Consider the following 72,089-nt stretch of genomic DNA (forward strand, 5'->3'; position numbering starts at 1 on the left):
TATGCCAAATACAGAAGTGTCACATTGCTTTTCAACAATAACACGCTTCGAGCCACATCTAAGACAGGGGCTCCCAACCTACTGTCCATGGACCCCCTGCTTACTTATATTGTTCAGTAGCATAGAGAAGGTTGGGAACCCCGGTGCAATGATGGGTTAGCAAGAGGTGGGGTGATTATGTGAGCATTGTAATCAATTATGAGGCACTGAGGATCTAATGCTTATAATATGTAATTTATCTTTATCACCTCGTTAGGAACTTCCAACATCTCTTGAGGGGTGGGGAGCCGATACCATCCACTTCGGGAACCTCTTGTCCAAATAACCATATTAAAATTACAGCATGGAAACAGGCCATCTCAGCCCTTGTCCATGCTGAATGCTTACTCTCACCTAGTCCCACCAGCGTAGAATCATAGTCAGAGAGTCATAGAACACTACAGCACAGAACACAGGTCCTTCAGGGGGTATGGAGGGAAGGCTGGGGCAGGGTTCTGAGTTGGATGATCAGCCATGATCATAATAAATGGCGGTGCAGGCTCGAAGGGCCGAATGGCCTACTCCTGCACCTATTTTCTATGTTTCTATGTTTCTATCTAGCCTGTGGAAAACCACTAATCTGCCTAATCCAATTTACCTGCACCCGGACCATAGCCCTCCATACCTCCTTCATCCATGAACCTATCCAAATGTCTCTTAAATGTTGAAATTGACCCCACATCCACTACTTGTGCTGGCAGCTCATTTCACACTCTCACCACCCTCTGAGTGATGAAGTTCCCTCTCATGTTCCCATAAAACATTTCACCTTTCACCCTTAACCCATGATCACTAGTTCTCATTTCACCCAACCTCAGTGGAAAAAGCCTGCCTACATTTACTCTACCTATACCACACATAATTTTGTACACCTCTTATCAAATCTCCCCTCAATCTTCTACGCTCTGGGAAATAAAGTCTTAACATATTTAACATTTCCCTACAACTCAGGTCCTCAACTGCCGGCAACATCCTTGTAAATTTTTTCTGCACTCCTTCAATCTTATTTACATCTTTCTTGTAGGTAGCCTACCAAAACTGGAGATTATACTCCAGATTTAGCCTCACCAAGTTCTTATACAATTTCAACATATCCTAACTCCTGCGCTCACTACTTTGACTTATGAAGGATAATATGCCGAGAGCTTTTTTTATGAACCTGTCTACCTGTGATGCCACTTTCAACAAATTGTGGACCTGTATTCCCAGATCCCTTTGTTCTACCACACTCCTCAGTGTCCTACCACTGACTGTGTAAGACCTATCCTAGTTGGTCCTTCCAAAGTGCAGCACCTCACACTTATCTGCATCATTTTCCATCTGCCATTTTCTAGCTCACTTCACCAGCTGATCCAAAGCCTGCTGCAAGTTTTGAAAGAGTCTTTGCTGTCACTACATCCCCAATCTTGGTATCATCCACAAATTTGCTGATCCAATTTACCACATTATCAGCCAGATTATTGAGATAGATGACAAACAGCAATGGACCCAGTCCCAATCCCTGTGGTACACCACCTGTCATGGGCCTCCAGTCAGAGACACAACCATCTACAACCACTCTCTGACTTCTTCTGCGAAGCCAATGCCTCATCCAATTCACTACCTCATCTTGAACGCCAAATGACTAAACCTTTTCTTACCAAACTTCCATGCGGGACCTCATCAAAGGCATTGCTAAAGTCCATGTAGACAACATCCAGTGCCTTGTCTTCGTCAATATTCCTGGTAACTTCCTCGAAAAACTATGAGATTGGTTAGACATGACTTTAAAAGCACAAAGTCATGTTAACTATCCCTAACCATTCCTTGGCTATCAAGATACTTATTGGCTGGCTGGTGGCGCAGTGAGACCAGCGCCAGACTCCAGAGCAAAGGTTCCCGAGTTCGAGCCCAGGTTGGGCCACCCCTGAGCACGCTTTCCACCCGTGCTGGGCTGAGTGTCGAGCTAGCCACTCAGCCTCGTAAAAAATACAAGGGTCGAGTCAGGAACATTCATAACGTGACCCAGTTAATCCTAACACCATGTGCCAGACAAGAATGGCTGAATGTCTGGTACAACACGCTTTAAAAAAATCCTTATATATCTGGTCCCTTAGAATACCTTCCAATAATTTTCCCACTATTGATGTTAGGCTCACCAGCCTATAATTTTTGGTTTATTATTCTTAGAGACTTTCTTAAGCAATGGAACAACATTAGCTATCCTCCAATCCTTTCATTGCTAAGGGTGCTTAAAATATCTATGCTAGAGCCCCTGCAATTTCTGCACTAGCCTCTCACAGGGTTAAGAAACTTATTCCATACACTGACCACCCTCTGAGTGAAAACATTGCCCCTCAATTTCCCAATAAATCTTTCCCTTTCACCTTAGACTTATGATCTCCAGTTTTTCATTCATCAACTTGGGGAAAAAGAATGCACATTCACCTGATCTATGCCCCTCATGACTTTATACACCTCTGTTAGGTCAGCCCTCATTCTCCTACACTACAATGCTCAACTTCTCTCTATAACTCAGTCCTTCAAGAAGCAACATCCTTGTGAATCTCCTCTGCACACTTTCCAGTTCAATAGCAAATCATCTATAGCACGATTCAAAAAACTTGACAGAATGCTCCAAATGTGGCCTCACCAACAGCTTGTTAAAACCTGCACTCAGCATTCTAGTTTCTATACTCAATGTCCTGATCGATGAAGGCCAACAGGACTTCTTCGCCAACCTGGTGTGTGCGAATACCACCACCTTCAGGATCCCTTTCGAGTCACGTACCATCAAATGTATCACTGGTTCAATAAGGCTTACTTATGTCCTCAGAAAAGGAAATCTGTCCTTACCTAATCAAGTCATTTGTGTTGCCCCAGACACACAAATGTGGCTGAATCTGGCCCAGTAGGCACCTCAGTTCAAGAGCAGTCAAAAATGGGCAGTAATGCCATCATTCTCAAAAGTAAATGATTACACTTAGTGATCACTTCATTAGGTACCTCCTGTAGCTCATAAAGTGGCCACAGAGTGTATATTCATGATCTTCTGCTGCTGTGGCCCATCCACTGCAATGTTCAACTGCTTTGCATTCAGAGGTACTCTTCTGCACACCACAGTTGTAATACATGTGTACTTGAGTTACTGTTGTCTTCCTGTCAGATTGAGCTAGTCTGGCCACTCTCCTCTGACCTCTCTCATTAATAAGGTGTTTTCACTCGCAAAACTGCTGCTCACAGGATGGTTTATTTTTTGGTTTTTGCACCATTCTCTGTAAAATCGAGAGACCGATGTGTCTGAAAATCCCAGGAGGTCAGGAGTTTCTGAGATACTTAAACCACCCTGTCTGGCACCGGCAATCGTTCCACGAAGTCACTTAGTTCATTTTTCTTCCCCACTCTGATGCCTGTTCTAAACAAAATTGAAGCTCCTGACCCTGTCTGCATGCTTTTAAGCATCGAGTTGCTGCTGTGTGATTGGCTGATTTGATACTTGCATTAATGAGCAGGTGTGCAGGTGTACCTAATAAAGAGACCACTGAGCGTATAGGAAAGGAAAACTCTTCCACAGCACAGCTAGGGACAAATTTTACCACAAGGTCTGCAGTTGCTCAACAAGATGAACTCACCACCTTCTCAGGAAGGGCAATAAATTTCAGTCAAGCAAAAAAGGAATTTTAATGATACATTAACAAATGAACATACTCTTCAAAATTCCCGTCTATTATTTCAACAAAACTGGAGGATGAATAGAGTTCAGGAAAGGCACCACACAGAAATCTTAAAAAAAACAGATGCTGGAAATCTGATATAAAATCAGCAAATACTAGAAACATTGAACAGTTCGGAAAGGAACACAATAAAATCTGTAGATGCTGGAAGTCCAAAGCAATGCACACAAAATGCTGTCAGAATTCAGCAGGCCAGGCAGCATCAGTGGAAAAGGTAAACAGTCAATGTTTCAGGCCGAGACCATTCAGCAGGTAAAACTGAATCTATAGAGAGAGAGAGGGAGCGAGACAGGTCTAACATCTGAAATCAGAGAACTGTTGAGTACTTGCAACCTTTTTCTTTCTTTTCTTTAATATAATTATTCCAAAATCTTATGGCTTCATTGCAGGAAACATGCAGCTTGCATTGTGTGAATATAGGTGTGCTTCTCAGATCAGAGGACTGATTCTTTTTAGAAATCACTTAGTATTAAACATTGTCAATACATTTTTGATGGAACAATCTTTAGACTGTCCCGGCAATTTCCAAGCAAGCAAACCTGAAATGTGTTTCTATCCTTTTCAAAAGCTTTGCATAATATTTTTCCACCGTTGTCATTAACAGCAGAGTCATTTAATTTTTCTCATTTAATCCCAATAATTGCATGCAGGACACAGCATGAAGGCTAACTGCAAATGGTAATTGTGTGTATAACATCAATGAGATTCTTGCAATTTGTATCACACAGATATAGTCCATCGAAATCACTGCAAACTGTGTGGTATGTTCCCTATGAGTAGGGATCACTTCAGCTCTAACCCTGGGGCTTCTACAAACCTCTGTCCTGTCCCAAGACCCATCATTATGTTTGATTGCATTTCAGATAGGGGAGAAGTATTGCAATCAGAGCTCTAGTGGCCAAAGATACAGTTTCATTCTCTTCCTATGTGGTGTTCTAATTAAAATGCAGTGATGAAAATAATCGCCTGTTATTAATTAGAAGTCATTACATTACTCAGTTGTGCCCTAACCACTCAGGAATGGTCTCTGTCAAATTATTTGTGCCTCCGTACAAAACTCAGCCCTTCAATATTGTAGTTAATTTGCTAATCACAGAGTACTCCATTCATGTGTTCTGCAATTGCTGTTGGAAGATTAATTAGCAGAGTACTAATGAGGCTTGTATTAACGGGTATTTCTCTGCCACAAGTTTTCAGTTCAAAAAATGTTGTTCTCCTCCAGCTTCCTTACCCCTCTCCTCACCCTGAGAGAAGGAATCTCTGGACTGGAGAAACAGAGCCAATCATTGACGTGTTGTAGCGGTGTGCTACACACAGCGCTGGAATAACCACACGGAGTCGGTGAGTTAGAGTTGCGATGAAAAAGATTTATTCAAACTTCACGGCCTGCTTTTAAAGCCTTCCCATTCCCGCCCTCCCTGGGGTGGGATTGCTGTGGGGAATACATATTCCAGACCCTTTCCGCACGTGGGATTTTCCCCCTGCTGGTGAAGATGGCCTGGCGCCCTTTCTGGTGCCGGCCCTCTGCCTACACGCGCTGTTGTGAGCCGGTTCGTGTGTGCCAGAAAGTGGGTCGCCACATAACCCCCCCCCCCCCCAGAACCGGCGATACCTCCCCCAATGTCCACCGTCTGGATCGGCCTCTGTTTGGGAGGTCTGCCCCTGCGCCGCAGTGCCTGAGCCTGGACCGGCTGCGCCAAGTCCACATGGGCCGGTTTGAGTCGGTCCACCGTGAAAACCTCCTCTCTCCCCCCAATGTCCAGCACGAACGTGGACCCTTTGTTCCTGATCACCTTAAACGGCCCCTCGTAGGGCCACTGTAGCGATGCCCGGTGTCCGCCCCGTCGTACAAAAAGAAACTTACAGTTCTGCAGGTCTTTGGGTACGCAGGTCGGGCCCTGTCCATGCTGTGAAGTGGGGATGGGGGCCAGGTTACCGAGCCTCTCCCGCAGTCTGTCCAGGACTGCTGTGGGTTCTTCCTCTTGCCCCCTTGGGGCTGGAATGAACTCTCCTGGGACGACCAGGGGTGCGCCGTACACCAACTCGGCCGACAAGGTGTGCAGGTCCTCTTTGGGCGCTGTGCGGATTCCGAGCAGGACCCAGGGAAGCTCGTCCACCCAGTTAGGCCCCTCCAGGCGGGCCATGAGAGCCGACTTCAGGTGACGGTGGAAACACTCCACTAGTCCGTTCGACTGTGGGTGGTAGGCAGTTGTGTGGTGTAGCTGTGATCCTAAACGGTTGGCCATAGCCGACCACAGGCTGGAGGTGAACTGGGCACCCCTGTCGGAGGTAATGTGGGCCGGTACCCCGAAGCGTGCTACCCAGGTTGCGATCAGTGCTCGGGCGCAGGATTCGGAGGTGGTGTCGGTGAGCAGGACTGCCTCTGGCCATCTGGTGAACCGGTCTATCATAGTTAGGAGGTACCGCGCTCCTCGCGACACTGGCACGGGCCCCACGATATCCACATGGATGTGGTCGAACCTCCGGCGGGTGGGTTCAAACCGCTGCGGCAGAGCCTTGGTGTGCCGCTGCACCTTGGCCATTTGGCACTGCATGCACGTTTTGGCCCATTCACTGACCTGTTTACGCAGTCCATGCCACACGAACCTGTTGGCGACCAGCCGGACGGTTGTCCTGATGGAGCGGTGCGCTAAGTTGTGAATGGATTCGAAAACCCGCCAGCGCCAGGCTGCTGGGACGACGGGGCAGGGTTGGCCGGTAGCTACGTCACATAGTAGGGTTCTCTCACCTGGGCCTACAGGGAGGTCTTGTAGCTGTAAACCGGAGACTGCAGTCCTATAACTGGGGATCTCAGGGTCTCCCTGCTGTGCCTCTGCCAGCGCTGTATAGTCCACCCCCTGGGACAGGGTCTGTATGGTCGGTCTGGAAAGTGCATCCGCCACGACGTTGTCCTTTCCAGAGACATGCCGGATGTCCGTCGTGTACTCGGAGATGTAGGACAGATGTCGCTGCTGGCGGGACAACCAGGGGTCGGACACCTTCCTGAACGCAAAGGTGAGCGGTTTGTGGTCTGTGAACGTGGTGAAGGGCCTACCTTCTAAGAAGTACCTGAAATGCCAGATTGCCAGGTATAGTGCCAATAGCTCCCGGTCGAAAGCACTGTATTTGAGTTCCGGTGGTCGTAGGTGTTTGCTGAAGAACGCCAGGGGTTGCCAGCGACCCTCGATGAGTTGTTCCAGCACTCCACCGACTGCTGTGTTGGATGCGTCCACCGTGAGGGCAGTAGGAACGTCCGTTCTGGGGTGCACTAGCATCGCGGCATTTGCCAAGGCTTCTTTGGTTTTAACGAAAGCGGTTGCGGCCCCTTCGTTCCAGGTAATGTCCTTGCCCTTACCCGACATTAGAGTGAACAGGGGGCGCATGGTTCAGGCTGCTGAGGGGAGGAAACAGTGGTAGAAATTCACCATACCCACGAATTCCTGCAGGCCTTTGATTGTGTTGGGTCGGGGGAAGTTGCAGACTGCGTCTATCTTGGCGGGCAGCGGGGTTGCCCCGTCTTTAGTAATCCTGTGGCCCAGGAAGTCGATGGTGTCGAGTCCGAACTGGCATTTGGCTGGGTTAATTGTAAGGCCGAATTCGCTCAGGCGGGAGTAGAGCTGGCGGAGGTGGGACAGATGCTCCTGCCGACTACTGCTGGCTATGAGGATGTCGTCCAAATAGATGAATGCAAAGTCCAGGTCACGTCCCACCACGTCCATTAACCGCTGGAAAGTCTGTGCGGCATTCTTTAGACCAAACGGCATTCGAAGGAATTCGAAAAGTCCGACCGGGGTGATAAGTGCTGTTTTGGGGATGTCGTCTGGATGTACAGGGATTTGATGGTATCCCCGGACGAGGTCTACCTTGGAAAAGATCCTTGCACTGTGTAGGTTTGCTGCGAAGTATTGAATGTGTGGCACAGGGTAGCGGTCTGGCGTTGTAGCCTCGTTCAGCCTGCGGTAGTCACCGCACGGTCTCCAGCCCCCCGTTGCCTTGGGCACCATGTGCAGGGGGGAGACCCATGGGCTGTTGGACAGTCGTATGATCCCCAATTCCTCCATCTTCTTGAACTCCTCCTTCGCCATTCGGAGCTTGTCCGGGGAAAGCCTTCGGGCACGGGCGTGGAGGGGTGATCCCTGGGTCGGGATGTGGTGCTGTACTCCGTGTCTGGGCATGGCTGCCGTGAACTGTGGTGTCAGTACTGATGGGAAATCCGCCAGGACCCTGGTGAATTCATCGTTGGACAGTGTGATGGAGTCCAGGTGTGGGGCTGGCAACTTTGCTTCACCCAGGGAGAACGTTTGAAAAGTCTTGGCGTGGACGAGTCACTTCCCTTGCAGGTCGACCAGCAGGCTGTGGGCTCGCAGAAAATCCGCCCCCAGGAGTGGTTGGGCCACGGCGACCAGTGTGAAGTCCCACGTGAACCGGCTGGAGCTGAACTGTAGCTGCACCGTGCGGGTGCCGTAGGTTCGTATTGTGCTGCCATTTGCGGCCCTCAGGGTGGGTCCCGGTTCTCTGTTGCGGGTGTCGTAACTCGTTGGAGGTAAAACGCTGTTCTCCGCTCCGGTGTCGACCAAAAATCGGTGTCCCGACTGCTTGTCCCAGATGTACAGGACGCTGTCCTGATGGCCAGCCGCCATAGCGATCGGCGGCGGCTGGGCCTTGGCGTTTCCCGGGAATTTGCAGGGTAGTCTACAGCGGCAGGCTTCTGTGCCCCACCGCTGGTGGTAGAAGCACCATTGTTCGTTGGGCTCTGCTGTCTGGCCTGGTCTGGTCTGCCACTGGGCACGCGGCTTGTTGATCTGTGCGACGGATGTCCCTCTCTCCTTCTTGGCATTCCACAGCACATCTGCTCAGGCCGCCACCTCCTGGGGGTCACTGAAATCTGCGTCGGACAGCAGCAGGCGTATGTCCTCGGGTAGTTGCTCTAGGAACGCCTGCTCAAACATGAGGCAGGGTTTGTGTCCTTCAGCCAAGGCCAGCATCTCGTTCATTAATGCTGACGGCGGCCTGTCTCCCAAACCATCCAGGTGCATTAAGCGGCGTGCTCGTTCGTGCCATGAGAGTCCGAAAGTCCTTATGAGCAGGGCTTTGAATGCTGTGTATTTGCCGTCCTCCAGGGGCGACTCTATAAACTCCTCAACTTGTGCAGCAGTCTCTTGGTCGAGAGAGCTCAGCACGTAGTAGTAACGAGTGGACTCCGAGGTTATCTGCCGAATGCGGAATTGTGCTTCTGCCTGTTCCAGCCACAGACGGGGTTTCCGCGGCCAAAAGCCTGGCAGTTGTAACGGAACTGCGTGAACAGATGCGGCGTCAGTCATCTCTGGCCCAAATATCGTTTGGGCCGTCGGGGTCACCAAATGTAGCGGTGTGCTACACACAGCGCTAGAATAACCACACGGAGTCGGTGAGTTAGAGTTGCAATGAAAAAGATTTATTCAAACTTCGCAGCCTGCTTTTAAAGCCTTCCCATTCCCGCCCTCCCTGGGGTGGGATTGCTGTGGGGAATGCATATTCCCAGACCCTTTCCGCGCGTGGGATTTTCCCCCTGCTGGTGAAGATGGCCTGGAGCCCTTTCTGGTGCCGGTCCTCTGCCTACGTGCGCTGTTGTGAGCCGGTTCGTGTGTGCCAGAAAGTGGGTCGCCACAATGTCATAAAAACAGGAAACCGGCGTTCCTGAAGTCAGAAGGGATCAAAGGGGTAAACGCTTGGGACTATAATAAAAGACTTCGAAAAAATTTTTAAAAAAGAGAAAAAAAAAACAGGAAACCAAACAAATTGTGAAAAAAAAGCTGCCTTTAAAGGTAACATATTGGTCTAAGTGGAATGTGCTATAAAAGTCTTAGTAACCATACAAGACTATAAGATCATAAGACATAGGAGCAAAATTAGGTCACTCGGCCCATTGAATCTGCTCCACCATTCCTTCATGGCTGATTTATTATCCTTTCAATCCCATTCTGCTGCCTTCTGCCCATAACCTTTGACACCCTGACTAACCTCCACTGCTTTAAGTATACTCAATGCCTTGGCCTCTACAGCCACCCATGACAATGAATTCCAAAGATTCACCACGCTCTGGTTAAAGAAATTCCTTCTCATCTCTGTTTTAATGTTCTTCTATTCGGACATTATATCCTCTGGTCTGAAATTCATCTACTATAGGGAACATCCTCTTCATATCCACTCTGTTTAAACCTTTCAATATACAATAGGTTTCAATTAAATCTCTCTCTCATTCCTCTAAACTCCAGTGAGTCCAGACCCAGAGCCATCAAACACTCCTCATATGTTAACCCTTTCATCCCAGCATCATTCTCATAAACCTCCACTGGCCCCTCTCCAATGCCAACATGTCCTTTCTTAGATAAGGGGCTCAAAACTGCTCACAATATTCCAAGTGCCTTATGAAGTTTCAGCATTATGTCCTTGCTCTTACATTCTAGTCCTCTCAAAATGAATGCGAATAATGCATTTGCCTTCTTTACCACCAACTCAGCCTGCAAGTTAACTGTTGGGGAATCCTGCAGAAGAACTCCCAAGTCACTTTGCACCTCTGATTTATGAATTTTCTCCCCATTAGTAAATAGTCCACACTTCTATTCCCTCTACCAAAGTGCATGACCATACACTTCCCATCACTATATTCCACCTGCCCCTTCTTTGCTAATTCTCCCATATGTCTAAGCCTTTTTGCAGACTCCCTACTTCCCCAACACTACATAACCCTCCCACCTATCTTTGTATCATCTGCAAACTTGGCCACTAAGCCATCAATTGCATCATCCAAATCATTGATATGTAAATTGCAAAGAAGTGGTACCAGTACCAACCCCTACAGAATACCATGTCCAGTAGCATTCTCTGACTCTTCTATGTCTGTCCTGCCTGTTGTTTCCTCATAGAATTCCAACAGATTCCCCTTAATGAAACCTTGTTTACTTTGGCCTATTTATTATGTGCCTCCAAGTGCCCTAAAACATCATCCCTAATAAGGGACTCCAACATTTTCCCAACTACTGAAGTCAGGCTAACTGGCCTATAATTTCCTTTCTTCTGCCTCCTTCCCTTCTTAAAGAGTAGAGTGACATTTCCAGACCTCCAGAACCATTCCAGAATCTAGTGATCCTTGAAAGATTATTACTGATGCCTCCACAATCTCTTCAGCTACCTCTTTCAGAACACTGTCGTGCAGTTTGTCCAGGTGACATATCTAACTTCAGACTTCATCCTCCCACGTACCTTCTCCTTAGTAACAGCAATTACACTCACTTCTGCCCCCTGACATTCTCGAATTTTCGGCACACTGCCAGTATATTTCACAGTGAAGAATGACACAAAATACTTAGTAAGTTCACCTGCCATTTCTTTGTCCCCCATTACTACTTCTCCAGCGTAATTTTCCAGCAGTCCAATATCCTCTCTTGCCTCTCTTTTATTTTTTATATAGATGAAGAGTAGCTTACCTTCATAGTTCATTTTCCCCTTGTTTTTTTTAAAAAAACAACCTTCCATTGGTTTTTAAAAGCATCCCAATTCTCCAACTTTACATTAATTATATGCCCTCTCTGATAATTTAGTGCTGTCTTTGACTTCCCTCGTCCTCCAGTTGCCTCATCTTCCCTTTAGAATACTTCTTCATCTTTGGGATGTACAGTATCTATCCCCGCACTTTCCAAATTACCCCCAAAACTCCAGCCATTGCTGTTTTGCCGACGTCCCAGCTAGCGTCCCCTTCCAATTAACTTTGGTTTCTTTAATTCCCTTTGCTCCACTCTAATATTGATATATCTGACTTTATCTTCTGCCTCTCCAACTGTGGGGTGTGTTCTATCATGTTATAATCACTAGCTCACAGGGGTTCCTTTACTTGAAGCTCCCTAATCAAATTTGGTTCACTTCACAACACCCAATCCAGAACTGCCTTTCCTCTAGTGGGTTCAACCACAAACTGCTCTAAAAAGCCATCTCCCATGCATTCAGTGATAACACCTTCAGCCGGTATTCCTCACTCTTCTTGATTTTGCACACGTGTTATACTTCACAATCCCACTGACTGAAATTTTGCTCTATCAACTGCCTGTGCATCCGCACTTCTCACTACACACTGCATTGACTTGTATACCAACTTCCTCCTCCTCAGCCATATCATTCCAGTTCACAGCCTCTGCCAACCTAGTTTAAAACCTCCCCAACAGATCTAACAAACCTGCCTGCAAGGATATTGGTTCCCTTGGGTTCAGGTGTAACGTGTCCTGTTTATACAAGTCATACTTTCCCCAGAAGAGATCGAAAAGATCCAGCAATATGAAACCCTGCTCCCTGAACCACTTCCTCAGCCACTCATTCATCTGTACCATCATCCTATTCCTGCCCTGACTAGCACGTGGCACTGGGAGTAATCTGGAGATTACTACTTTGGAGCTCCTATTCTTCATCCTCTTCCCTAACTCCCATTACTCACTGTGCAGGACCCTTCTCCCTTTCCACCAATGTCATTGGTGCCAATGTGCATTATGACCTCTGGCTGCTAACCCTCCCTCTTGCAGCCACTATGAGACATCCTGGACCATAGCACCTGGGAGGCAACATACCATCCTGGCTTCTTTTTCGTGGCCAAGTGTCTCCTGTCCATCCCCAAGCTAGTGGGTATCCTATCACTTTCACTCTGTCTGACCACATTTCCCTGATGAGCCTCAGAGCCAGCCATAGTGCTACTGTCCAGGCTGCTGCCGTTGCCCTGATAGATCATTTCCCCCTGCAGTATCCAAAGAGGTATCTTTATTGCTGAGGGAAATGCTACAGGGCAGCCCTCTACAGATCACTTACGCCCGTTACTTCTCCTTGTCGCCACCCATCTGCTGTCGGAAGCCAGCACTCTGGGTAAAAGACTCAAACATGAAGTTTTCAGCTGCCTAGATGGTCCAGAGTGCACCCAGCTCCAACTCCAGATCCTTGACTTTGTAGGTCAGGGGATTACTCCTTTTCAGTAGTAATCTATGCTACAATTCCATCATCCCCCTTGCTGAATTCTCCAATTACAATGACTTCTATAGTGAATACAAATAAGAAGTATTTATTTAAAGTCTCTCCCACATCCTAAGGCATACGCATGCTGCCTGTTAATCCTCAATAGATCCTCTTCTTTCCTGGTTACTATTTCTCCCTTAATACACTTGTAAGCTATTTCAGGGTTTTCCTAACTTTGTCCACCAGTGCCTCTACTGTGCCTTCCAATGACTTTTTTGAGTCCCACCCTGAACTTTCTATATCCCTCTTGTGGCTCTCTGGAATCAAGCTGGCTGTGCTGGGAAGTTAAGAACATACAGAATGGGTCATTCAGCCTTTCAAGTCTGATCCTGCAACATCAGGGCAGATTGTGACTTCATCTCCATTTTCCAGCCTACTCCACCACCACCCCCGTCTCTTGGCACTCCATTTCAGAATCAGAATCAGGTTTATTATCACTGGCATGTGACATGAAATTTGTTAACTTAGCAGCAGCAGTTCAATGCAATACATAATATAGAAGAGAAAAAAATGAATAATTAAAATAAAAATAATAGTAATAAATATATAAGTCAATCAATGACAGTATACGTATATTGAATAGATTTAAAATGTGCTAAAAACAGAAATAGTGTATATTTTAAAAGGTGAGGTAGTGTCCAAAGATTCAATATCCACTTAGGAATCAGATGGCAGAGGGGAAGAAGATGTTCCTGAACCACTGGTGTGTGCCTTCAGGCTTCTGTACCTCCTACCTGATGGTAACAGTGAGAAAAGGGCATGCCCTGGGTGCTGGAAGTCCTGAGTAATGAACGCTGCCTTTCTGAGACACTGCTCCCTGAAGATGACCTGGGTATTTTGTAGGCTAGTGCCAAGATGGAGCTGACTAAACTTAAAACCCTCTGCAGCTTCTTTCGGTTCTGTGCAGTAGACCCCCTCAACCCCTCCATACCAGCCAGTGATGCAGCCTGTCAGAATCTTCTCCACGGTAAAACTATTGAAGTTTTTGAGTGAACTTGTTGACAGGCCAAATCTCTTTGAACTCCAGATGAAGTATAGCTGCTGTCTTGCCTTCTTTATAACTACATCGATATGTTGGGACCAGGTTATATCCTTAGAGATCTTGACACCCAAGAACTTGAAACTGTTCACTCTCTCCACTTCTGATCGCTTTATGAGGATTGGTATGTGTTCCTTCATCTTACCCTTCCTGAAGTCCACAATCAGCTCTTTCGTCTTACTGACATTGAGTGCCAGGTTGTTGCTATGGCACCATTCCACTAGTTGGCATATCTCACTCCTGTACGCCCTCTCATCACCACCCGAGATTCTACCAACAATGGCTGTATCATCAGCAAATTCATAGATGGTGTTTGAGCTATGTCTAGCCACACAGTCATGTGTATATAGAGAGTAGAACAGTGGGCTAAGCATACACACATGGGGTGCGCCAGTGTTGATCATCAGTGAGGAGGATATGTTCTGTGTAACTAGGTCTTTTTAAAGTGCAACAAGGGTATGTGTCACAAAAAATGAGTGATAAGGCAAGACTCATACATGAAATTGATTTCAATAAATGTTTGCATTTCCACAAGATACAGAGGCAGAGGTACCACTGGTAGAGCCATTACCTGTGAAGGAAGAGTTAAATTTGATTTCTCCTTGGTAACCCAAAATGGAAGTTTGTAAGACAAAATGGCGTCAACTGGAATGTTGTAAAAGCCTAAAGAGATGCATGAACACCCATCCTTGAGATTAAATGCTGAAGAAGAATGCTTTTCTCCTTACTGACCTGCTGCCTCTGTTTCTATGTTATGTACCTCGGTCAAAGGTCGTGAGAGGTAACAAGCTCCAGGTGGTACCACTAGGGGATGGACAAGTATTGAGGTAAAAGCTATCTTAGATTTTTGAAGGGTATGAAAAGGGGCACTTTTTTGGTGCAAATTGTCCCTTGTGTGTGGTAAGTGTTGGAATCTGGAGGTGCAGATCAGAATGTGTGGAGAATAACTTTGAATTGGGCACAGATTCAGTGGGCTGAAGGATCTGTTTCCATGTTATTTGACTGCATGGCACCACCTTCACACACCTTCCATAAGACCATAAGACAAAGGGGAAAAATTAGGCCCTTTGGCCCATTAAGTCTGCTCTGCCATTCCAACATGGCAGATTTACTATCCTGCTCAACCGCTTTCTCCAGCCTTCTCCCTGTAACCTTCGACCTTCCTGGTAATCAAGAACCTATCAACATACACCTGATGACTTGGCCTCCTGTCAAATTCTACACATTCCCTACTCTCTGGCTAAAGAAATTCCTCCTCATCTCTGTTCTAAAAGAATGTTCCTCTATTCTGAAGCTGTGCCCTCTACTGTTAGACTCTCCCAATATTCTCTCATAGTCATAGTCATACTTTATTGATCCCGGGGGAAATTGGTTTTCGTTAGTTGCACCATAAATAATATATAGTAATACAACCATAAATAGTTAAATAGTAATATGTAAATTATGCCAGTAAATTATGAAATAAGTCCAGGACCAGCCTATTGGCTCAGGGTGTCTGACCCTCCAAGGGAGGAGTTGTAAAGTTTGATGGCCACAGGCAGGAATGACTTCCTATGACGCTCTGTGCTGCATCTCTGTGGAATGAGTCTCTGGCTGAATGTACTCCTGTGCCCACCCAGTACATTATGTGGTGGATGGGAAACATTGACCAAGATGGCATGCAACTTAGACAGCATCCTCTTTTCAGACACCACCGTGAGAGAGTCCAGTTCCATCCCCACAACATCACTGGCCTTACGAATGAGTTTGTTGATTCTGTTGGTGTCTGCTACCCTCAGCCTGCTGCCCCAGCACACAACAGCAAACATGATAGCACTGGCCACCACAGACTCGTAGAACATCCTCAGCATCGTCCGGCAGATGTTAAAGGACCTCAGTCTCCTCAGGAAATAGAGACAGCTCTGACCCTTCTTGTAGACAGCTTCAGTGTTCTTTGACCAGTCCAGTTTATTGTCAATTCCTATCCCCAGGTATTTGTAATCCTCCACCCTGTCCACACCGACCCCCTGGATGGAAACAGGGGTCACTGGTACCTTAGCTCTCCTCAGGTCTACCACCAGCTCCTTAGTCTCCACATGCATTCTATCTAGACCTTTCAATATTGAAAAGGTTTCAATGAGATTCCTCCCTCATTCATCTAAACTCTAGCGATTACAGGCCCAGAGCCATCAAGCACTCCTCATACTTGCCTCTTACGCATCCCCTACAGCCCTACTAACTGCTCAGATGAGCCTAAGCATGCTGATGCGCCTGCTCCCGGTAGCATAAGGAAGCCCCAGACCACATGATGGTCTCTGGCAGGATGGGAAGCAGGAGAGGTGATGGGAAAGAATGGGTGGAGCCTCCCTTTCTATTAAAATGATCAAGCTTTTGTGGGAATATTTAACTGTCATGATATTCAGGGAGATTTAAAAGCTATTACTGTCAAATGGCGTAAATAATTAAAAAACAACAACCATGAAATAAACAATTAAAGGAGTTGCCAAAGAGAGTAATTGAGGCAGTGCTATGAGGTGTCTGAGAAAGTGGAAAGTGATGAAGCACCGGTAATAAGAATGTTATGTCCTTTTAATATTACAATGCAGTCAGCTCAGCAGTGTAGCAATTAAAGTAATGCTTTACCATGTCAGCTTTAAAGGTCGGGCTTCAAACCCCGCCACTGTCTGAAAGGAGTTTTGTACATTCTCCCTGCGAACACGTGGGTTTTCTCCCGTGCTCAGGTTTCCTCCGACATTCCAAAGACGTACAGCTAGGGGGTTAGTGAGTTGGCATGTTGGCAACAAAACCGCGGTGACACTTGCTGGCTGCTCCCTGCACAACTTTCACTGATTTGATTTGATGCAAAATGTCGCATTTCACTGGCTGTTGGCGTGTGCATGTGACAAATAAACCAATCTCTATCTTTATGTGATCCCCTCAGGACGTCCCAAAGCTTTATGTTCAGATTTCAAAAGTAAATATTGCTTATCAGTATGCCAGAAATTTGAGAGTCTCGGGGGCAGAAGTGAGTGTAGTTGCCATTACTGAGGAGAAAGTGCTTGGGAAGCTGAAAGATCTGAAGTCACATGGACCAGATGGACAACTCTCCAGGGTTCTGAAAGAGGCAGCTGAAGAGATTGTGGAGGGATTAGAAATGATCTTTCGAGGATCACTAGATTCTAGAATAGTTCAGGAGGACTGCACTCCACTCTTCACGAAGGGAGGGAGGCAGAAGAAAGGAGATTATAGGCCAGTTGGCCTGACTTCAGTGGTTGGGAAGATGTTGGAGTCCATTATTAAGGATAAAGTTTTAGGTTACCTTGAGGCACATGATAAATAGACCAAAGTCAACAGGTTTCCTTAAGGGAAAATCTTGCCTGACAATTTTGTTGGAATTCTTTGAGGAAATAGCAGCCAGGATAGACAATTGAGAGTCAGTGGATATTGTTACTTGGATTTTCAGGAGGCATTTGACAGGATGTTGCACATGAAGCTACTTAAGAAGATAAGAACCTATGGCATTACAGGAAAGATACTAGCATGGATAGAAGTTCGGCTGTTGGACAGGAGGCAAAGAGTGGGAATAAAGGGTGGCTTTTCATGTTTGCTGTGAGTGACTACTAGTGTTGTGCAGGGGTTGTTATTTGGACCACTTCTTTTCACATTATATATCAATATTTTGGTTGATGGAATTGATGGCTCTGTAGCCAATTTTGTGGATGATATAAGGATAGTTAGAGGGGCAGGTAGAACAGGGGAAGCAGAGGGCCTGCAGATGCACTGGACAGATTGAAAGAACGAGAAAAGAAGTGGCAAATAGAATAAGATGGAATAAATTGTCATACATTTTGGTAGAAGAAATAACGGCAGAGATAATTAAAATATCAGAGGTGCAACATGACTTGGGAGTCCTCGTGCAGAATTCCCTAAAGATTAACTTGCAGATTGAGTCGACGGTAAGGGAGGCAAATGGAATGTTAGCATTCACTTCGAGAGGACTAGAATGTAAAAGCAAGAATGTAATGCTGAGACCTTATAAGGTATTGGTGAGACTTGGAGTATGTGAGCCATTCTGGGCCCCTTATCTAAGAAAAGATATGCTAGCATTTGAGTGGGTACAGAGGAGGTTCACAAGAATGACTTTGGGAACGAAAGTTTTAATGTATGAGGAGCGTTTGATGGTTCTGGGCCTGTACTCACTGAAGATTAGAAGAATGAGAGGGATCTTATTGAAAGCTATCAAATATTGTAAGACCTATATAGACAGGCTGTGGAGAAAATGCTCCCTGTAGTGAAGCAGTCTAGGACCTGAGGGCACAGCCTCAGACCAGAGGGACCTCCATTTAGAACAGAGTTGAGGAAGAATTTTTTTAGCCAGAGGGTAGTTGACCTGTGGAATTCATTTCCTCAAGAGGCTGTGGAGGCCAAGTCATTGGGTATGCTTAAAACGGAGTTTGATAGGTTCTTGATTAGCCAGGGCATTAAAGGTTATGGGGAGAAGGCAGAAAAATGGGGTTGAGTGGGATAATTAATAAGGCACGATGGAATGGTGGAGCAGACTCATTGTGTCGGATAGTACAATTTTACTTCTATGTCTTATGGTAATGTATGGTATCAGGACAAGAATAACACATGCTGTAAGAGTTTTTGTAATGCATATGTCATTTTCTATTGTATATGTTATCCTCTTCCTGCTCAGAAACGTTATTCGCTGTTATAATTTACATGTGAATGCTTTGAATGAAGAATTCCTGTATAAACATTTATAATGAGAATTTTATATATCTATTTCATATTCATGATTCATTGATGACTTAACTCATAATGCATCAAAAAAAGTTTGTTTTTTTAATATTAATTCAAATGATTAATATCCACAGTGAGGTTTTGCAAAAACTAATGTATTCAACTGGATCCATATATCATGAAAAGATAATTGAATTTTTCAGTTGACTTTGTAGCATTCATGCCTTTGTTAATTTTTTACTTAATAATTTAACACTTCTCAAAGCCCTAGACTCTTTCCATAAAGCATTAGTTGGATGTCCATCTGTTGCCTCACTGAGATTATGACAGGATCCCCTCTTCACCTCAGATGGACATGTGGAAAATGAGGAGAGACCAGAGAGGCTGGCTTTGTTTTCCTTAAAACAGAAGGAGGAGAAGGAAAGCTGAGGTATACCGAAGTATAGTGAACATTGATAGAGTATGTTATAGAAAAAAATTCCCATAGCAGAGGTAGTTAAAACTAATGGGACCAGTTGTTAGGTAAGGGGCAAAAGGTTTAGAGGGGCTCTGAGGAGGAACATTTTCAGCTAGAGGATGGTTGGAATCCGGATAGAGTGGAGTCTGAGACTCCCACGGTATTTAAGAAGTGTTTAGACAAGGGTTTGTGTGCTGGTAAGTGAGATTAGTGTGGAGAGGCTGGAAATGCTGGAATCTGAAGCAACACAGTTGGAGGAATGCAACAAGTCTTGTGGCATTTGAGGGGAGGAACAGAATCTTACGATGAAGCACTGAAAATTCCTTTCCCTCCACAGATTTTCCCTCCATTAAGTTACCTCCAGCAGATTTGTTGTTGTTAGATGAGTAGGGACTCAATGGCTGGCATGAACACGGTGTGCCAAAGGATCTGTTTCTGTGTTATATGACTCTGACTCTAAGATACGGCATTGTTTTCAAAAATAATTTTTTTTAAAAGCAGGGGAGACTTCTTTGCTATCCTGGCCAGACTCTCTCTCTCTCTCTCTCTCTCTCTCTCTCTCAACCAACATTCACTGACATAAGAGGGAAGTAACTATCAGGAAGGCTGGGACTTGTGCACTCACTGGGGATATCAAACATTCTGAGACACAGGAAAGGGCAGAAGACTTCAGCATTTTTAAGGAAAATCCAGACCATCTGAAATACAGACAAAGAGGAAAAAAAAGACTGTGCATTCTAGTTGGGTTTAATACTATAATTACTCTATAAAGTTCAGAAACTGTGTTGGAGGAGAGGAGAAGATGGTGGCGTGATGCAGCGTGCGCGGCCACTTGAAATTGATATTGTATTTGTTAAATAGGGGCCGTGCACGATCCTGATTTGATGGAGACAGACGTGAGAAGCACAGAGGAATATCTGTAGAAACTTCTGAAATGCCCGCTTCGCTGCCGCTGCTACCGTGCGATCAAGAATCTCCGGAGGGGAAGGCCCCAATCCTCAGCTTTGCCTATTGCCTGTTGCCGGGGCTGGGGTTGAAGCACTCGGCAGAGATGGTGCTCGATGCTCAGTGTTGGAGGGCTAGTCGGAGACCCGAAGTTTTCCGATGAACTTGGAGTCGGACTGTGGTCGGGTGCTTCCAGGATGCTGCATCGGCAAGTTTGCAGCGCTGGAAGCTCATGGCAGGGAGAGTTTCTCCCTTCAACCGTCTGTGTGAGATGATGGGACTTTCGAGAGACTTTGAAACTTTTTTTACCATACCCATGGTCTGTTCTTCATCAAATTACAGTATTGCTTTGCACTGTTGTAACTATATGTTATAATTATATGTATTTTGTCAGTTTTTTTTTAGTTTTGGTTTGTCTTGTGTTTCTGTGATATCATTCTGGAGGAACAAATTGTATCATTTCTTAATGCATGCATTACTAAATGACAATAAAAGAGGACTGTGTGTCCTCATAATCTAAAAAAAATTGTGTGAGAGAGAGAGAGAGAGACATATAAACACAAACACAATGGCTTTCACATTCTAATTTATCTTAATTAAATTTTTAAACACGTTGAATAGTTTTGGCTGCTTGTGGAGAATCCATAGTATTTACTTATGAAAGATGTAAGTATTCAAGAGACAGTGTTGGAAAGAGAGACAGACAGGAGAGAATCATACAAGGGCAGACAGAGATCAGGGAGGAGGCAATGATGGAAAGTTAAAGAGATACAGGGAGAAATAAATAAAAGAACCAAAGCATCTTGGACAATTAACGGTGGCACGGTAGTCTAGTGTTAGCACAACGCCTTACAGTGCCAGTACCCCAGGTTCAATTCCCACTGCTGTTTGTGAGGAGTTTGTACGTTCTCCCCATGACTGCATGGATTTCACCCAGCTGCTCCAGTTTCCTCACACAGTACAAAGATCTACTAATTGGTAGGTTAATTGGTCATTGTAAATTGTCCCATGATTAGGTTAGGGTTAAATCAGGAGTTTTGGGCAGGGTGGCTCGAAGGGCAGGAAGGGCCTATTCCACACTGTATCTCAATAAATAAATGAAGATTTAATGTTTGGATTAGTCATTTAATTAAGCTGACCTCATAAAAGTTATACTGAGAAGCGTAACCAAATTGCTTGATCAATAATTATTTTCAAGTTCTCAAAACCAAAACAATTCTGTGATCATATCACTTTGTCTTTCCTTCCTTGAGAGATACCATCAAAGTTGTTGTCTTGACCTTCAAAAACCTCTGATCAAGCAACATGATGGTTTTAAGTTCTCAACATGATTTTCAAATCCCTCCCTTCTCTATCTGTCGTCCCTCTCAGAGAAAGCAAACCATGTTTGTCAAATCTCTCCTTATAGCACATGCCCCTGAATCCAAACAGGATCCTGGCAAGCCTCTTCTACAGCCTCTCCAAAGCTTCCACATCCTTCCTGTAACGGAGTGTGCAGAACTGCACTGGCGTACTGTTGTGCTGTACTCCTCTATATATTATGTTATATCAACTCAGGGGTAATCCTGTTATAGCCCAACCTGTCCAGGAGGAACAGAGCATTGCTGGGTTATTTACCTGCTCTGCATTCCTTTCTATTTCCTTGAGGTACACTGGAGATCAGCGTAGGGATGGTGACCATTACTCCAGGCGATTGTGGTTAAAGCCAAAATTTATACAAGGAAACTCCTCCTAAACTTTATCCTCACTTTCAAATGAGATTTTGTAAATTAATTGCTCCTTGGTTCTGAGACTACAAACACGTAAGCTAGTCTTCTCTCATTTGCTGTTTCTTCATCAGTATGAATGGCATTTATCGAATCTCCTTTTAAGCACCTTTCTTCAAGTATACACCGAGTGGCCACTTTATTAAGTACACCTGCACAGCTGCACATTAATGCAAATATCATATCAACCAATCACTTGGCAGGAACTTAATGCATAAAAGCATGCATACATGGTCAAGAGGTTCAGTTGTTGTTCAGACCAAACATCAGAATGCAGAAGAAATGTGATCTAAGTGACTTTGACTGTGGAATGATTGTTGGTGCCAGACAGGGTAGTATGAGTATCTTAGAAACTGCTGATCTCCGGGATTTTTACGCACAACAGTCTCTAGAGTTTACTGATAATGGTGTGAAAAACAAAAAGAAACATCCAGTGAACAGCAAGTGTCTGGGCGAAATTGCCTTGTTAATGAGAGAAGTCAGAGGAAACTGGCCTGATTAGTTTGAGCTAACACAAAGGTAACAATAGCTCAAATAACCATCTACATATTGCAACAATGGTCTGCAGAAGAATGCACAATGCTTCAAACCTTGAAGTGGATGGGGTACAGGAGCAGAAGTCCATGAACGTACCTCCTGTACCTAATAAAGTGGCTATTGAGTGTACATAGTACCAAAGTTTTCTGTCTCTCCTTGAGAGCATACTTACATACCATGCATCATTCTGCATTAACTGCAAATTCATAGACTACCTCAGTTTTAGGTCTCCCTCTGAGCTGCGTGCCACCCTGACTATGAAGTATATCACTGTTCCTTCATCATGATAAGGTCCAAGTCCTGGAATTCCATGCCTCCCTACGGCACTGTTGGAGTACCTTCTCCAGAAGGACTGCAGGGATTCAAGAAGGCAGCTTACACCATCACCTTCTCAAGGGCAATCAGAATTAGTTAATGAATGCTAGTCTTGCCAATACCACTTAGATCCTGAAAATGTATATATAAAAAAGATTTATCTTATCAGCTGTTAATTACTTTTTTTTCTGACCTGAGATACAAGATGTACATTAACTATTTTCTTGTTGAGCCATCAATTTTCCGTTCTGTTCTGGAGATGTTGCTTAGGGTAAATGCATTAATTTCAGTCATATAATAGACAATTGGGAAAGGTTGAGCTATTCAGATGCAACTCTTAATGAACATATTCAAAAACAGTTGTATTTAATCACGTTATTTTGAAACATGCAATTAGTGCAATGTTTTAAATACAGTGGAAATGTGTCTGTTACTTGGTAAGCTATAAGTAAAACTAATTGAAAAGACTTCAGAAAGTATTTTGAGTTAATTGATTCAAAGAAAGATTCATATGAAAGATGCAAAAATTAATAAATTTACATATCTGCCAATCAAGAAAAGTGTTGAATTGAGTATGATCTATTTGTATACCAGTGAACAATCTGTGTGTATAATATATTATCCTATAATTTTTCTCATTTTTACATAATTATGAATCAGACCAAGCTGAAAACTCCAAAATGTGATTTTTGTTTTATTTAGAGATACTGTACAGAAAAGTCCCTTCCAGCCAACAAGCTGTGCCTCCCATCAACCCATCTATTTAACACTCTTATCAGAGAACAATTTGCTGTGTCCAATTAACCTAACACCAGTATGTTTTGAGACTATGGGAGGAAATCAGAGCACCTGGAAAAAACCCATGGCGTCACATGGAGAACATAACAAACTCCTTACAAAGGGCACCAGAATTGAGCTCCAAACTCTGGACTGTAATAGCATTGTGTTCACCACTACACTAGCATGGGTTCAGATGATCAGATGTGACACCTTTTACATGTGATGGACAGTCAGAAATCATTTGTAGTTCGTGCGTGTGTGTGTGTGTGTGTGTCTGTGTATGTGTCTGTGTGTATACTCTGTGTCTGTGTGTGTGTAGATGTATGTCTATGTGCTTTGCAAATGGCACTTCAGTTAGGGATCATTGAGATTCTCATGGATTACTTGGAAACAAATTGCAATCCATAGAGCAATCCCATCCACTTCCAAAGAGAATATGAACTAAGTCTCATTTTCGGTGCAGGGTTCCTTCTGCTTCTTCTGATTTTGAATATTGAGGTCTTACGGCATCTCGCAGGAGGGATTCAGTGAGTTCTTTTGTCACTTAAAATAATGTACCTTGCATTTGACACCATCACATATTGACCTGAGAGGCCGTGTCTCCAAGCTGAGCTGTAGAGGGCAGACAATGATTGATTTCCCTGTCTGCTATGAGCCTGGATGGGAGACCAAATAGAATCTGTACTAATGTTTTACTCCACATTGGCTGGAATTGAGCAGAAGGTCAGCTGGGTTTAAAGGGGGCTGCTGATTCACCAGGATATTTTCCCCATAAAGGAAGAATTACTTTATACAATTCTTTTCAGAACCTTGGAACATCTCTAAGTAATTTTCAGCCACTCTCTGATGCATAGTCATAGCTCCTACCCAACAAATACAGCAGTGAATTTACACCCAGCAAGTTTCCCCGAAATATCCTGATGCAGGGTTTTGATCAGAAATATCAACAACTCTCTTTCCCTTGCAGATGCTGTCCAACCCGTTGAAGTCCTCCAGCAAACTATTGCCAAAAAATATCCTCTGTGGAGTGAGTTAGGAGCACCAAGTTTCTGGGAGTGTACATAATGGACAATCTCACCTGGTCCCCCAACACCATCTCTAGTCAAGAAAGCACAGTTGCGTCTCCATATCCTGAGGAGATTGAAGGGACTGAGGATTCCCACCCATTAGACCATAAAACAGAGGAGCAGGATTAGGCCATTTGGAACATCAAAGTACTCCACCATTCAATCTGCCATCCACCATTCAATCATGGCAGATCCTTTTTTCCCCTCCTCAGCTCCACTTCCCGGCCTTCTCCCCATAACCTTTGATGCCTTGTCCAATCAAGGACCTATCAAGTTCTGCCTTAAGTATACCCAACAACCTGGCCTCCACAGCTGCCTGTGGTAACAAATTCCACAAATTCACCACCCTCTTGCTAATGAAATTTCTCCACATCTCTGTTTTAAATCAATGCCACCCTCTCCTCAGGCTGTGCCCTCTTGTCTTAGATTCTCCCATCATGGGAAACATTCTTTCTACATCTAATCTGTCGAGGCCTTTCAATACTTGAAAGGTTTCAATGAGATCCTCCCCCGCCATCCTTTTGAATTCCAGCAAGTACAAACCCAGAGCTATCAAGAGTTCCTCATATGATAACCCTTTCATTCCCAGAACCATCCTTGTGAACCACCACCGAACCCTCTCCAATGTCAGCACACCTTTTCTTTGATGAGAAGCCAAAAACTGTTCACAGTACTCAAGACGAGACCTCACCAGTGCCTTATAAAATCTCAGCATCACACTCCTGCTCTTGCATGATAGACCTCTCAAAATGATGGCTAACATTGCATTTGCCTTCCTCACCACCATCTTTAACTGCAAGTTAACCTTTAGGGTGTTCTGCACAGGGACTCCCAAGTCCCTTTGCATCTCAGATTTTTTGATTTTCTCGCTGTTTAGAAAATAGTCTGCATATTTACATCTTCTACCAAAGTGCATGACCATGCATTTTCCAGCATTGTATTTTATTTGCCACTTTCTTGTCCATCCTCCTAATCTGTTTAAGTCCTGCCACAGCCTACCTGTTTCCTCAACTTTACTGCTCCTCCACCAATCTTCCTATTATCTGCAAACTTGGCAACAAAGCCATTTATTCCATTACCTAAATCATTGATACACAGCATAAAAAGAAGCAGTCCCAACACCGACCCTACAGAACACCACTAGTCACTGGCAGCCAACCAGACAAGGATCCTTTTATCCCCACTCACTGCCTTCTACCAATCAGCCAATGCTCTAATCATGCCAGTAACTTTCCTGTAATGCCATGGGCTCTTAACTTGGTAGGCAGCCTTATGTGTTTAACCTTGTCAAAGGCCTTCTGAAATTCCAAATATACAACATCCACTGCATTCCCTTTATCTATCCTACTTGTAATCTTCTCAAAGAAATCCAGCAGGTTTGTCAGGCAAGATTTTCCCTTAATGAAACCATATTGACTTTGTCCTATCTTGTCTTGTGTCATCAAGTACTCCATAACCTCATCCTTAACAATTAACTCCAACATCTCCGCAACCATTGAGGTCAGACTAATTGGTCTATAATTTCCTTTCTACTGCCTTTCTCCTTTCTTAAAGAGTGGAGTGATATTTGCAACTCATTAGTCCTCTAGCACCATGCTGGAGTCAAATGACTTTTGAAAGATTATTTCCAATGCCTCCACAATCTCTACAGCTACCTGTTTCAGAGCACTAGGGTGCAATTCATCTGGTCTGGGTGACTTATGTACCCTTGGGACATTCAGCTTTTTGAGTACCTTCACCCTTGTAACTGCACCCACTTCTCTTCCCTCGTACCCCTCAACACCTGACACACTGCTAGTGTCTTTCACAGTGAAGGCTGATGCAAAATACTCATTTAGTTCATCTGCCATCTCCTTGTCCTCCATTATTATTTCTCCAGCCTCATTTTCTAGTTGTCCTGTATTTACTCTCATCTCTCTTTTAATTTTTACATACATGAAAAAGCTTTTAATATCCACTTAGATATTGTTTGCTAGCTTGCTTTCATATTTCATCTTTTCGCTCCTAGTAATTCTTCTGGTTGCTCTCTGTAAGTTTTTAAAAGCTTCTCAATCCTCTTTCTTTCCACCAATTTTTGTTTTGCTGTATGCTGTATCTTTCTCTGTTACATTAGCTTTGACTTCCCTTGTCAGCCGCAGTTGTACTATTTTGCCATTTGAGTATTTGCTCATTTTTTAATAGATCTATACTGCACCTTCTTCATTTTTTCCCAGAAACTCATGCTATTTCTGCTCCCCTGTCATTCCTGCCAGCAACTCCTTCCAATTTACTTTGATCTGCTCCTCTCTCATACTACTGTAATTTCCTTTACTTCACTGAAATACTGCTAGGTCAGACTTTACTTTCTCCCTATCAAATTTCAAGGTGAACTCAATCATATTGTGATCACTACCTCCTGAAGGTTCTTTTACCTTAGGCTTCCTAATCTTCTCTGGTTCATTACATAACACCCAACGCAGTATAGCTGATTCCCTAGTAAGATCAATGGCAAACTGCTCTAAAAAGCCATCTCTTAGGCATTCAAAAACTCACTCACTTGAAATCCATTACCAACCTGATTTCCTAATCGACCTGCATGTTGAAATCTCCCATGTCTATCATAATATTGCCTTTTTGACACATCATTTCTATTTCCGTTGTAATCTGTGGTCCACTTCCCGGCTAATGTTGGGAGGCCTGTATGTAACTGCAATCAGGGCCCTTTTACCCTTGCAGTTAACTCAACCCACAAAGATTCAGCATCTTCTGATCCTATGTCACATATTTTTTATTGATTTGATGCCATTCTTTCCCAGCAGAGCCACTGCACCCCCTCCGCCTACCTTACTATCCCTCTGATATAATGTGTAACCATGAACATTCAGCTCACAACGACAACCATCCTTCAGCCACAATTCAGTGATGGCTACAACATCATACCTGACAGTCTGTAATAGTGTAACAAGATCATTAACCTGCAACTAGACCCCACCTCTCTCATTTACATATTTATCCAACCTGTTGTTGAATGTTGAATTGCTGGCAGCTCATTCCTATTGTACATGTGGTTTATTCACTGGTATGCAAATATATCCAACACTCTTCCTGGCTGGTCTTAAAGGAGTGGAGAAAATTTTAGGAGAGAACTTCAGAGGTTCGAGGCAGCTGAAGGCATAACTGCCAATGAAGAAGGAATACATTTTGGAAATCAGTTGGAGGATTAAATTGGAAGAACACCAATGCATTGGAGGGTTGAAAGACTGGATTAAATTTATGAGACTAAAAATGCCACATAATCAACTTGAGCAAATCAGCCATCTGAGAACTAACGTGTTAGCATGCCTTCCTCAGTCTTGAGGGACTACCCAGGGTAAGAAATTAAGATCATACTTTTAGTAACCCCCGTAGGTAAATTAGCGGATTCTATTAAAGCTGAAACAGTGCCACATCCAGTTTGAGAAGATTAAGAAGAATGATTAATATTTCTTTGGTCGGTACGGTAATTAATTTGTCTAGTTTTTGTTTTAGTAGCTCCACATTGCTTGAATCTAATAGAGGATTTTCTTTTCCCTGAAGCTGATCCCAAAACAGTTAAAAAGCCTTTAAGGTTCTTGAAAGGAATCTAAGCTTCTGTTGAATGTAGTAACGTCTTGATCTTCATTGCATAAACATTGGGGTATAATGCAATGTAGCAGTTAGATGTCTGGTCTTGAAACTCAGAAGCGAGAGAAGCAATCCGTATTAAATCTCCTTGCTTTCTGTGGAATGTAAATTGTACTAAAATAGTCAGCAATTTATGATTTAAAAACCAGCCATTTTTAGTGGGGACCACAGGACAACATATTGTTTAAATATCCGTATGTTCTTATTTCATTAATAACCTTTCAGCGAGGAAGCACCTGTCCTGAAAACTCAGCAGATCAGGCAGAATATTGACTATTTCTCTCACCACAGATACTGCCTGACCTGCTGAGTTTTCCCAGCACTTTTCTGTTTTTGTTTCAGATTCCCAGCATCTGCAAGTTTTTTTTTTGACTTTCACTCCCCAGCCACGAGTTGTGATCAAATTTATGAGTGACTCCAGACACCAGCAGTCTGGTTCATTCATAACTGCCCTCTGCAATACCACAATAAGCCACTCAGTGCATCATAACTACAACTCCAGTACAGAGGTAGAATATAACCGCTTAGACCTCCTAGCATTGACTTACATAATAACGTTGGACGTGGCTAAGATGCGTGTGATCTGGTTGACCTTGTAAATACCTCAACACAAATACCTGTGACAGGAGCCATACAAAACAGAAGCAAGAGTAGGAATTTGGCTCCTTGTGCCTGCTCATCTCTATATGGATCCAACTATCTGGATGCATAATGGCTTGGTCTGGAAACTGCTCCTTTCATGACTGCATGTAACAGCTAAGAATTATGGAGGCAGCTCAGTATATCACAGAAATCAGCCTCCCCTCCATGGACTTCGGCTACACTTCTCACTGTCTCAGTAAAGCACCCATCATAATTAAAGACGCCATCGACTCCAGACATTCTCTCTTTTCCCCTCTTCCATGGGATGCAGTCTTTTAAAAAGCCTGAAAGCATATACCACCAGGCTCAAGAACAGCTTCTTCCTCACTGTTATAAGTCCTCGATAATATAACGTCATATGGAAGACCAGGGTTCAATTCCCTGCCTTGGAGATGCAAAACTTTTTGGTTAGCACGAGAGTGGTTGGCTTGATGCTATTACAGCTTTAATGGTCAATTCCAACCACTGCCTGTAAAGAGTACATTCTGTCTGTGACCATGTGAGTTTCCTTCCACTGCTCCAATTTCCTCCCACGTTCCAAAGACTTACAACTTGAGTTGTGGGCACACTACACTGGTGCCAGAAATGTGGTAACAACTTGTGGGCTTCCCAGCACAATAATGATTTGATTTGTATTTCACTGTACGTTTCAATGTTACAATGTACACGTGACAAGCAAAGCTAATCTTAATCTTATAAATTGAACTGCCAACCACACAATCTAACTCATTGCAATCTTGCACCTCATTGCTTACCTGCACTTCACTATCTCTGTATTTGTTACACTTTATTCTGCATTGTTATTTTCTAAACTTTTCCTATCTCAATGCATTGTGCAATGATCTGATCTGTATGAACAGTATGCAATACAAGCTGTTTACTGTATCTCATTATGTCCTATAATAACAAATCAATTCCAATTCCAATTCTAAATTCATCCATTCAATAAGTCCAACCTGTAACTTTGGCACTACCTCTCCTGCATTAATATACTTTAATTCAGTACAGAAGCTTAATATTGTCTTCACAAGGGAAAGTAGGAGTGGTTAATTAGCACATCCTGAAAAATGAATACCTTGGTTAATAAGAAACAGTGAAGCTGCTGCTCATAACTTTGAGAAATAACCATTCAAATGAACTGAGATAACAACAATATCTCTATGATACAACTAGGACAACAAGTCAACAGGTTCACAATGGCTGCAATATACCCTCTTTCTACTTCAGAATCTATCACATTGTACCACATTCTGGATGAAGGAGGAGGAGAAGATGGCGGCGTGACACAGCACGCGTGGCCTCTCCGGTGAACGATATCTGTAATTTGTCAAGTAGGGAACCGTGCACAATCCTGATTTGATGGAGACGGATGTGAGAGTATGGAGGAACATCTGGAGAAACTTCTGAAATGCCCGCTTTGCTGCTGCTGCTACTGTGCGGTAACCGGAATCTCCGGAGCAGAAGGCCTCGAATCCTCGGCTTTGCTTGTTTTGGTGGCCGGAGCAAGGTTGAAGGCGCTTGGCAGAGGATGGCACTCGGGATGGCGTATCAGAGGGGGTGGTTGGAGGCTCGAAGTTTTCGGATGGACGGACTCGGTGTCGGCTGTGATCGGCTGCTTCCAAGGCATCAGCAGTTGTCGGTGCCTTGGAGGTTTATGGCTGGGAGCTTCTCCCTTTTGCCGCCTGCTATCGGGAACTCGGGAGTCTATTGGAACTTGAGATTTTTTTTTACCATGCCCATGGTCTGTTCTTGATCAAATTATGGTATTGTTTTGCACTGCTGTAACTATATGTTATAATTATGTGGTTCTGTCAGTGTTAGTCTTTGGTTTGTCCTGTTTTCTGCGATATCACTCTGGAGGAACATTGTATCATTTCTTAATGCATGTATGCATTTCTAAATGACAATAAAAGAGGACTGAGTGTTCTCATAATCTAATCTAATCTAATCTACCACATTGTATGTATATTAAGTAGTTAAATTAAGGTAAGTAGTGCAAAAACGGAATTTTTTTAAAGTAGTGAGGTAGTGTTCATGGCTTCAAAGTCCATTTAGAAATCAGGTGACAGAGGGGAAGAGACTGTTCCAGAATCACTGGGTGTGTGCCTTTAGGCTTCTCTACCTTCCCCCAGACAATAACAATAAGAAGAGGGCCTGTCCTGTATTTAATTACCTGAATTTTGATTCATAAAACATAGAATAGTACAGCACAGTACAGGACCTTCGGCCCTCAATATTGTGCCGACCCTCAAACCCTGCCTCCCAAATAAGCCCCCACCTTAAATTCCTCCATATACCTGTCTAGTAGTTTTTTAAACTTCACTAGTGTATCTGCCTCCACCACTGACTCAGGCAGTGCATTCCACGCACCAACCACTCTCTGAGTAAAAAACCTTCCTCTAATATCCCCCTTGAACTTCCCACCCCTTAACTTAAAGCCATGTCCTCTTGTATTAAGCAGTGGTGCCCTGGGGAAGAGGCGCTGGCTATCCACTCTATCGATTCCTCTTATTATCTTGTACACCTCTATTATGTCTCCTCTCATCCTCCTCCTCTCCAGAGAGTAAAGCCCTAGCTCCCTTAATCTCTGATCATAATGCATACTTTCTAAACCAGGCAGCATCCTGGTAAGTCTCCTCTGTACCCTTTCCAATGCTTCCACATCCTTCCTATAGTGAGGTGACCAGAACTGGACACAGTACTCTAAATGTGGCCTAACCAGAGTTTTATAGAGCTGCATCATTACATTGCGACTCTTAAACTCTATCCCTCGACTTATGAAAGCTAACGCCCCATAAACTTTCTTAACTACCCTATCCACCTGTGAGGCAACTTTCAGGGATCTGTGGACATGTACCCCAGTTCCCTCTGCTCCTCCACACTACCAAGTATCCTGCCATTTACTTTGTACTCTGCCTTGGAGTTTGTCCTTCCAAAGTGTACCACCTCACACTTCTCCAGGTTGAACTCCATCTGCCACTTCTCAGCCCACTTCTGCATCCTATCAATGTCTCTCTGCAATCTTTGACAATCCTCTACACTATCTACAACACCACCAACCTTTGTGTTGTCTGCAAACTTGCCAACCCACCCTTCTACCCCCACATCCAGGTCGTTAATAAAAATCACGAAAATCCCTTGCTTAAATGCATTTGCAGGCAGTGTCTGGGTTATAAAAGGGTTCTGTTCCTGAGAACTGTTCATAAATTGGAAGTAAGCAACAATGTGTGGGAGAGGATCACAAGAACAGCGATGATGGGAAAGTGGGCAGCCGCCAGCCAGCTGCACTGACTCAGTGAGTGAGCAAGTGCATCGGCTCGGCATTCCTGGCTCAGCTTGGCTCCAACCATTGTAGCTTAGGAGAGGAGAGAAGGTGAGGAGAGAAGGTGAGGAGAGAAGGATTGTGGAAATGATCTGATCCCACCTAGCAGAGGATGCCTGCAGCAGCTGTCAAATCCATCCAACAGATCTCCTGAACACTCCTCCATATTGATGAGTTGGGAACAAGAGAAGACGCTGTTTTTGTGATTTAACTCATGCATCAGACTAAGATTGCAAGCTGCTAGTCGAATAACTCAACCAGAATTTCACCATTCCTTCTGCTGGTTGTCGACAGTTCAGAGGTTCTCAATGGCTAAAACCAAACCAGTAGATCCCTGTTAAAGTTTTCAATGATAGAAGCAGGTAGGGAGATTCATGAATTGATAACCTAAGCTAACATATCCATCATAGCCAATTAATGCTATTTGAAAGGCCAAGCAAAATTCCTACTGCATAGTTAATGGGCAGAGTTTGCTGCAGGAGGGCATCATCAAGATTTAACTAACACAGGAGAAAGTTAAAGTGGATCAACAAATCAGCATATTTCTCAAGATTACTTCAAGAATCCTTCTAAATCTGGCAAGTGGCAGCTTTAAATATGAGTTTGTTGGCACATATTGAGGAAGTTGAATCAATCTATTCACTTGAACACTTTCTTGTTTAAACATTTGGATACCTAAGTATATACCTACAGACAACTATCACCTCATCTCTATGGTTTGGCAAGTGATGGGTGAAAGTCAAAGTCAAGTTTATTGTCATGTGCACAAGTATATCTGTGCACAGGTGCAATGAAAATCTTACTTGCAGCAACATCACAGGCACACAGCATCAGATGAGCAGCATTCACAAGAAAACTTAAGTAATACATATGTGTGTGTGTGTGTGCCCTTAACTCCTGGCGCAGTTGTCGGGGTGCCGTCATGACAATCATTTGCACCGATCTTTTTGGTATGCTCATCGTACGGCGTGTCTTGGGCATCTGAAACCTGCCGGAGCCCATCCCTCTCCAGGTTTCTTTTTTACAAGGTCGAGTTGTTAGCTCAACACTCAACCCAGGCACGGATGGAGAGCGTGCAAGGGAGCCGGCTGGACTCGAACTCGGGACCTCTCGCCCCGAAGTCCAGCGCTGATGCCACTATGCCACCAGCCAGCAAAAGTATTACAGTACATATGCTTCTACATGGTGTAAAGACAGTAAGGTAGAAGGGCTGAAATGTGTGTACCTCAATGCAAGAAGCATCAGGAACAAAGGTGATGAACTGAGAGCTTGGATACATACATGGAATTATGATGTAGTGACCATTACAGAGACTTGGCTGGCACCAGGGCAGGAATGGATTCTCAATATTCCTGGATTTCAGTGCTTTAAAAGGGATAGAGAGGGAGGAAAAAGGGGACGAGGGGTGGCATTACTGGTCAGGGATACTATTACAGCTACAGAAAGGGTGGGTAATGTAGCAGGATCCTCTTTTGAGTCAATATGGGTGGAAGTCTGGAACAGGAAGGGAGCAGTTACTCTACTGGGGGTATTCTATAGGCCCCCTGGTAGCAGCAGAGATACAGAGGAGCAGATTGGGAGGCAGATTTTGGAAAGGTGCAAAAATAACAGGGTTGTTATCATGGGTGACTTTAACTTCCCTAATATTGATTGGCACCTGATTAGTTCCAAGGGTTTAGATGGGGCTAAATTTGTTAAGTGTGTCCAGGATGGATTCCTGTCACAGTATGTGGACAGGCTGACCAGGGGGAATGCCATACTAGATCTAGTACTAGATAATGAACCGGGTCAGGTCACAGATCTCTCAGTGGGTGAGCATCTGGGGGACAGTGACCATCGCTCCCTGGCCTTTATAATTATCATGGAAAAGGATAGAATCAAAGAGGACAGGAAAATTTTTAATTTGGGAAGGACAAATTATGAGGCTATAAGGCTAGAACTTGCGGGTGTGAATTGGGATGATGTTTTTGCAGGGAAATGTACTATGGACATGTGGTCAATGTTTAGAGATCTCTTGCGGAATGTAAGGGATAAATTTGTCCCGGTGAGGAAGATAAAGAATGGTAGGGTGAAGGAACCATGGGTGACAAGTGAGGTGGAAAATCTAGTCAGGAGGAAGAAGGCAGCATACATGAGGTTTAGGAAGCAAGGATCAGCTGGGTCTATTGAGGAATATAGGGAAGCAAGAAAGGAGCTTAAGAAGGGGCTGAGAAGAGCAAGAAGGGGGCATTAGAAGGCCTTGGCGAGTAGGGTAAAGGAAAACCCCAAGGCATTCTTCAATTATGTGAAGAAAAAAAGGATGACAGGAGTGAAGGTAGGACCGATTAGAGATAAAGGTGGGAAGATGTGCCTGGAGGCTGTGGAAGTGAGCGAGGTCCTCAATGAATACTTTTCTTCGGTATTCACCAATGAGTGGGAACTTGATGATGGTGAGGACAATATGAGTGAGGTTGATGTTCTGGAGCATGCTGATATTAAGGGAGGGGAGGTGTTGGAGTTGTTAAAATACATTAGGACAGATAAGTCCCCAGGGCCTGACGGAATATTCCCCAGGCTGCTCCACGAGGCGAGAGAAGAGATTGCTGAGCCTCTGGCTAGGATCTTTATGTCCTCGTTGTCCACAGGAATGGTACCGGAGGATTGGAGGGAGGCAAATGTTGTTCCCTTGTTCAAAAAAGGTAGTAGGGATAGTCCGGGTAATTATAGGCCAGTGAGCCTTATGTCTGTGGTGGGAAAGCTGTTGGAAAAGATTCTTAGAGATAGGATCTATAGGCAGTTAGAGAATCATGGTCTGATCAGGGACAGTCAGCATGGCTTTGTGAAGGGCAGATCGTGTCTAACAAGCCTGATAGAGTTCTTTGAGGAGGTGACCAGGCATATAGATGAGGGTAGTGCAGTGGATGTGATCTATATGGATTTTAGTAAGGCATTTGACAAGGTTCCACATGGTAGGCTTATTCAGAAAGTTAGAAGGCATGGGATCCAGGGAAGTTTGGCCAGGTGGATTCAGAATTGGCTTGCCTGCAGAAGGCTAAGTGTGGTGGTGGAGGGAATATATTCAGATTGGAGGATTGTGACTAGTGGTGTCCCACAAGGATCGGTTCTGGGACCTCTACTTTTTGTGATTTTTATTAACGACCTGGATGTGGGGGTAGAAGGGTGGGTTGGCAAGTTTGCAGACGACACAAAGGTTGGCGGTGTTTTAGATAGTGTAGAGGATTGTCAAAGATTGAAGAGAGACATTGATAGGATGCAGAAGTGGGCTGAGAAGTGGCAGATGGAGTTCAACCCGGAGAAGTGTGAGGTGGTACACTTTGGAAGGACAAACTCCAAGGCAGAGTACAAAGTAAATGGCAGGATACTTGGTAGTGTGGAGGAGCGGAGGGATCTCGGGTTACATGTCCACAGATCCCTGAAAGTTGCCTCACAGGTGGATAGGGTAGTTAAGAAAGCTTATGGGGTGTTAGTTTTCATAAGTCGAGGGATAGAGTTTAAGAGTTGCGATGTAATGATGTGGCTCTATAAAATACTGGTTAGGCCACACTTGGAGTATTGTGTCCAGTTCTGGTCGCCTCACTATAGGAAGGATGTGGAAGCATTGGAAAGGGTACAGAGGAGATTTACCAGGATGCTGCCTGGTTTAGAAAGTATGCATTATGATCAGAGATTAAGGGAGCTACGGCTTTACTCTTTGGAGAGAAGGAGGATGAGAGGATACATGATAGAGGTATACAAGATAATAAGAGGAATAGATAGAGTGGTTAGCCAGCACCTCTTCCCCAGGGCACCACTGCTCAATACAAGAGGACATGGCTTTAAGGTAAGGGGTGGGAAGTTCAAGGGGGATATTAGAGGAAGGTTTTTCACTCAGAGAGTGGTTGGTGTGTGGAATGCACTGCCTGAGTCAGTGGTGGAGGCAGATACACTAGTGAAGTTTAAGACACTACTAGACAGGTATATGGAGGAATCTAAGGTGTGGGCTTATATGGGAGACCGGGTTTGAGGGTCGGCACAACATTGTGGACTGAAGGGCCTGTACTGTGCTGTACTATTCTATGTTCTATGTTCTATGTTCTAAAAAAGAACACAATTGGAAAAAAAAGTAGAGTTCATTTCAGTGTAAAGTGTGTAAAGTGGTCATAATGTTGCAAATCTGTAGTGTTTAGGGTTTTACCAGCTGGTTCTAGAACCAAACAAATGAAGGGAAGTAGCTGTTCTTCAGCCTGGTGGTTTTGGACTGCAGTTACTTCCTGCCCAGTGGTAGCTACAAGAAGATGGCATGGCCCAGGTGGTGGGGATTTTTGATGATGGATATTGCCTTTTTGAAGTGCCTCCAGTAAGTGCTACTGATTGTGGGGAGATGTATGTCGAATGTGCATTGGGCAGAGTCCACTACTCAGTAGCTTCTTACATTCCTGCACTTTAGAATTGCCGTACCAGAGCACGATCCAGCCAGCCAGTAAAGCTGTAAAAGGTTGTTGGAGTGTTCAGTCACAAGCTGATTCTGTTTGACCTGTTAGGAAAGTAAAGACGTTGGCACACTTCCTTTATGATTGCATCTAGGTGCTGGGTCATCCAGGATAGGTGATATGATATGACCTGTGATATGAGAATAAACTTTCTCAAGCAACAAAATAACACCAACACCTGAATTAAAAGTGCAATACCTGAAGTGCCTCATTACAAAATAAACTCTTTTTTTTCTGTTTTGTGAGCGACTAAGATGATCCATTATAACGTTGGAGCTCAATTATAAAGCGTGACTCACTTCTCACTGACACATATCAAGAATCTGTCATGCTGGATACTAATGAGTTCATGAAGGTCAGACTGATGGGAAATGATTTTCTTCGTCTTTCACAAAACCTGCAAAATATCAGATAACTAAAGTCAATATAGAAAATGTAGACATTAAACCCAGAGGGCGATTTAACCAGCTAGGTCCTGATGTATCACTGCAGGTTCAATGGTTGTCCATATTGTCACTTTTCTTAAGGTTTTGCCTCTAACACTGGCCAAGAAGAGAAGGAATTAATTGAAGCAGAAGAAAAGTTTGCTGTACAGGCTAGCATCTATAGTCCATCCTACCCAGTTGTATCATGGTTTGGTGTGGCAACTGTTCTGCCTAAGACCACAAGAAAATGTAGAAAAACCACCACCATCCACCGCCCCCACCCCCTCACACCATGGACACTGTCTGCACTTCTCACTGTCTTGGTAAAAGCAGCCAACGTAATCAAGGACCTTTATGAGATAGACGGAGAGACCAGCATTTCATCTCTATTGCAAAAGGGGTCTATTTAAGGGTTATAAAAGCAACATGGTGGTACATTTTAATTCCACATCCCATTCCCATTTTGATATGTCTATCCATGGCCGCCTCTACTGTCAAGATGAAGCCACACTCAGGTTGGAGGAACAACACCTTATATTCCGTCTGGGTAGCCTCCAACCTGATGGCATGAACATTGACTTCTCTAACTTCCATTAATGCCCCACCTCCCCCTCGTACTCTATCCGTTATTTATTTATATACACACGTTCTTTTTCTCTCTCTCCTTTTTCTCCCTCTGTCCCTCTAACTATACTCCTTGCCCATCCTCTGGGCTTCCTACCTCCCCCTTTCTTTCTCCCTAGACCTCCCATCCCATGATCCTCTCATATCCCTTTTGCCAATCACCTGTCCAGCTCTTGGCTCCATCCCTCCCCCTCCTGTCTTCTCCTATCATTTTGAATCTCCCCTCCCCCTCCCACTTTCAAATCTCTTACTAGCCCTTCTTTCAGTTAGTCCTGACGAAGGGTCTCGGCCCGAAACGTCGACTGTACCTCTTCCTATAGATGCTGCCTGGTCTGCTGTGTTCACCAGCAATTTTTACATGTGTTGGTACATTTTCTCAAGCTTTGGTATTTTCTATCTGATGGAAGAGGGGAGAAGAAAGGATGACTGGGGTGGGAGGAGTTTCTGGACCTAAAATTCAGACACAGACAATTCAGGCTAACCTGCCCATGCCAGGATTCATGGTCCACTTTAGCCTTTTGACTTAGACCTATTACTGTGATCCTATGTTCCCTTCTTACATGGAATGTATTGCATCAATACTATTCATCACAACAATTCCCTTTGGAAGTGAGTTCCACATTCTTGCTACATTTTGGGGCAAAGAATTTTCATCTGAATTCCCAAATGGATTCCTTGCTGGCCCTGATATATTGACAGCTTATAAATATGTACTTCCACACAAGCAGTATAATATCACTGTGTGGCTTGTGATACAAGAAACAAAAAATTAAATGGGATGCGCTCACAGTGGTGGCAGGTTGGGAGATGGTCAGCAGAGCACAGGAATGATGAGTCTAGAGATATAAACGTTTCTAACAGCAGAGCTCAGTGTCTTAAAGGTGGCAGTCGGTAGTGGAGACACAAGGGACTGCAGATGCTGGAATCTGGAGAAATAAATGATCTGCTGGAGGTACTCAGCAAGTCAATTAGCATCTTTGGGGGGGGTGAAGGCATGGAAGAATTTTTGACATTTTGGATACTGCTCAGCTTACTGAGTTCCTCTAGTTTTCTGCTGATGCTGATTCCAGTGATGGAACAGGTATCAGTTAAACGATCAAACATTCAGATATGGTTTTGTCTCTAACACTGACCAAGAAGGGAAGGAATTAATTGAAGCAGAAGAAAAGTTTGAATTTCTACTTTTGATTGAGCTCAGCAAAAGAGTTCTACAAAAAAAAAGAGAGAATCTGCAGAGGCAGCAAATGAATTTAATGAGGCACAGAACAGATATTTCTAAACCGAGGAGACTAAACTCAGGAGCTTCAAAGGAAACGCTGCCTCGCAAAAGGTGTACAGAACTTCAGACAAATTAGGGAGTTGGAGAGTTATGTTGCTCTCCTCTTGATGCATTCAGACTTGTTCCGAGTGTGTTGTGTTCCAGATCATAATTGTTCAATAAATAATGAAATTGGTCATTGATCTTTTTGAAGTGTAATGTTCCTGCAAGCCAAACCGTGGCAGTAAGAAGCTTAAAGTAGCTAGAGGTTTGGAGCAATACACAGAGGAGATAGAGGAACTCAGTGGACCAGGCAGCAGTTGTGGAGGGAAATGGACAGTGGATGTTTCGGGTCAGGACCTTTCATCAAGACTGGAGAGAAACAGGGCAGATAACCAATATAAAGGGGTAGGGAGGGAAGGGTGGGGCAAGAAATGGCAAGGGATAGGTGGATCGAGGTGAGGGGGTGATAGGCAGATGAGGGATATGGCTGTGTGGAAGCTGAGTTATGTAAAGTGGAAGTAACAAAGCGCTAGAAAGATGGAATATGACAGGAGAGGACAGTGGGCTATGGAACAAGAGGAAGGAGGTGAGGAAAGGAAACCATGGGTGATGTGTAGCATGAGATAGCAGTGGAAAGGAACGAGGTGAGGTTTTGGGGATTATTGCAGACATTTGGAATTAGGGGAGGAGGTAAGGATGTGTTTTGTGGTTAGGTCCTGTTGGAGGTGGCAGAACTTGCAGGAAGTGATGTGCTGTTACGCAGAGTTGAGGATAAGAGGAGCGCTATCCCTGTTAAGGTGGCAGGAAAATGGAGTGAGGATGAATATCTGAGAAATGGAGATGGTGCAGGTGAGGGCTGCATCAACGTTGGAGGAAGGGAAACTCCATTATTTGAAGAAGCAGGATATCTCTAATGACCTGCAAAGCAAAACAGATGCCGCAGAGACAGAGAAACTAACAAAAGAGAATGGAATTTTTACAGGAGACATGATGGGTACAGTCAAAACAGGTATAGGTATAGTCAAGATAACCATGGGAATCAATAGGTTTATAAAAGAGAAAAAGAGATGGAGAAAGAGAGATCAAAAAATGGGAGAAAGGTGTCAGAAATGGACCAAGTGAATTTAAGGGCAGGATGAAAGCTGGTTGCAAAGTGGCTGACATCGACAAGCTTTGCATGGGTGCATGAAGCAGACCAATGTAGCTGTCAATGTAGCAGAGGAAGAGCTGGGTATTATTATCAGTGAAGGCTTCAAGCATTGATTGTTCCACGTAGCCAATAATAAGGCAGGCGTAGGTGGGGCCCATGCAGGTGCCCATGGCTACACCTTGAGCTTGGGGAAAGTGGGAGGAAACAAAAGAGTAATTATTGAGTTTGAGGACAAGTTCCACCAGAAGGAGGAGGGTAATGGTGGAGGGAAACTGGTCGTGTCTGTTGTCATGAAAGAACGGAGAGCTTTAAGGCCTTCTTAATGGGAGGTAGAAGTGTATCGGACCCAGACATCCATGGTGAAAAAGAGGTAGTCAGGACCAGGGAATTGAAAGTTGCTGTAGAGATTGAGAGCATATGAAATGTCATGGATGTGAGTGTGAAGGGGCTCAACCAAGAGGGATAAAATAGAGTTGAGGTATGCAGACACAATTTCAATGGGGCAGGGGCAGGCAGAGACAATGGGCCTACCCAGACAGTCATGTTTGTGGATCTTGGGTGGGAGGTAGAAATGAGCTGAGCCAAGTAAGGGAACTGTGAGTTTGGTGGCAGTGAACTGGAGGTCTCTAGAGTTGGTGAGTTTAGTGATGGTGCCAGAGACAATGTCCTGATGGTCCTGAGTGGAGTCCCTCAAGTTTAAGTAAGAGGAAGTGTCTGAGAGTTGCTGTCTGGCCTCAGCAAGGTAGGGGTCTGCCCAGCAGAATACAACAGTAGCCCCTTTGTGTGAGGGTTTGGTGGTGAGGTTGTGATTGGTGTAGAGAGAGTGGAGAATAGTGAGTTCAGAGGGGAATCGTTTCAAACAAGAGAGAGGAGTGCTGAAGTCAAGAAGGTTGATGTATTGTCAGCAATAAGGGATGACAAAATCCATAGCAGGGTGTCCAAGAAGAGAAGGAGGGCTGGAAATGCAGGAAGGGGTCATCGGTGCAGGGTGGGGAATCGTTGCAAAAGAAGTGGGCTCAGAGACAGAGGCAACAGAAAAGCTCCTGTACAGGTATGGAACAAGCTGACAGAGGAAGTGTTAGATGCAAGTAAAACTACAATTAAACTGCATTTGGATTGGATAGATCATGATAGGAAAGATTTAAAGAGATGCTGGCCAAATATAGGTAAATGGGACCAACCCAGGTACACAACTTGGCTAGGATGGATGAGTTAGGTCAAATGGTCTATTTCTGCTTGAATAGAGGTATCAGATATGACCTTCATTTTTCTTAAAACTCATTTGTGAAGGAATCACTCCAATAGGTTTCTTGAGCTTATTGTGCATCATAGTCTCATTATTTCCAATGGTAACGAACAGGAAGCAGCTAAAACTTTGACACAAGGGTCTCTGCCAATGCTGGAGATTCAGAGTAACATGCCCAAAATGCTGGAGGGACTCAGCAGGTCAGGCAGCATCTATGGAAAAGAATAAACAGTGGATGTTTCAGGTCAAAAACCTTCTTTAGGACTGATCTGGAATTCATCAGGACAGTCCTGAGGGAGGGTCTTAGCCTAAAACGTCGACTCTTTATTCTTTTCCATAGATGCTCCTTTATCTTATGGTCTTTAAATGTTGTCTGTTTATTCCCCTCTATAGATGCTGTCTGACCCTCCAGCAGTTTTAATCCTTCACTAAAACATTGGCTTTATTTTGACTCTTCCTGGAAGTTAACTGCAAATAAAAATTAGGAACTAATTTACAATACCTTCAAGCAGCCAGTACATGCCAGCTAATTACTTTGCTAAAATACGTCTAACTGTTTGGCTGTAGTGCCTGTGAATTTCTTCTAAGTACTTATTCTTTAGATAGTTATTAATTGCTTGTGATGACATGAATTCTGTGCTACAAAGTTCCGAGCTACTTGCAACCATCTCTGGCAGTTGGACAGCACAGCTGTTAAATATTTCTCTTTCTCATTAGAGTTGAAATGCTTCCACTTCTATCTCGCCTTTCACATCCCTTTCAGACTGTTCAAAAGCCCTTTCTAGAGCCATCACTGCAATACAGTAATATATAATATAGAAAATGTAGTGACCAGCACACTTTCCAAAGCAGCACAAGTATAATAGCGATTAAGTCATGTATTTTTGCATGGAAATCAAAACAAAATGCAAATTCTGGAAACCGGAAGTAAAAACAGCAAGGGATGGATACATCCAACAAATTAGACTACAGTTCTGGAAAGAGAACCAGTGAAGCCTTTATCTAAAATGACACACCAATAGGTGGTATAGTAGATGATGAAGAAGGTTAACAAAAGTTACAGGGGGATTTTAATCAGCTGAGAAAGTGGGCCGAGGAATGGCAAGCAGAGTTCAATTCCAATAAGATCAAATTGTTGCATTTTTGGAAAGCCAGATCCAGGTAAGTGTTTCACAATGGATGGTAGGACCTTGCGGAGTGTTGCAAAACAGAGGGACATGGAAGTGCAAGTACATTACATTAGAGATTTACTCCCCAGAGCTTAAGAGATTTGATAGAGCTGTACAAAATTATGAAAGGCACAGATAGGGTAAATGCAGGCAGACTTTTCTCCACAGAGGCTAGAACTGAAGATTTTATGCTCTAAGGGAAAAATGACAGCTTCAAAAGGGAAACTTGAGGGGGAACTTCTTCACTCAGAGGGTTGTGAAGGTGTAAAATGAGCTACCAACAAAAGTGGTGGATGTGTTTGATTTCAACATCTAAGAGAAATTTGGCTAACTACATGGATGGGAGGGGTATGGAGAGCTATGGTCCGGATGCATGTCAATGGGACTCAGCAGATTAATAGTTTGGCATGGTCTAGATAGGCCAAAGTGCCTGTTTCTGTACTGTAGTAATCTATGACTCCATGATTCTACAGAGTTCCCTTGAAGTGGAATTAGGGGTAAACAAAATGGTGAAGAAGCCTTCTGCAACTCCTGCCTTCACATGTCAGGGCCCTGAATATAAAAAGTTAGGAGGTTATGGTACAGTTGTACAGGATGGTGGTGAGGCTATACTTGGGGCATTGTGGTGTTTTGGTTGTTCCACTAGAGAATAGATGTGCAGGAAAGATTTAAAAACATCTTGCCAGGACTTAAGGGATTTAATTATAGAGGAAGGCTAGGATTTTATTCCTTGGAACATTGAAGACTGACAAGTGATCTTACAGAGCCGTGAAATTACAAGCAAGGTGAATGCACTTCAACTTTCTCCCAGAGTTTGGGAATCAAGAACTAGAGGGCACAGATTTAAGTTATGTTGAGAAAGATTCAATGGGAACTTGGGGGAAATTTTTAACACAAACCATGATATTCCTCGTGTTTGCATATATATATATATAATGAGTTGCCTGAGGAAATGGTTGAGGCAGGTACAAGAACAACTTTTAAAAGAAGTTGGACAGGTACGGTACATGGATTGCAGAGATTTAGACTATAGGCAAATACTGGCAAATGGAACTAGCTAGGTTGTAGCATCTTGGTTAGATGGGCCAAGAGGCCTGCTTCTACTTTGTATGATTCTCTGGACTCTATAAACTGTAACAAAACCTAAGAATGTTTCCCAAATTCTTTGTCAATCACCATAAGTCTGTGGCCTCTCAGTGCTGACCACTGGACAGAGTTCCTTTTTATCACTCTTTCTCACCCATGGTCTAGGCATCATTGGAGAGAAATTATATGGTCAGCATTTCAGTTCAGGGGAACAATATATCTGGTTTCTAAGTAAACTGATTCAATTGCTACAGCCTACTTTTACATAGACATGAGAGACTGCAGGTGGTGGAATTTGGAGAACACAAGAGACTGCTGAGGGTTTCCAAGACTTCTCTTTTTATCTCAGGTTAGCAGTGTCTGCAGCTTGTGGATTTTCAGAGAAGGGATTATTATTCTGCTTCTCATCCTGCATAAGATCAGTGTGAAGCTGAATTTCTGTCTCTAATTACAGTTAAGCCAATTTTTAGCCCAACAGATTTGTTTGCTGCTGACTACTTTTATAATCCACTTAATTCAGCATTAGTATCTTAAGGTGTTTTATAGGAATGTTACCTAATAAAGTCAGACAGCAAGCTGGTAAGATGAAGCAAGTTTTAAGAAGCATCTTAAAGGGGGAGAGAGATTGAGAGGAGGAAGCTGATCAAAGTCAAAGTTGAGTTTATCATTATATGTATAAGGACAAATATGCACAAGTACAATGAGAAACTTATTTGCATCAGCATTGTAGGCACAGAGCACCGAGACATATTCACAAGGAAAGCATGAATTAAACATAAATAATGCAAACATTATACAAGAAATAACACAGTTAGAACAAAATAAATGTCCATTGTAGTACAAAGTACTCATTACATTGCAATACTGAGGTGGTGATTCGGCTTGTGCTGGTCAGTTCAATAGGTTCAATAGGTACATTTAATGTCAGAGAAATGTATACAATATACATCCTGAAATTATTTTTCTTTGCAAACATCCACAAAAACAGGGGACTGCCCCAAAGAATGAATGACAGTTAAGTGTTGGAAATCCAAAGCCCCCTGGCTTCCCCCTCCCACGTACAAGCAGCAGCAAGGCAACGGCCCCCGCTCACAACCCCACCAGCACAAAAGATCAGTGTTTTCCACCGAGCACTCAAGCATGTATCAATAAAGACACAGACTTGCAGTACCCCAAAGACTACTCGTTCACCCGGTAATTTGAGATACCACAGGCTCACTCTCTCCCTAATAAGGGAAAAAGAGGTGTCCCACTTCACAGCATGATGGGAGACATAACAAACAACTCACTGATTTACGATGTTAAAGGTCTGTTGCGTCGCTTTTTCCGAGCTCTGCACCCAGAGAATCGGCCCCAGAAAGGCACCGCTCTTTGGGCATACAACCCACAGCAGCTAACTCACTGCTTCTGATGTTCTGTGTTCTCCCGCAACACTTCAGTAAGGGGCCCCAGCCTAGAATCAGCACATCTACAGAGCCACAATAATCTGGAACCCTGCAGACATGCTAGTCTTCTAGGCCGCATCCTTGGCATATCAAAAAGCAGCCGGTCGTGAGGGCCTGAGAGGGTCCCATTCCTGCAAAGAACCAAAGTCAGAGTGTAATTCCAGGTCAGAGTCTTCAAAAGAACCTTGAAAAGGGAAAAAAGAGATATCAAGGACAGAAATAGAGCTGTTTCCAAAGATGCAAGAAGAGGCGTCACCGTTTATCGGCTTCATGATTTTGCTCCATCCCCAAATGGTTTATAAAGTTGAGGAAGCTCAGGACTTGGCTTGTTGAAGGCCATTAATGGTGGAGCAAATAATATTGAAGGAGATCAAGAGGTCAGAAGTGGAGCAACACAGCTTTCACTGAAGTGCGTATTTACTGTGAAATATTGTCCACTTAAATGTTATGCAGAGAGTCAGGACGTAGAGAATTGTGGCTGAATGAAAGTTAAGGGGAAAAGTTCTTCTTCCAGCTGTTCCACTGTTGGACAATGAGCTGAATAATAATCCCTTCTCTGAAAATCAAAAAGCTGCAGATGCTGCTGAATCTGAAATAAAATCAGAAAGTCCTGAAAATATGCATGGGGGCAAGCAGCTTCTTTAGAAAATTGTTAGTTCAAATTTCCTTTGTCACCATATATACAATGACAGATCATTTCAGGGTGAAAGATCTTCCTTTCCACCGATACTGCCTGACTGCTGAATATTTCCAGCAATCTTTTCCTTGTACAATTTTAATTAATGTTTCATTAGTGAAGGATTGAAAAGCAAGGTGATAGTCCTGTTCATATTTTTTGGTGTCTGCAAAAGCTTGGGGAAATATTTATCAATTAGAGTTTGAATTATTGGCCATTGTGTTGTTTTGCTGAATTGATGTTCATGAGGTGTGAGTATGCAACAAACTCATTCCTTAGTTTAGCTTCCAGTCATCAACAGGAGCCAGTCTTCATTTATTAGCTGTAAATGGAAAGCAGTAATTAGCATGAAGTTTAAAAACATAACCATGCAACAAGCTTAGTTTTTAGCCCAGACTTGCTGGCTCTTAGCTCCTGTTTTACTGCTCAAGAGGTGCAGTAAAAGACAATGAATTATTTAACTTGGTTTGTTTCAAAACAGACAAGCTAATTAAGTAACTTAGTTCAAAGAAGCTTGCAGACCAGATGGATAATATCATCTAGCATATCAAATAACTGATGTGTAAATAACCGGAAGGCTTACATACTGAGAGAAGTTAGCTTCACAGCACTGATTGTAGGTAGCTGGGAAAGCTTTTAGACCGAGGTTCCCAACATTTTTTATGCCATGGACCCTGACCACTAACCGAGGTTACAGTGGACCTCAGGTTGGGAAAACCCTGTTTTAGACTATTTGTGTAAAAAGCTTATCTAAGGAAATATCATAAATGTGAGAAGTCACCCAGGTGGCAGAGAAACTGATTAAATGTACAGACAATTTCAGGTTTCTTAGAAACTGGTAAGGAACATCAAGGAGCAAGAAAGAAACATGGGGTGAGCTAGAATCTATTCCTTTGGCCTCAGTTTCTGTGACAGATGATTTGCTTTTTTGCATCGTTGGTATATCTTTTTAGATTATAGGAAGTGTACCTATGTTTTGGAAATCCTTTGTGCTTTGAAAGTGCTTTGAATTTTGGAAATGTTATAAAAGGTAGAAATCCTCTGTGAGTTTTGCATGTGCTTTAAGAATGTTGTTTGTATTTAAATATATCTCACTGAAAATAACTGAACTGTGCTTAAACTACTTTTTTAGCTGGAAGCATTTTCTCCTTGGTAGACGGGGGATCCGCCAGTGGATATTTTCACCTAAGCTCATCAAGGCGAATGAACAAGGAAGTGAACTAGTCTTTGATGACTGGGTAGTTACAATATAATCTTCCTTTTGTGAGAGTACTTGTGGCTATTTATATCCAACAGGGTTTAAGGTATTCACCTGAGTTTAGAACTTCGCAGTCAGCAAGCCCAATACCATCAGAGGAACAGTCGATGTCCAGCAGCTATGTATTGTGCCTGTTAGTGAGACTGCAAGACTTCACTTCTTCCTTCACAAACATCCGGGGTGCTATTGACATTATCCCACTCCACATGATGAAATTCCCATCTGTGCAACTATTATGTGGCTACTTGGATCAATGGGACCTCTGTTTTCTCATACAGTGTGGCAGTCAGTGTTCAAAATTCATCTTGGTGCCCAGAAAACTTTTAGATGTGCTATTTCTCATTGTACACTAAGCTGGAAAAGAGCCAAAACCTGTCACAATAATTGAATCTCCCCCTATTACATATTCCTTCATGACTACACCATTACTTTCTGGTGAACTGCACCTTATTTCGTCTCCTAAGAATTGGACAGGTACTTCTTCTTATTGCTGGGCTAAATCTTCTTGCGAATTGTTCATCTGTTTGATCTTGTGACAGAGGATTTGTCATTGTGGAGCCAGGAGCAGCAGCGATGGGAAGAAAAAAGTTTAATAAATGAGTCAGCAGGAATTAATTCTTTGAAATTGGACTGCAGAATAAAATCAGAGAAGGATCGTCCATTACGTGTTTGCATTTCGTAGACTCGCATAGAGCAGCGAGTGATCATTTTTCTAGTCGTGTCCTGAAAAGAACTACTCATTACAGGCACTTCTATGTTCTTGTAAAGAGTGTTAGGCAGTCCACTTGATTTGTCCTCCACCCATTAAAGCCCCAACAAGCAATCATTGGCTGTGGATGTAGGAGCAACAGGATTGACATTCTTTACTGTATTAATAGCATCCAATTTGTGGCCCTAACAACCAAAGAGGATAAGATCTATAAGCCTGATACAGTGGCTGTTTTCAAGACACTTACTGCACTAACTTGGCCATTTTTTTGATTAACAATGGATTAAAATTATGGGACTAAAATAAACCAGAAAAATAGGAACAGGTGATAGCTATTCAGTCCTTTGAACTCATGTGACCATTCAAGAAGATTATCTCATTGCCATTTCCCTTGATGTATTTTGTATCTGGAAGTCCATCCACATCATTCTCAATTAAATTCAAAGTCAAGCTGAGTTTATTGTCAAATGCACAAATACACGTATGCAGGGGTGCAATGAAAAACTTAGTTGCAACAGCGTCACAGGCACATACTGTAGCATTAAGTACACAACGTTCGAGGGAAAATGTCAATTATACAAAAATTATACAAAAAATAACCACATTAGAACTAAAAAAATATCCATTGTATTGCAAAGTGGACAGAGTGTTGCTATACTGATCTAGTGATTAGGATTGTGCAGGTTTGTTTAGATTATAAAGACACGCAGTCCTCTTTTATTGTCATTTAGTAATGCATGCATTAAGAAATGATACAATATTTCCTCTGGTGTCATGAATACTGGAGGAACTCCAGTCACATGAACCGAATGTTTGAAAGAAAGTAACAGTTCTTGAAACTGATGGTGTGGGACTTCTGTACCTCCTGCCTGATGGAAGCTGTGAGAAGCTAGCATGGCCCAGATGGCAGGAATCTTTGATGATAGATGTTGATTGACGATACAACCAGTCAGGACACTTCCAACAGTGCATGTGTGGAAGTTTGCTAGAGTGTCCAATGACAAAGTGAACCTCCTTAACCTTCTGAGCAAGTAAACACAATGGTGTCACTTCCTTGTGAGTACATCCATGCGTTGGCCCGGGACAGGTCTCAGAAGCAGGCTGGGTCATTCCAGCATCTTCATTTAGTTTATTTAGAGATACAAAACAGTAACAGGTCCTTCCAGCCCAACAAGCCCATCCTACCCAATTCACCCACGGAACCAATTAACCTGCTAACCCTTGCGTCTTTGGCATGCGGGAGGAAACCAGAGCACCCACAGGAAACCTACGCAGCGTTCTACAGATAGAATATACAAGCTCCTTACAGACAACTGGTGGTGTAATTGCACTACACTAACTGCTACTCAACCATGCCGCCCTTGGCACAGTATGTTTAAATTTATTGGTAGGTCGAGAAGGCAGATGATTAGACAATTCTCTCACTCTGTATTGCTGTCTGGAACTTACTGTCTGAATGAACATAGGAGGCAGAAATTCTCATCACATTCAAGACTTACAGAGAAGTGCTGCATCTATGGGACTAGTTGTCGACCCCTACTGGTGTGTCTGAGACAAAAGAGTATAGGTGTAAGGTGAGAGGTAGAAAGTCTACAAGGGATCTGAAGGAGAATTTATTTCATGCAGAGAATGGCTGGAATCTGGAGCAGGCTACCTAAAACCATCGAGGAAGTTATCCCCACAGCATTTGTGAAGCAACTGGGCAAGGACTTGCATCATCAAAGCCTAAAAGCCTATGGGCCAAATGTGGATCGATGGAACTATTGTAGATAATTACAGGCTGAAATTCGTATGTTGCACCTAAAAACTGGGACGACTATTGCCTGGAGGAAATCTATTCAAGGTGCAGCAGAGCAGCCTGTGCCGTGCCCCAGAGAACAAGTGGCAGCTGCGAAAGGAGAGACTGAACAACCAAAAGACCTAGCCGCTAATCGCAACTACCAACACGCACCGGAATATGTGGAACCCACTTCAACCTCTACACTTACCTGAGGACCCACCAAGGTAATCCTTAGGAGAACACCATACTCAACTCAAGTAATTGCACTACTACTACTACTAGGTAAGTACAGTGATCGGCCTAGAGGGCCTGTTTGAGTTCTCAATGACTCTCTGACTCTTGCACTGGGAATCTGGATTAAATTTTCAATTCATTTTCAATTCATCAGTAATGAGCCAACAAGACAAATGGGCCCTGAAAGGAACTCAAGGAATATTTTAATGACAGTTTCATAATCACCTTCTGGGGCAGCTTGGAATTACCACTAATGCCAGTATCTCAAAAACAAGTGGCAGTAATATCCTTCAGGACCAGGGCTTGATATTTCAGCTCCCCATATCAACCCCGTCACACCCAAATTCAAAGCAGGAGCAGGGGATGCAGGATGCTGGGGGTGGGAAGTGAGAAGTTAGTATTGCACAGGAAAGGGAATGAAGATGACACAGAATTACAGAGATAGGTAAGAAAGGAAAAGATCCCTGAACCCACTGAGTCCACACTAACTACCAAACTCCAATAAAATTAGTGCTTGACAAGTGTGACAGTGTCGCCGAGAATAGACGGAGACTCACTGTTGACAGGAAAGCCTGACAAAACTAACGCTGCCAAGCTGCAGAACCCAGAAATCTGAAAAAGAAGATTCCAACTACTCTCTGTGTGAAAAACCTTGTACTTTCTACCTCTCACATAACATCTTGTCATAGATGTGGTAATCCGGAGGCAAGGTGGAGACACGTCTCTACCAAAGGAGGTGTAAGGGGCTCCTTTCCTCTGCTGCCTTGCAGGCCACCCTTGCACAAGTTGTAGCACCTGCTTAGCATTACCCGATCAGGGTCATGTGAAGCCATGGTTGCAGGTGGTGGGTGCTCGTACAAGCAGTGGTTATGCGACCACTGATGCCAGGCAGACAATCTCTGAAGAGTATTGATAATGGCTGGGGTCACCCATCTGGTAAAGACACTGCCCAGAAGAAGGCAATGGCAAACTAATTTTGTAGAAAAATTTGCTATGAACTATCATGGGCATAGAAGCATGATTGTCTATGTCATACAAGGTGACACATAACGGTGATAATGAGGTATGGGAATATCCAGGTCAACAATCTCACCACTATGGTACTTCCATGCATTGGCTTCAATGTGTCGAGAAGCCATTTAGCTAGCAAGGTATGATCGGCTGGTTTTCAGCAGGATATCAGTGGGGAACGTGGTCCATGATTGATTGTATTGGAGAGGGTGCAGAAAAGGTTCACAAGGTTGTCGCAGAGCTTGGGTTATAAGGAGAGACTGGACAGTCTGAAACTGCTTTCCCTGGTGTGAAGGAGGCTGAGGGGTGAACTTACGGAGATTTATAAAATTGCTGGGGTGGGGGGGGGCGTAATTAAGGTGAATGATCACAATCTTTACTCCAGGGTTGGGGAGCCTAAAACTAGAGGCCGCAGGCTTAAGGTGGAGGGAAGAATTTAAAGGGACTAGAGGAATATGGTTTTCACATAGCAGGTAGTTGGAATATGAAACAAGCTGCCAGGAGAAGTGATAGAAGTGGATCAATTACAACATTTTAAAAAAAATTAGACAGGTATAGGAAGGAATGCAGCAGAACAGGACTAGCTCAGGTAGGCAGCTTGGTTTGCATAGATGCATTGGGCCAAATAGCCTCTTTCAGTGCTATATACCTCTGGAATTTACAGCCAATTTATTCATTGCAACTTCCCACAAACATCTATTTTCTGAGTTGTACACACGGGCCCACAATTAGCTTTTCTGCTGTATTTTCAAATTATATTGTGGGATACTTTTTTGTATTGCCCTGAGAGAAAAAGCCTGCACTTCACATCCAAAGAAAACACATTACTGGACGAATTGCTTCAGTTTACTGCTGCTGGACCTGTGGCATTGAATTGTTTCCAACTGTGAATTAATTGAGCAGTTTAAATTGGGCTAAGCAGTGGATTCTAATTACGGCCATTTGAGTCCGGCTGCTTACTGTTTATTCAAAATCAAGCATCACACGACCAGAGGTGAAATTGAACTGTACTATACGATATATCACTGCATAATTTCACCCAATACCTGCACTCTCCCCAAGGTTATTATTTAGATTTCAAAGCCAATCGATATTACTCAGTTCTGTCCATGGAATAGAAATGTTTGTATCTCTGCCAAATTGTAAATACTGTTGCTGAGAGCATTTCTTGTGTATTCACTTGGAACCAAGTTCCCTTAACAGCTGGCCAGGCAGATGTTGGAAGGTAACTTCCTTAGTGCAGTTGCCTTCATACAACAGCTTTATTGGGGGAAGCTAATGCATACACTTCGAAGCTATCTGTCATTGGAAACGGGTGGCTATTATGATGATACATTTCATTATTAATTATTATGTCTACAGTGGTGGCATGGGGTGCCAGCAAATCATTACCACCCCTGGCAGAACAGATGCAAATGGCTTTTCCGAGATCAAACCTCTCCTCTTGTCACAACTGGTGTAGGATCCCTGTACAAAATGCTCAAACAAATAAACACCCACTGGGGGCAAGGGAGTGAATTTAAGACCATGAGATAAAGGAGGAGAATTAGGTCATTAGGCCCATTGAGTCTGGTCCTCCATTCATTCATGGCTGAATGTTTTAGTCAACCCCATGCTAAACATTAAAGATGCAACTTAGTTGAAGATTAGCTTTAAAGATTAGTTTTATTTTCAAATGTACGTTGAAACATAGAGTGAAATGCATCATTTGTGTCAATGGCCAACACAGGCTGAGGATGTGCTGGGGACAGCCTGATAATCTTGCCACACCTCCAACATCAACAGAGCAAGCCCACAACTTACTAGCCCTAAAGCATACCTCTTTGGAATGTGGAAAGAAGCTGGAGCATCCTGAGGAAACCCGTTTGCTCTCACAGGGAGAACGTACAAACTCCTTACAGACAATGACAGAATTGAACCCGGGTCCGGGCACTGAAACGCATGATGCTAATTGCTTTGTTATCATGTCGCTTTCTTCCAAGAACCTGTAACCTCATGACCCATCAAGAATCTATCAGACTCCCTCTTGAATGCACCCCAAATAAAACCAGGCCTTTTTTTTTCATTCCACCTGAATAAACCTAAGCCCTTGTCTGGGAAGATTTTCAATTCGAGTGTTGTCTTTCGCATGCTGGTTTCATCTTAGGAATTCTTGTATAGCATCAGCCCAATCCATTCCAATGCTGTTTTTAGTCAATCATACAAGTGGGGTGTTTCATGACAGGCTGAATTGAATTGGAAGCCCAACCCTCTGCTCAAAGGTGTCAAAAGAAAGAGAATCAACCTTTTGGGCCCATGAAGATTCTTTGTTCTAAAGACTTTGTCATTTCTCTTTCCACAGATGCTGCTTGACCTGCTGTGTGTCTCATAGTTCTTTGTTTTCAAGAGTCACAGAGAGATACAGCACTCTTACAGGCCCTTCAGCCCACCAAGGTCATGCTATCAAGCATTCATTCCTTAATCCACTAATCCTACCTTGATCCATTTTATTTCCCCCCACATTCCCAACAACCTTCCACAGATTCTATCACTTATTTACACACCAGAAGTACTTTACAGAAGAAAATTAACCTACCAGCCCACATGTCTTTGGGATGTAAAAGGAAACTGAAATACACAGGGGAAAACCCACACAGTCATAGAGGGAATATCCAAACTCCACATGGACAGCACCGAAGGTTAGGATCGAACCTGGATTACTGAAGCTGGAGCCAGTGACTCTACTAGTTACACCACTTTCTTTGTTTCAAATTTCCAGCACCTGCAGATTATTCTTCTAAATTTCTATCCTTGCTGCGTTAGCCGATCATGTATGACAACAATTTCAACCAACTGAAAGAAAAAGAAATGACGTTTACTTAAAGCATTTCAGATCCATTAACTCTACCATGGACAGCCCTAGGCTTAGTTGTGAAATGAAGAGAACTGGGCAAGGGGCTAGCAAACCCATCCCTTAAAAGTCCAGTGCTACTGAAGCAACAACAGAAGTTCCAAAGACTTCATTCCTCTGACAGGAAAAATCTTCAAAGATGGGCTACACCTGGGGACAATTTGAAAGACTGATACAGGATGGAAACTTTGACAAGTTACTGTCAGAGGCCTATGCTCCAGTGGGGTTAATGAGCTTAAATAAGCAAGTTTCACATCCATCTTGCATTTCAATTCACTTCACTGCCCATGAAACACTCTTCAAGGTCCAGTCACGGTGTAAGCCTCTCTGTAACAATTACACTTTATTCTGCATTGTTAGAATCTGTACTGGAGCAACAGCCCGGAGTTAGGTGATAGACATGAACCCAAATCACTCTGAGTCAGGGATAAGCATGCTGCCAACATTGACACAAAGCCAAAATTTGACAGAAAAGGATCCATAAGAACAAAAGAAACTGAAGCAGGTGGAAGTCATTCAGCCCCTCTTGCCTGTTCTCCTGTTGAACATCATTATGTTTATTGTACTTATTATTTTTTAACAGTTGGGCAGTACTGGCAATATTGTTGTTTACAGCCAATCCCAAAATCCTCTTGAGAGAGTGATACTAAGCCACTTTCATGAACCACTGTGGTTTATAACCTGTGATAAAGACATTCCAATGTTGCTTAAGGGTAAATGATCCAGGATTTAGAATCAGTAGCAAAAATAGGATACAAAACACAATCCAGATACTGTACCATTGCAAAGGAACTTGAAGGTGGCAATGTTTCAGTGGGCCTTGCTGGTGGTTGAGGTCATGATTTTGGAATGACCAGTCTTGTCAGTGACTAACTACAGTGGTATTTTATAGATGGTTGACCCTGAGACACTGGTCATTCTGGGGTGGAGAGTCAGATTGGATAGCATGGTTGATGGAACACCAATCAAACAAAGGCTTTGTTCTGGATGATGTTGAACCTTTCGAGCTTTGATGAAGATACCCTGATCTTGGCAAGTGGAAACTATTCCATCACACTCCTAATTTGTATCTTGTAGATAGTCAGAAGGCTATGGGATGTCAGGAGTGAGTGTCTGACCGCTGGATACCCACATTCAGACCCTGCCCTTCTAGCTTTGTACCTACATGATGGCCTTTTTACATCCATGGCCACTTTCCAGCACAAAATCCACATCCCTTGTTTCCTAATTCCAAGCAATCTACTGATCTTTGCCTTAAACACATTCATGATTGTGTCTCCACAGTCCTCTCGGGATGAGAGTTCACGACCTTCTGGGTGAGAAAATTCCTTCTCATCTCTATCCCGAAGCTAGCCTTTGTTTTATTCAATGACTCGTAGTTTCACATACACTAGTCAGGGCAGACGTCATATTCTTCCTAGGCATCAGACATACGTACATTTTTAATATACTATATAGGTAATACCTATTGAGCACTATGACCAGTAGCTGAGATTCCCAGCCAGCAATAGAACCTCACAAAAAGCAAACCCTTGTATAACTCCACTGACACAACCCCCTCCCTTATTTGCTTCTATTGCTGTAGAATAATTGTCATAACTGGGCACATTCCAGTCAACTACTCCTTGCAGTTAAGATCACAAGACCATAAGACATAGGAGCATCGTTGGGCCATTTGGTCCATCGAGTCCTCACCTCTATCCTAAAGGGACGTCTTTTTATTCTGAGGTAGTGTCCTCTGGTCCTAGACTCCCCCACTATAGGAAGCATCCTTTCCATGTCCATTCTATTCAGGCCTTTCAATATTAGGAAGGTTTAAATGAGAACCAACCACCCCCTGCCCTATTTTGTCTTCCTCACACATAAGCTCACTCCTGGGATCAATCTTGCAAACCTCCACCGGACATTGTTTAATGCAAGCAAATAAGGAGCATCCTAGAGTGCAATGGATTCTCTCCTTTTATATCAGAAATAATTATGCATGCATGCTATTATTAGTATTATTTATCATCGGTTTCTTAAAACCTATGAAAGGCAAATCCATTTGATTTCTATTCTTTTCTGGAATCCTTATAAGTAATCCTCCCATTCTGATTAGTGTAAAATTTATTTAGTATGGTGCCAGGTGTTCTGTCAAAGTGCCCAGCTTTCCCCACATCCATTCCTTCAGTGGGTCCTTGCCAATAACCTGTGCCATTTGTCTTTTATATATCATTAATATTTCCTGCTGCTGTGTTCCACCAGCTGTTGATTTATGGGTGCTTTCATTCCTTGCTAGCTTGGCCTCAAGACAGAACAGTAAAAGGAAAAATAATCAACAATTAATTAGACATATGGCGAGCTCAGTTATTTATATGTGAGAGTATTTCGTAATCTTTTAAATGGAAGATGCATGTCTTTTTGCAACAGAAGCTTTTCACCTCTCTGTGCTCAGAAAGTTACTAAGAATGCTGAGAGAATGGGATAAATTGGAGAGCTCCTTCACTGAGTTGGCACAAGTATGGTGGAGGAAAGTTTGCTGTGTTGTATCAGTCTATGAACTTTTGCTGTGAACTGTGCAACTTCAGACTCAGTAAATTCATGTGTAAATAGTACAGATTGTAAATTAACTCCAGATATTGAAGTCAGTCCTAAATTGGGAGACACTGGCTGAGAAATTGAAAGGCCTACATAGAATGGATGTGGAGAGGATATTTCCAATAGTGGAGGAGTTGAGGACCAGAGGGCACAGTCTTAGAATATAAGGATACCCCTTTAGAACAAGGATGAGGAGGAATTTCTTTAGCCAGGATGTGGGGAAATCTGTGAAATTCTTTGCCACAGACAGCTGTGGAGGCCGCCTTATTGGACATATTCAAAGCGGAGGTTGATAGGTTCTTGTTCAGTTGGGGCACGCATCAAAGATTTCAGGGACAAGGCAGGAGAATGTGTTGAGTGGGAAAATAAAATCAGCCATGATCAAATAGCAAAGTAGACTCGATGGGCCATATTCTATTCCTGTGTTTTATGGTCTTATGGCTCAAACTTGAATCGGGTAAATATCAGTTTTTTTCAGGGAATTATGTTTTTCATGTGAATTAAATGATTCTTTTTCAAGAGTGGGACCTGATTTCTTGATAAAATTGTGTTACTCTAGGAACTTAAGCAGGTCACGAATTGCCTTGACTATCTGTCTTGGTTTCTACATCAGACCAGGATCAAAAAGTGTCAGATTCCATGCTAGGGAACCCGTCCACATTGTTGTACAGGGTGCCCACCCCTGACTGCTCTCAGATTAGTCATCCTTCAATTCAGATCAGGGACCACATTTCTTTATTTGTGCCTTCTTTTAAGAGAGATTTAAAGGAGACCTGAGAGGGAACTTCTATAAACAGAAGGTAGTGAGTCCCTGGAGTGAGATGTGTGAGGAAGTGGTCGAGGTGGGTAAAATTGCAACATTTAAGAGACACTTGGAGGGGGCAGGCTTGGAGGCTTCTGGGTTGAAATTGAGCAACTGGGACTTGCAAGGAGGATGTTGTGGTCCACATGGGCCAGATGGACTGAAGTGTCTGTTTCTAACCCTACTCCCACACACTGTATGTTCCTTCCTACACTTTATTCTACTGGTTTGGAAGCAGCCAAAACTTAGACCTCTGCGGCTACAGATGTCTGTAGAACATTCAAAAGAGCAGGTTAACTGCATCATCCAGGGATCATGAAGGGCACACAACTATTTCTACTTGATCATTTGTATAATTCTACATTGAAATTCCTTCTGTACCTTCATTGGGGTCACAGAGTCAGACAGCATATACATAGGCCCTTTGTCCCTACTGATCCAAGATGACCTCCTAGGCTAGTTCAATTGGCCCAGATCCTTCTTAACCTGCCCTATCCATGTATCTGTCCAATTGTCTACTAAACGTCTTCTGCTGCTATCACATTCTCTGCAGCTCATTCCATATACTGGCCACTCTCATGATGAAAAAGTTTCCCCTCAGGTTCTTATTAAATCTCTCTGCTCTCACCTTAAACCCGTGGCTGCTAGTTATTGATTCTCCAACCTTGGGAAAAAGACTGTGTGCATTCACCCAGTCGGTACTCCTTATAATCTATTCCTTATAATCCATTTTTTTCTGCAAAACTGTAAAAGAGCATCCTCATGCTCAATTTGATAATAGTTTTTCATTTTCATCACTTCTGACAAGTTCCTTCCACGATGTGAATATATGCCACCTTCTTCCCACTATCTCCGTCATTCTGTTTCACTAATGGACCCCTTAACAAAACCTTATCAAGTGCCTTCAAGATGTCACTGGTGAGAGAATCATTTCAAACCCCACCCCCCTAGTTTCATATACTGATAACCTCCGTACACAATTAACCTACATTAATCAAGCAAATCACTTCACACTTGTGGGGATTTGTAAATAATTAATTTTCTGAATCCATAAAAAATAACTTACATTTATATGGTGACTTTTACTTTTCTTTAAGTGTCTTCTTGCGATGCAGGCAAACGGTGATGCCTAGTCATTGTTGGGAAAAACAGCTGTCAATTTACGCACAGCAAGCTCTCACAAACAACAGCAGGAAGAAGACCAAATAATCCCGTCTTAATTATAATTAGTTGAGGGATAACTATTAGTTAAGATCCATGTTATTCTTCAAAATAGTTCATTTTATATATAAATTTATAGAAATAAAGCGTGGAGTAGGCCATGCTGGTCCTTTGAGCTGTGCCAGCTAACAATCCCTCAGTTTATTCTTAGCCTAACCACAAGACAATCTACAATGACCTATTAAATTGCTGTGGTCATCTTTGGAATGTGGGAGGAAACCGGAGCACCCAGAGGAAACCCACGCAGCCTTGGGGAGAACGTACATACTCATTGCAGGCAGTGCCGGGCATTGAACCCGTGGTCACTGGTACTGTAAACCATTGTACTAACCAGTGCCACCCGATGTAATACCATAAGATCTTCTACAACCATCTTTGAAGGCAGTTGGGCCCTCAGCTAAATAATACATCTGAAAGAGCCCACCGCACTCATTTAGTGAATAACATGAGCACAAGAGCAGAGTGAGAAACATTTTACCTCAGAAGGCCAGTAGGCTACAAACTGGACCACAGTTGACATGGGCCTTGGGGACTGGTGTAAAGTTAAAGAAATTTGGGATTGTGTCTACAGTTTGAGAAATATTTTACAAACTCCTTGTCCCACATTCTCAAAACTCTGTTACTCAACCTTCTGAGCTACACTGTGGTGTAAAAGGAAAGCTCATACACACACTTCACTTAATTTGTGCAACTGGTCTGCAAATATATACCTAATGATTTCAGCTCAAAGGTTACGGTTAAAGCATTTAATGGCTTTGCCTTGGTTCACCTTATTGAGACCTAATATATATTTTGAGTACATTTTAATCGCATCAGAAAGGAAGCATTAAAAATTGAAACATTTCCATAATTGCACTTGCTACGTCTAATTTGCATATATTACGGTTTATTGGCTTCAAATTTTAATTTCTGCAGATGATGAGCACTTCAAAGAAAAATACGATGGTGTTTTATCCACCTCCAATTATTGTCACTCATAGTTTTACTCTGCAGGCTTAAACTGAAAACACAAGGCTGAGATTCCCAGTCATTACTGTGAAAGTGTTTCACGGTCTGTGTTGCTGTGTTTTGGATGAGAAATTATATCTAAGAGTGTTTCCAGACTTTAAGCTGTTTAAGATATGCAGACAAGTTTTCCTCATTGTCATGGAGCCAATTTTTAATCCTTCACCAGCTTCAAGAAAATCCAAGTGATCGGACAATTTTACACACTCTTCCCTTTGGTCCATGGTGCACTACCCTCTCTAAGCTTCCTTCTTCTTCATCCCCTTTTTTTCTTCCACCTATCACCAGCCAGCATCTTAAATCATCCCTTCTCCTCTACCACCCACCTTCCTCCTTACCTGGTCTTACCTATCACCTGCCAGATTGTACTCCTCCCCCTCCACTCCCCCACCTTCCTATTCTGACCACAGTCCCCCTACCTTTACAGTCCTAATTTATGATCTTGACCCAAAACAGCATCTGTTTATTCCCCTCCATAGACACTAACTGACCTGCTGAGTTACTCCAGCATTTTGGTGTGTGGAGATTTTGCTCAAGATTTCCAGCATCTGCAAAATCCTCTTCTGACTAGTATTACATGGCTGTTCTTTAGAGCTTGTTGTGGACAATTTGGCTGACACACTTCATCAATCCAGTCCTGATGAAGGGTCTCAGCCTGAAACCTTGACTGTTCATACATTTCCATAGATGCTGCCTGACCTACTCAGTTCCTCCAGTTTTGCCTTGGATTTCCAGCATCTGCATATTTTCTTGTGTTTGTGACACTTCATTAATCACTGGACTCATCCTACTTCAGAACTACCCCATTTCCAGTAAAACCATAGAAACATAGAAACATAGAAGATAGGTGCAGGAGTAGGCCATTCGGCCCTTCAAGCCTGCACCGCCATTTATTATGATCATGGCTGATCATCCAACTCAGAACCCTGCACCAGCCTTCCCTCCATACCCCCTGATCCCCATAGACACAAGGGCCATATCTAACTCCCTCTTAAATATAGCCAATGAACTGGCCCCAATGTTTCCTGTGGCAGAGAATTCCACAGATTCGCCACTCTCTGTGTGAAGAAGTTTTTCCTAATCTCTGTCCTAAAAGGCTTCCCCCTTATCCTCAAACTGCGACCCCTCATTCTGGACTTCCCCAACATCGGGAACAATCTTCCTGCATCTAGCCTGTCCAATCCCTTTAGGATTTTATACGTTTCAATCAGATCCCCCCTCAATCTTCTAAATTCCAACGGGTACAAGCCTAGTTCATCCAGTTTTTCTTCATATGAAAGTCCTGCCATCCCAGGAATCAATCTTGTGAACCTTCTTTGTACTCCCTCTATGGCAAGGATGTCTTTCCTCAGATTAGGGGACCAAAACTGCACACAATACTCCAAGTGTGGTCTCACCAAGGCCTTGTACAACTGCAGTAGTACCTCCCTGCTCCTGTACTCGAATCCTCTCGCTATAAATGCCAGCATACCATTCGCCTTTTTCACCGTCTGCTGTACCTGCGTGCCCACTTTCAATGACTGCTGTATAATGACACCCAGGTCTCGTTGCACCTCCCCTTTTCCTAATCGGCCACCATTCAGATAATAATCTGTTTTCCTATTTTTGCCACCAAAGTGGATAACTTCACATTTATCCACATTAAATTGCATCTGCCATGAATTTGCCCACTCACCCAACCTATCCAAGTCACCCTGCATCCTCTTAGTATCCTCCTCACAGCTAACACTGCCGCCCAGCTTCATGTCATCCGCAAACTTGGAAATGCTGCATTTAATTCCCTCATCCAAGTCATTAATATATGTTGTAAACAACTGGGGTCCCAGCACTGAGCCTTGCGGTACCCCACTAGTCACTGCCTGCCATTCTGAAAAGGTCCCGTTTATTCCCACTCTTTGCTTCCTGTCTGCTAACCAATTCTCTATCCACATCAATACCTTACCCCCAATACCGTGTGCTTTAAGATTGCACACTAATCTCCTGTGTGGGACCTTGTCAAAAGCCTTTTGAAAATCCAAATATTCCACATCCACTGGTTCTCCCCTATCCACACTACTAGTTACATCCTCAAAAAATTCTATGAGATTCGTCAGACATGATTTTCCTTTCACAAATCCATGCTGACTTTGTCTGATGATTTCACCGCTTTCCAAATGTGCTGTTATCACATCTTTGATAACTGACTCCAGCAGTTTCCCCACCACCGACGTTAGGCTAACCGGTCTATAATTCCCCGGTTTCTCTCTCCCTCCTTTTTTAAAAAGTGGGGTTACATTAGCCACCCTCCAATCCTCAGGAACTAGTCCAGAATCTAATGAGTTTTGAAAAATTATCACTAATGCATCCACTATTTCTTGGGCTACTTCCTTAAGCACTCTGGGATGCAGACCATCTGTCCCTGGGGATTTATCTACCTTTAATCCCTTCAATTTACCTAACACCACTTCCCTACTAACATGTATTTCGCTCAGTTCCTCCATCTCACTGGACCCTCCGTCCCCTACTATTTCTGGAAGATTATTTATGTCCTCCTTAGTGAAGACAGAACCAAAGTAATTATTCAATTGGTCTGCCATGTCCTTGCTCCCCATAATCAATTCACCTGTTTCTGTCTGTAGGGGACCTACATTTGTCTTTACCAGTCTTTTCCTTTTTACATATCTATAAAAGCTTTTACAGTCAGTTTTTATGTTCCCTGCCAGTTTTCTCTCATAATCTTTTTTCCCCTTCCTAATTAAGCCCTTTGTCCTCCTCTGCTGAACTCTGAATTTCTCCCAGTCCTCAGGTGAGCCACTTTTTCTAGCTAATTTGTATGCTTCTTCTTTGGAATTGATACTATCCCTAATTTCTCTTGTCAGCCACGGGTGCACTACCTTCCTTGATTTATTCTTTTGCCAAACTGGGATGAACAATTGTTGTAGTTCATCCATGCAATCTTTAAATGCTTGCCATTGCATATCCACCGTCAATCCTTTAAGTGTCATTTGCCAGTCTATCTTATCAGGCCATCAGACCATCAGACCATATTGGAGCTATTCAGATGGCCATTCAGCCGTGAAGTCTGCTCCTCCATTCCAACTGGCAGCTGACAGGAAGAGGCAGACCAGTAGTGATCCTTTGTCCCCTCAAACTGGTCCAACGTGTTTTTGTACATTGACATATGAGGGTTATGTAATGACTCTGGGCTGGAGAAGGATAGGGGTGATGAATCTCCTTGAAACTACTGGATATTGAAAGAGTGGACATGGAGAGGATGACTCTTTTAGTAGAAGTCTAGGACACAAGGGTACCACCTCAGAATAAAGGGGTGTCGCTTTAAAACTGAGATGAGGAGGAATTTCTTCAGCCAGAGGTAGCGAATCATGGGGGCTGTGGAGGTGTCATTATGTGTACTTAAGGTAATGATTGCTAGGTTCTTGATTGGCAAGGGGTTAAGGGTTGCAGGGAAATGTTTTGGAAAAAATGAGCCATCATTGAGTGGTAGAGTAGGTTGGATGGACTGAATGGCCTAATTCTGCTCCTATTTGTTATGGTCTTATAAATGTACAGCCCGCTGGGTGGGATCAATTTGGGTTGGGTTTTTCCAGTGGGTGTAGTGATGAAGGATAGGCAAGGGTAGATATGGAGGTTTGTTGATGCCTGACAAAGGGTTTGGAAGAGATTTTCTAAAAATAAATTTATCCAGTAGACAGTTCCTCCCAAATTTCCTTAAGTTCAGTTCTGATGTGGGGTTTCAGCACAAAACGTCAACAATTGCTTTCTCCCCACAGACGCTGTTTGATCAGCTGTCTTTCTCCAGCAGACTGTTTGTTACTGCACGTTGGCATTGCACCCATCCCAAAAGTTCCTGTTAAATTTTGTTAAATTAACCATTATAAAAACTACTTGATTCCTGAAGTTAATGCTACTGCACATGGGAAAAGTTCCAGATCTTTGGAAAAGGTAACAGCACAAACATCTTTTTACTCACCTCAACACATACTGTAGATATCTGTGCAAATACGACGGAATATTATAGAGTAACTATATATTTCAATAGTGACAACTTACTTGTTTCTATATTCTCTAAAATAATCTCAGTCTTCCTTGTCCTTATTCAGTGATGTACAACTGAAGTAAGCGTCCCTTTGTGAGGGACATGCCCTCTTTCCACTACTACCATCGGGAATGAGGTACAGCAGCCTGATGACCTACACTCAATGATTCAGGAACAGCTTCTTCCCCTCCACCATCAGATTTCTAAACGGTCCATGAACCCATGACTACCATCTCATTATTCATCGTTTGCTCTATTTATTTTTATAACTTATATTAAATTTTATGACTTGCACTGTACTACTGTCACGAAACAGCAAATTTAATGACATATAAGTCAGTTAAATTAAATTTGATTTTGTTTCTAATTCTGACTCTGAAAAGATATTCAGATTTATGATCACTAACTTACACTCAGTAGCCACTCTATTGGGTACTTCCTATCCCTACAAAAGTGGCCACGATGTATTATTGTGGTCTTCTAGTCCTGTAGCCCGTCCACTTCAAAGTTCCATGTGCTGTGCATTTAGAAATGCTCTTCTGTACACAATTACCACTCTCATTAACAAGACATTTTTGCTCATTGTCTCTCACTTTTCTTTGGTTTATTGCACCATTCTCTGTAAACCCTAGAGACCCGTGTGTGAAAATCCCAGGAGACTAGCAGCCTCTGAGAGACTCTAACCACCTTGTCTGGCAGCAACAATCATTCCACAGTCACAGTCACATAGATCACATTTATTCCCCATTCTGATATTTGGTTTAAACAACAATTGAACCTCTTGACCACCTCTGCATGAATTTATGCATCGAGTTGCTGCCACATGATTGGCTGATTTAATATTTGCATTAATGAGCTGGTGTACAGGTGTACCTAATAAAGAGGCCACTGAGTGAGTGCCATGAAATTTATTGTTTTGAAGCAGCACTACAACTCAAGATATAAAATTTAATATAAATTACAACATAAATAAATCATGCAAAAAAAAGAATAATGAGGCACTGTTCATGGGTTCATGGACTGCTTGGAAATCTGATGGCAGAAGAGAAGAAGCCGTTTCAAAATTATCGCGTGTGAATCTTCAGGCTTCTGAATATCCTATCTGATGGTAGCAGGGCATTTCCTAGACCATGAGAGTTCTTAATGATAGATGCCATCTTCCTGAGGCATGGCCTCTTGAAGATGCCATGCTGCATGCAGTAGATAAAATTGATTGAGAAATCTAAATCTGCATAATTTAGAAATAAGATGTGCTGCCAATGACTAGTTCATATGCCATCTGTACCAAGTTACATGGGTCATAGCTTGAGTAACATTGCCCAAAAATGGTAACTTCAAAGAGTTAATTCAAATTCAAGAAACAATGTCTCTGAAGACAGTGTATGGATGTAGAAAATGAGAAGGCTTTTTGCAATTGATGCAGTAAATTGCTCCAAATGTTCTGTAGTAAAGGGGCTCTGGGCTCTGTAATTTGAACGAATGTGTTTTATCTCTCATTATTTAATGTGCACAGAATAGCATGTAGTTTTCCTTGTCTAAAATTAGATATTTTGCCACTCGCTGCAAATTTTGATCACATAAAAAGTGTGTTTTGTAGTCTAAGTTTCTCCTCTTCTACTGGCTTACAGGACAAGTTAACGAAAGAAGTGAATATCAAGTACAGTATGTGTTCTTTATTTCTTTCGAAGCAGGTAGCATTTACTATTGAAGGTATGCCAAGAGCCAGAGCCTGTCAACCAGCTCAGGCCCAACAGGGCCTTTATATTTGTGCCAGATTTGGGGTGAGTCATGTATTGTCCAATGAGATTCATGGATGGCGAGGCTGAATACTTCATTGCAGCACATACAAAATGCTGGAAGAACTCAGCATGCCAGGCAGCGTCTATGGAAAAGAATAAGCAGTTGACGTTTTGGGCCAAGACCTTTCTTCAGGACTTTGTTGGTTGAAGCATTGACTGCTGCTGGAACGAGGGGACAAGAGCAGATGAAGGAAAGACCTCTCTCCCTCCTGGCTGTATAGCCTCTCTTCTCACTTCTAACAATTCTTTAACAAATAAATGATTGTTCAAAAGTACTGAAATAGAATAGTACAGCACAGTACAGGCCCTTCGGCCCACAATGTTGTGCCGACTCTCAAACCCTGCCTCCCATATAACCCCCCACCTTAAATTCCTCCATATACCTGTTCAATGATCAATGATGTTCCCACCAACTGAACGGTTGAGATTCTTTTATTTACTCATTGGTCAGCTGGGATATGAATGAAATTAATCTTCCTACGTGGGTCAGATTTAGCTTGGCTATGCTGAAGGAAGTGTGCTCTGAGTCCAGGAACACAGGAGTAACAAACTGTTGTCTCCTGGATGCCCTTTGAACTTAATGAGAACTGTTGTGAGTTTGTCAGGTCAGTGCTAAGTACTCCGCCACAGTCCTGATATGACATTTTAGGACTTCAAGAGTAAAGAGCTATGGGTGGAGAGTAAAGTGGATTTGGTGCCAAAAAATGGTAAATGTATGATGTGTCCTGTTTCAACCACCCAGATACAACCGCTGAGAAAGCTCATCCAGCACCTCTGCATCCTCAGGAGGATAAAGAAATTTAGCATGCCCCCTTTAACCCTCACAATTTTATGATCTTATTCAAACAAACAGCTAAAGTGAGGATCCCTACACTGAGTCTTGCAAGCTGCAAAATGCTCAGGTGGAAGATGAGGTGGTGTCCCTCAAGCTTGAGTTTAGCAGACCTGATAGACACAGAGTGACCAGAGTGGGAATGGACAGGAGATTATACTTCGCTGATAAAAGCAAAAAGATACCACTCATTCCTGCACAAAACATATTGGTACCAATGATATAGGTCGGAAAAGGAAGAAGGTCCTGAAAACAGACTACAGGGAGTTAGGAAAGAAGATGAGAAGCAGGACCTCAAAGGTAGTAATCTCAGAATTACTGCTTGTGCCATGCGACAGTGAGTATAGGAATAGAGTGAGGTGGAGGATAAATGTGTGGCTGAGGGATTGGAGCAGTGAGGAGAGATTCAGATTTCTGGATCATTGGGACCTCTTTTGGGGCAGGAGTGACCTGTACAAAAAGGGCAGGTTGCACTTGAATCCGAGGGGGACCAATGTCCTGGCAGCGAGATTTGCTAAGGATACTGGGGAGAGTTTAAACTAGAATTGCTGGGGGGGTGGGAACTGAACTGAAGAGACGGAGGAAGGGGCGGTTGGCTCTCACATAGAGAAAGCTTGTAGGCAGTGTGAGAGGGAGAACAGGAAGGTGTTAGAGAAGGGATGCATTGGCTTTCATTAACCGTGGGATTGAGTTTAAGAGCCGGGAGGTAATGTTACAGCTTTATAGGACCTTGGTCAAACCCCACTTGGAGTACTGTGTTCAGTTCTGGCCACCTCACTACAGGAAGGATGCAGAAACTATAGAAAGGGTGCAGAGGAGATTTACAAGGATGTTGCCTGGATTGGGGAGTATGCCCTATGAGAATAGGTTGAGTAAGCCTGGCCTTTTCTCCTTGGAGTGACAGAGGATGAGAGGTGACCTGATAAAGGTGTATAAAATGATGAGAGGTATTGATCATGTGGATAGTCAGAGGCTTTTTCCCAGGGCTAAAATGGCTAACACAAGAGGGCACAGTTTTAAGGTGCTTGGAAGTGGGTACAGAGGAGATGTCAGGGGTACGTTTTTATACAGAGAGTGCTGAGTGCGTGTAATGGGCTGCCAGCAGTGGTGGAGGAGGATAAGATAGGCTTTTTCAAGAGAATCCTGGATAGGTACATGGAGCTTAGAAGAATAGAGGACTATGTGTAACCCTAGGGAATTTCTAAGATAAGTACAGTTGAACTCACAAGTTAACATACACCTTAGCCAGATACATTTAAACTCAGTTTTTCACAATTCCTGACATTTAATCCTAGAAAACGTCCCCTGTCTTAGGTCAGTTAGGATCACTTTGTTATCCTTAAGCAATTTTGCAACTTAAGCAACCTTAAGCAACTTTGGAGGTATGCTTGGGGTCATTGTCTATTTGGAAGACTCATTTGTGACCGAGCTTTAACTTCCTGGCTGATGTCTTGAGATGTTGCTTCAATATATCCACATAATTTTCCTTCCTCATAATGCCATCTATTTTGTGAAGTGCACCAGTCCCTCCTGCAGCAAAACACCCCTACAATATGATGCTGCCACCCCCATGCTTCATGGTTGGGATGGTGTTCTTCGGCTTGCAAGCCTCACCCTTTTTCCTCCAAACATAACGATGGTCATTATGGCCAAACAGTTCAATTTTTGTTTCATCAGACCAGAGGACATTTCTCCAAAAAGTAAGATCTTTGTCCCCATGTGCACTTGCAAACTGTAGTCTGGCTTTTCTATGGCAGTTTTGGAGCAGTGGCTTCTTCATTGTTGAGCAGCCTTTCAGGTTATGTCGATATAAGACTCGTTTCACTGTGGATATAGATACTTGTCTACCTGTTTCCTCCAGCAACTTCACATGGTCTTTGCTGTTGTTCTGGGACTGATTTGCATTTTTCGCGCCAAAATACGTTCTTCTCTAGGAGACAGAATGCGTCTCATTCCTGAGCGGTATGACGGCTGCATGGTCCCATGGTGTTTATACTTGCGTGCTGTTGTTTGTACAGATGAACATGGTACCTTCAGGCATTTGGAAATTGCTCCCAAGGATAAACCAGACTTGACATCATTTTCTGACCTCAATCCGATAGAAAATTTATGGGCAGAACTGAAAAAGTGTTTGCAAGCAAGGAGGCCTACAAACCTGACTCAATTACACCAGTTCTGTCTGGAGGAATGCAACAAAATTCCAGCAATGCTCTCTATTATTATTCTGACATTTCACATTCTTAAAATACTGATCCTAACTGACCTAAGAAAGGGAATGTTTTCTAGGATTAAATGTCAGGAATTGTGAAAAACTGAGTTTAAATGTATTTGGCTAAGGTGTATGTAAACTTCTGACTTCAACTGTACATGTTCAGCATAGCATTGTGGGACGAAGGGCCTGTATTGTGTTGTAGGTTTTCTATGTTTCTATGTTTCTAAAACGCCAGAGGAACTCAGCAGGTCAGTCAACATCTATGGAAAGGAATAAAGAGTCAAAATTTTGGGCCAAGACCCTTTATCAGGACCACTGAATCCAATGTCTAAGATACTGACCACCCTACTTCTTTAAGCCATGAATGGACCAGACACCAGACAAAAAAGACCAATAGTCAGTGATTCTAGGACACTTCCTTTTTAAGATATTTTGCTTGTTAATATCCATAGATAAACATCAGTGAGAGGGAGAGAGAGAAAACAATTGACAAATGAGTGCTTATCACTAACCTACTGGTGTTTTGGTCTTGATTGTCAGTGCTCACGCGCAAGTCTACTCAGGGTTTTAATTAATGGGCTAAGATTCAGCGCTGTGGATGCGTGGGAACATCCATACTTCATCCTCCTGATATTCGGGCCAGTTTTTTCTTCCCACAGTCAACATCACCACTAACAGACTGCATTGTTATTTATCTGTATGGGGCCTCGATCTGTGCAAATCAGCTGCCATAGCTTCTACACTACAACAATGACAGCACTTCAAAAAAATACTTCATTAAGTGTAGTGTTTTGGGATATCCTAGGTCATTAAAAACTGTCACATCAATACCCTTTCTCTTTCTTCCTGGTCCCATTCCCTCCCTCCACCACCCATTCAAAATTCTTCACAGTTAATATTCCATCTAATTTCTACCTGGCACACCAGTGTCTATCTCAAAGACTTCCCCAGGCTATGTCATGTCAAACCAGTAAACCTTCTTACCAACATACACTGAGTTAGTGAATAGAAACCTCCTAAAATAAAACACAATTACAAGCTGAAATTTCAAAGAAGCAGAACTATATTTTCCAATAGAAAATTCCGATCTCTGCTTCGTACAATACAAAGAATGTGATAGCTTTTTTTTGGGTCGAGTACACTGCTTCTCTGAGTTGTTTATTCTGATGCAGTTTTAATAGATCTTCTTTGAATTGAGAACTGCTCTACCCTCTCTCTCTCTCTCTCTCTCTCTCTCTCACCAAAGCAAATCTCCACAGCGATGATCCCATATGTACTGATTCTGAGAGATTTTTTCCCTTTATTTAATGATTTTGGTTAAAATATTTATTTGTCAAGGGAAAAAGCCTTAGTTTGCAATAAAATTGAGAATAAGCTAATTGGTAACATTCATTAAGAGTGCCTGATTTTCATTGAATCATGATAACTATTCGGAGTCCTCTTCTATTTTGGTCTTTATTCTGAAGATCAGAATTGACCATTGCAGGGTTGGTAGAAATAACCTTTGATCATTATTCCAAAGTATAGGGTAGAATTCAGCTGGTCTCTGGTTCTTCTCTAGAACTTCTTTTCGTACATTTTGTTCAACAGGAGGAGTGGCAACGAAATCTAAGCCAGTACTGGAGACATCAGATTGAGAAGATCAGAGGTCACTGAACATAAATCAAAACATTTTTTAAATAATAATGTTCCTTGGAAATCGGTTATTCCTGTTACTGTGCCTCCTGATCCACTTTTAAATTGTCGGACATGAAACATCATTTAGATAGTAGCCAGGAAAGCTGGAAAGATCATAACCATCTAGAAACTGCTTTATAACATTCTGAAGCAATGCTTTATGGCATTTTTGAACAGTGCTTTTTTTGCACTCTGGAATAATGTTATAGAGTGTCCCAGAGCAATACACGGTAGTGTTCTAGAACAACGTTTTTGCCCTAGACTGATGCTTTATGGTGTTTAAAGCAATCCTTTATGGCTTTCTAGAACAAAGCAGCAGAGTGAGAGGCCACTCAGTCCTTCAGTCCACTGGTAGACTGTGCACTCAGATTGCTCACCCTTCCCACACAGCCTCTAAATATTTTCCAATGTTAAAAAAGTCCTCCTACTTTGTTGGGAATTCTACTCAGACTGGGCTGTGCAGAAGATGATGTGTGAATGCGTGGTAGGAATGAGATTGGTGATTGTGCGTATTGAGAATCTGTGTTATACTTGCATGTGTAGACCGGAGTCCCCTACAAAAGCATTCATTGGGCATCACATATACCAGTTAAAACTGGTACTGTAATTCCAGACATAATCACAAAATGTGAATGCATTGATCTAACAGCATAGAGTGAAGATCAGGCAGGGGCTGCAAACATGCATTGTGACGCAGAACCAGAATTGTATCACTTTCCTGGTAATACAATCTGCTTTTAGAGCACAACACATGGGGAAAAATATTTTGATCAGATCCCTTATCGATGTCTCTCATAATCTTATATACTGTACTTCTGTCAGGTCATCGCCTCAGCCTTCTTCAATCCTGGGTAAACAAGTCCTGCCTATCCAATCTCTTCCCATAACTAAAGTGCTCCAATCTAGAAACATCCTGGTGGATCTCCTCTGCAGTGTGCCAAGTTGTTGTTTTTTGCAAACACTTCTGTAAAACATCTTGGATAAATTGCTACAATTCAAGAGCAATATATTTTTTTATTGTATTGAATTAGCTCAATAAGTATAAACACCCATCCAGTCTTGTCTATGATTCATATTTCAGAAATATTTATTTAGATTTATAGAACATAGAACAGTACAGCACAGGAACAAGACCTTCAATGTACAAAGTTGTACCAAATTAATTAAGCTAATGACACCGAATCTCTTCTGCTCTTACAATGCCCATATCACTCCATTCTCTGTACGTTCATATGCCTCTTAAACACCTCCTACATATCTGTCTCCACCACCATTTCTGGTGATGCATTCAAGGCACCCACCACTCTCTGTAAAAGAAAACTTGCCCCATATGCCTTCTTTGAACTTCCCCCTCTCACAAACAAGAGAAAATCTGCAGATGCTGGCAATCCGAACAAGACACACAAAACGCTGGAGGGCCTCTCATCATTTTCTAAACTTCTATCACATGTTCCCTTCATCCTCTGCTACTCCAGGGCAAACAGCCCAAGTCTGTCCGATCTTCTTTATTCTTTATATATATTTGGCCCAGAACATCACCGGTAAAGCCCTCCCTACCACTCAGCACATCTACATGAAATGCTGTCGTAGGAAAGCAGCATCCATCTTCTGAGATCCCCACCACCCAGGCCATGCTCTCTTCTCACAGCTGCCATCAGGTAGAAGGTACAGGTGCTTCAGGACTCGCACCACCAGGTTCAAGAACAGTTACTACCCCTCAACCATCAGGCTCTTGAATAAAAGGTGTTAACTACACTCATTTCATCATTGAAATGTTCCTACAACCAATGATCTGACTTTCAGGACTCTTTATCTCATTACCTCAAGTTCTCATTATTTATTTGTTTGTTGTATTCTGCACTCTGGTTGATCTTTCAATAATCCTGTTATAATTACTATTCTATAGATTTGCTGAGTATGTCCACAGGAAAGTGAATCTCAATGTTGTATACGTTAATGTATTTTGATAATAAAATTTACTTTGAACTTTGATACTTGCTAAAGACAGAGAAGGAAGCTATTTGGTCTATTATATCTATGATGGCTCTCGTAGCATTTTCATTATTATCTCATTTGAGTTCTCGGAGCTGATCTTTCTGCTCCTCACCTACACCTACACACTGGGGTAACCATGGATGGTATGAACTACAAGCACAGGTTTGACAAACTTGGGCTCTTTTCTCTGGAGGCTGAGGGGAGGCCTGATAGAAGTTGATAAAATTATGAAGAGCACAGATACAATGGACATCCAGAGCTTTTCCCCCTGGATAGAAATGTCAAACACTAGAGAACATGCATTTAAGTTGGGGGGTGGGGGAGTTTAAAGGAGAAGTGCAGGGAAAGTTGTTTTACCCAGAGGGTTTAAGGTGCCTGGAACAGGCTGCCAGAGGTGGTGCTGGAGACAGATACGATACAGGCTTTTAGACAGACACATCTATATGCGGGGAATGGAGGGGGCATGGATCACATGTGAGGA

Source organism: Mobula birostris, chromosome 5 (genome assembly GCF_030028105.1).
Source record: "Mobula birostris isolate sMobBir1 chromosome 5, sMobBir1.hap1, whole genome shotgun sequence".
Taxonomy (NCBI): Eukaryota; Metazoa; Chordata; class Chondrichthyes; order Myliobatiformes; family Myliobatidae; genus Mobula; species Mobula birostris.